The sequence below is a fragment of the Oreochromis aureus genome, linkage group 15 (assembly GCF_013358895.1).
Source record: "Oreochromis aureus strain Israel breed Guangdong linkage group 15, ZZ_aureus, whole genome shotgun sequence".
In the NCBI taxonomy this organism is placed as follows: Eukaryota; Metazoa; Chordata; class Actinopteri; order Cichliformes; family Cichlidae; genus Oreochromis; species Oreochromis aureus.
Genome location: NC_052956.1, coordinates 8,126,671 through 8,187,618, shown reverse-complemented (window position 1 = coordinate 8,187,618; position 60,948 = coordinate 8,126,671). Strand labels below are relative to the sequence as shown.

Genomic DNA, 60,948 nt, shown 5'->3' with positions numbered 1-60,948 from the left:
CTTCAAGCTGTGGAGAATTGTGTCACTCCATCTCCCATCTCTTGCTCCACTGCCCTGGGTATTTATTTTTTTTATATTCGTAATAATTTCCCCTTCTTTTCTTTGTGAAATGTTTGCACGAAAGACTACCGAATCCACAGAGGAGAAAGGGGAGGGGGAACGTAGTGAAGAAGAAAGGTAGAGGAAATTATATGATCAACATAGAGAATGGCAAATGGGAAGAGGGGGATGGGAAGACTACAGGAGGGTCTTTACAGCAGGAGATATACTGCACTGTATTCTATTGTATGACTTGAAATGCACTCCTCAGAAAACACAATCTGGCAAGAGCTCGCCGAAATGACACATCCTCCTGCTGGTGTCGTTTAATTTCATACATCCATACAATTTCCCTGTTTGTGTCAAACAGCTGTCTTCCTTTCACATCGGCGTTAACATCGTAAAACGCCGTGACCAACAGCAACTTGTGAGCACCGTGCTGCTGTGAGATTTGCTGGTGTGCAGCCAGTTGACTGAACCGCGCAGGCTGACTGGCAGGGGGGGAAGCTCCCGTCTTTAACTATTCTCCTCACATTCACCTTGCAGTCCCAATTATTCAAGGCAGCGTGCACTAGCACTCTCTGCCAGCCAGCCCCAGCTGTGAAAAGTGGGTCATGGAATTTAAAGGCACACACACACACGTGCAGCAGCACCAGCAATGCGTGTGCAATTCTTGTTCTTGCAGTGAAATCCAGGGTGGCTGCTTAGAAATATGTTTTAATGATTCAAAAGGCCTTCATTGTCACGGTCTTTGCCACAAAAAAAAAAGCTGTTTTACATTCATTAAATGTGTCTCTCTGGCCTTTATTCTTCCACCTGACTTTCCTTCAGAAACAAAATATACGAGCTGAGTGAAGGCATGCTGACATGTTCCGCCCAAGATCCAAGATCATTGCTATGATCCATGTGTAGACTCTTGCAGATCCCTTTTAAACAGCAGCTTTAAATCTGTCTCTTATATCAATGAACAATTTCTACCTAGCAACAGTGTACAGTAGGCCAGTGGGCCAGTCCATATGGGGCTAGACGTGCTGCAGAGAAAGGCTACTCGTGCGCACATTGAGCAATAATGTCATACCCTGATGAGCCCTTTACAGAGTCAGACAGCGTGCAGGCGTGTCCTACTAAACTACTGCCACACTATAAGGCATTGAAGGGGAGCACATTGGGCACCATAATGCTCTCATATGCCCCCACAGCTCTGTGACAGAACTCTCAGATCTCAGCACATAATGCAAAATGACATGGACACACACAGATGCACATGTACAAATATAAATGGGCATCATAAATATGGAAGGACCCTCCTGCCTGGTTTAGGGAGATAACGTCTTGTAGACAATACCACTACCAATAGGGAAAGACTTCTCAGACTTTAATATTTCTAAAAAATAAGATGAAATAGTAAGGTTTATATTTGATGCTGTAGTTTTATTTAATATTGGACGGGCTAGCTGTTTTCAGTCCTTATGCTAGATACGTTCTTTATTTAGATTTTTATGTTAATTTTTCTCTCAGCTTAACTGAGACACACTCATGACAATGATGGAGAGATCTGACACCAAGCAACATATGATGCATGACGTCAAAGCTTTCTTTACATGGTCATTCTCTTTTCATAGTTACTTTGAAACTGGAGCAGCCACATCCTTTATGCAGTTTACTAAACTCCTTTTACTAAAAGGTAGCTTATTGTGCCTCTGTGTGGTAATCTCTGTGCAGTAATGTACTGTTAGATCCCGATGGTTCTTGTCACCAAATTTGGAATAGATTATTATAGTCCCGAGTCAAACAGGCCTGCAAACCAACCAGTTAGGGTTGGCGAATGGTTGCTTTCAAGTTTGCGTTGCATTTTTTCCACAGTTTCACTTCTGCTAGGCAAGCATTTTGTGAGTGTTTGCAGACAAGTCAGCATCTTTCACGCAAACTGTAGATGACCATGGGAACCTGCTAGCAATCAATAGGGTCATAAGGATGTTTTGCGTGTAGCACCATATAAGTCATAGCCAGTGACTGCCAGCAATCTTCAGCATCTACCACAATACACGCTTTTCCCTCAGGACTGGTCGTTGCTTGATCTAAAAACAATGATCTGTTTTTAGGCCTGGTGACTGTGACTTTAGGAGTTGATTTCACAGTTTCTGTCAGTAACCGCTTGCTGACTGATACATGTTTCCCTCACGACGACCATGCCTGTGTGACTGGGGCCATAAGTAATCAGTGAAGTTGTAGTTGCTGTATCATCTGCATAAATGTTAACACCTTCTTCTGCTTTGGAGACACTTGGGAATTGATCTTGCTGCTGTCTGGTTCCGTCTTTCAATCAACTGCCTACTGCATGAAAATTGACTTTAAAAGGAAGTTGCGATTCAAGCTGTCATTGGAAAAAAAAAAAAGTATACACTCTAGATTATAGAAGACTTTTACCATGCTAACAGCAGCTAACAGTTAATATAGTATCAATCTAATAAAGAGCAGTGTTTCAAGAGAAAAGACTATGCAAATGGTGAAATGTGGCTGTAATGAAACATACAAATGCAAAATTATAACTAGAAGTAGAAAACAAGTAGACAAGTAGAAACATGTTCTTAAACAGTACAGAGTCATTCTGCATTTTTATTATCGGCAAAAACAAACCACACCACATTACATTTTAAAAAGAAGAAAGCTTATTGTGGATGTACAGAACAAAACTGCAACTGAATAACATTTTTGTATCTTCATAATAATAATAATAATAATAATAAAGGTATAAAAAAGGAAAGTGTTTTACTTTGTGAAATAAAAACCTTTAGGCCAAGAAAATGTTCCCCTCAACATGCTACTTTAAAAACACATGCAAACATAGACCTTTCTATATATGGACACTTTCAAAATACTCTCCACATGAAATCCCATAAATAATAAAATATCTGCCACTTGCCCCTGAAGTATTTCTTGACAGAAAATCCTATAGAGTACCTCGATATGAATCTCAGTAGCCCGTAATGGCTCCATCTTCAAGGTTTTCCTCCAAATTCACCGAGCCAGAAAAACTCACCATTGCTAGCTTAGAGTGATGACACCCATCCAACCCAGTTCAGACAGAGAAATAGAAGATGCAACTCTGGAGCATCCACTCCATCAGTCAAGACAGACAGACTTCTTGCAGACACATTTCTCAGTCAACAGTGAAAACGCCTTTTATATAACCAAAGTCTGGGAAGAACATCAAAAACAGCACCATTTTTTAAAATTTCCTGGATTATCGCCAACGTGACGTCACGTTGTCTCAACACAAAAGGTTCTACAAAGTCATACATGGTAGCTATGTCAAAAAAGGTTTTGTTTTTTTTTACTTTTGCTTGATTATAGGTCTATAATATACTCTTCATCAATACCTTGTCTCTGTTGTTAGCATGCAAGAGGGTGCTTTGCAAGTGTTATGTTAAAATAAAACATTGCCCTGCTTTTGTCTTTGGCAGCTGTGGGTTTACACTTTATATCAAACTGCAGGTTTTAGCCTGCACCTTCCGTTTTTTATACGATTAATTATTCTAAAATGAAACTGGGCACAACCCTGTAAGGGATTCGTGATTGTACCAGAGATTTTTCAGTGTGTTGCTGAAGGGAAATTTACTAGCAACAAAACAAATCCACCTCTTAAACCTGCTTATATTCAGTTGTAACACAGTTTTCCTGCAACATGAAAAGAATCACTAAAACTTTGAGCCCACCCAAAGATATCTCTGTAGTAGGAGCTGCGGCACACTAACGCCTCCATGATGTTTGACATTTTAGGATCCCAGTTTTGGCACACCTTCTGTCGGCAAGTTAAAGTGTCAAGTCCTCCGGGGATTCTTATGCCACTGTTCTTACGCCTTCAAGTCGTCAGTAGTTTAAGTTCAGTGCTGAGTAAAAAGTGGACTGATCCTGAATGTCCTTAAAGGCAACATCAACCGCTATTACAGAGACAAGTTAGCAGAATTAAGTGAACCGGGTGTAAAAACGACTACAGTGTTTGGGTGCTGAGCTTGAATCTAAACTACCAACTGATATGTATTCCAATAAGGGAGATCATGAACATGTACAATGATGAGCGAAAGGCCGCCAATCATACAGGTTTTTGTAGTCTCATACAGAGAGCTGCAACACCCATCATGCCTTGCTGTGGTGAAAAGTATACTAGGAGAGTGGGTAACAAAAAAAAGGAAAAAATAAAATCTTGATATGATTTTAGCACTGTTTGATAAAACGTTCCCACTCTTTCCAGAGTTTACACATCACAAAAAAGGACAGGATTAATGTATTAATGCGCTGTGCTTTTAAATGAACTTGACACAAGACCACAGAGCTCCCTTACATTTGCAAGCACTAATGGAGTAGGGATAAAGAGGATGACAAGAAGTAAAACTCTCAAAGACCACATTTCAATCACATGAACAAGAAATGGCAACATACAGTACTTTAGAAAAAGAAAAGAAAGACGCAACAGCAAAAAACCTCCATAAAAATAGGACAAGAAAAAAAAAGATCAAGAAGCACTGTGTTTAAATAGTGCTACAGCTAATTTCACACCTACTGCAACTATTTTTACCACCTCTTTTAAAGTTTTTGTTGGCGTTTTATTCTGTATGGCTGTTTGGCTTGTAGGAGTGGTTTAAAAAGTTTTAACATGGCTCTGACACATGAAGTTAGGTGGTGTTTGTATTAAAGCACAGTTGCAGTTCTGGCACATTCCAGATATTGTGACTATTTAAACATTTTGGCTCTGCTTTACTTATGTACCTTTCAACAGTCAAATATTATAATACACCTTGTAAATGTGATCGTGAAACGAATGACTAGTGCTATATTCATGGATTATACGGCGGATGTTTGCAGAACAGTTACTGATGTTTTGATAAATTATTCTGTTTAATGACAGTCCATGTGTGGCGGGCTAAGTAGGAGATGACGGAGTTTATGGCTGATTGATGGTTGATGTTTGAGCCATTATAGGCCCTTCTTGGTTGGAGCGCTAAGTTTTCTCATTCCCCTTATCCTTCCGAGGAGCTCACGGACAAAGTTCTGTAGGGAGAAGAGGAAAAAATGATTTAGACAGACACACACATGCACACACACAAACACAGAAATCAAGCTCAAATCTACAAAATTTCTTTAGTTTCTGTTTGATTTTGCAGGCTAAAGGAGGCATCCTTTGTCTAATAGCTATAAATAAATATACAACTGACAGAAGACAGGTTATACATACAACCATATTTACTCTCCCGAATGACCTAATAACACAGGTCCTAAAGATACAATTAAAAATTGTAACAGATATTGTCAAAGTTATTTGTTATGTGTAAACACAACAGTGATTCATTCTTTGAATCAGTGCTTTTTTTATGCTTAGATGATTCATAGGTCTGTGTTACGTGGTTCAGCAAAGCAAACCAAAAACATTCCTCTGAAAATAGTCAGGTACAATGACTGGACTAAAAATGAGTGAAAAAGCAGCCAATGCCCAAAGGAAAACTTTGAAAGACCTTCAGAAAGCCTGAAGTACTGTTGTTCAAGACCACTTTTAAAAAATTACAAGGATGTGTGGTTTATTGGCACCAAAACATAAAAAATGAGGGGTGGCTAGAGTCTTAAACACAGTACTGTAGGAAGGGGAAAAAACCCCCATATGACTGGCCAACCCCGGTCACATGGGTATTGCTTTTTAAGTCACAAAAAAGAAATGAGAGTTTATGAGGCAATAAGTCCGTAAGAATGGAAGAAAAAGATTCCTCATCTTGACCTAATGGTTCTATAAAAGTCTGTGATGGTGTGACTCGGATGGAGAATATGCTGAAATATAAACCTCACAATTGTAACAGAGGTGGCACTTCTCGTGCCCTAATTACTGATACCTCCCTCCTCTTGTCACTCTCTTCTTTTCCTCCTCCTCTATCTAGATGTGTCATCTATCCTCCACCATTTCCAGCAGCTTCTTTCATCCCCTGTCATTTTCTCACTAACAGTGCTCTCATTCTTTTACTTTCATCCTCTCTTCATCATTTGCTTCCAGTTGTCACAATTCACCTTCTCTCTCCATTGCCTCTGCTTTTCACTGTTTATCCTCAGTCCATGTCATCTATGCGGGATTGTGTTCAAAATGGCATCTGGGCTACTCCAGACTCGAGGGATTACAATGTGTTTGTGTGTGTGCGAGTACGGATGTGTAGGAGTGACACGTATCAGCAGCTGTCAACCTGGCTGAACGCTGCTGTTATCTCAGATGCCAGCGACCTTGACATTTTTTCAACAGGCTGACCTAATGCCACGCACAAACACATGCAAACAGTCACAGATGACAGATGCGCAGTCCATGCTGGGCAACATCGCCATATGTAGAGGTAATGTGATTGCTCTGCACCACCTTTAATCACCAAAATAGCTTAACCCTAACTCACCCAACCCAGATACTTGAAAGCTTACCCGCACACACCCATTCACACACTCAAAAACAAGTGCCAGTGTGAACAAAGTGAAATGGTGTGTGCTTGTATGTGTTCTGTGTAGCTTCTGGGCCTATCTAACGCTTGTTTCATTCAGGTCAGGGTGACAGCGGCATGAAAACGTGACTCTACAAATTCAATACTGCATGTGCGGATCAATAATTTCAGGTCACTGATCTCAAGCAGTGGATATGGAAAAGATAGCCCCACTAGAAGACTTACCTCTGTTGGTTTGTAGCAGTCTATTAATGATTCCTGTATAGAAATTGGTAAAGAAAAAACAGAGAGTTGTTTAGGGACATTTCCCAGCACTGTCTGTGTTGGATTGGTTGGTTAGCTTTTGTTGACATGGAAAACTGCGGTAATGTATTCAGACAACATAAAGACTGCTAATTATGTACGTTTGACATCAGTCTGTCTTTGAGGACAGGTCCACCATACAGTAGAGCCAACAGAAACAGGATACCATGCAAAGCAGTCACATGGAAAATTTGACTTTAAGGTGAGCGTTTCCATTATGGAACAACTAGGGTGAACCAAGGTAAACTGGGACACTTTCTGGTTAATCACTTCGGACACTAAGAAAAAAAAATATGTATGACATTTAACTGTGTTCAACTGCTTTTTTTAAAAATGGGGTTTTTTTTAGTATTGGATTGATCTAATAGAATATTACTGTTTTGAAATGTGGGCTGTCCCATAGTTTTAAGATAAGTTCAGGTAAAATGGGCTGACTGACTGCCAAAAATGGGCCAGTCAAACAGCAACAGCAAAGTGAAAAAGAGAAATTTTTGACATCAATGTCTCTCACTTCAATATCAACACACCTCTTTTACCCTCAACCTTCTATATGCACAACAGTGTTCATGTGTACATGTTAGTGTATATTTGCATGTATTTATAGCTAAGATATATACAATATATACCATAGATGAGATGCATCAACCATAAATGTCCCATTTTACCTGATAGCCCCACTTACCTTATTTCGCCTTATTTCATCTCCTAAATGAGATTATAATGTATTTTCAGAGGACTTACCAATGCAGCCTAAAGAACATACCTGCAGTTTGCTGGCTCTCTCGTCATCACTGTTGACCTCCAGCAGGTCATCGATATCTATCTCTACCTCAGGCATCTCCTCCTCCTGGAACACAAAGAAACTCTGGTTTACTGAGCAGCTCAAGCAGAGAAACTTGTGGAAGACGAGCACATAAATATGTGAAGGAGTAAATAAGAAATTAAAACGGAAAACACGAATATTATACACTTATTATACACAGTTTATACAATCAGTGTGTCTGAGCCTCTGCACTTCAAGCTCCAAACAAGCTGAGCATATGTAGTATTTAGCTTTTAGGAATAGGCATCGTATGGAAATGTCATTTTACTTTGGGTTGGTCCATTTAGTGGTTTAGTGGTTAGAGGCTGTTTTCAGCTCAGTGCCACTTCAAAGGTCCGCTGTTTGACTGGTTCATTTTATTTACCCACGGCCAGCGCAGGGAGGATCAAACTGTCCCTCCCAGCTACCGCATGATGTATCATCCAAATTCTTCCTTTTGGGTTTTGAAGCCAAAGTGACCATGTATATACAAGCAGTGGCCTTTATCAACAGCCATATTAATTGCAACAATCTGTGACTATACCACTCCACCATCCCTAGAATATACACAATTTCCATTTCCGATTATTCCCTATAATTTACATCTAATGCCAACGCTCATGTAGGTCACCGCACTTTTTTGCACAGGAAAGACTTTGTGTCCTAAACCGGTAATTAGTGTTTTCCCTTCCATTTACCACAGCTATGATCTTTCTCTAACATCAACAAAGACACTGTTGATACTGGATGAATATTTTGGGCATTTGCACATTAATTAAAAATAAATAAAAGACTAAGAATCGTTATCTACTACATGTTCATTAAAATATGCCCCTGATCACCTTCTATCAACTGCCAAGTGTTAACTTTTTGTCATTTATATGGAAACTCAACATCCATTGCTTTCAGATTTCAGATTTTGCCAACCCTTACCTACTGAACTCTTTGTATGTTAATAATTTATTAATTTATTTTTTTTGCTAAAGTCTTTACCATCCATAAAAATTAAGAGACAGCTATATGATGAAATTATAGGATACCCGTGCTCTTTTTTTTTTACCACTTTATTGAACAGTCTTGGTGAAGGTTCACTGAAAACATCTTTATTTTCTTTTGTACTTTATTACTGTACTACACATCACACTGGAAGGTTATAATGCTATGATACATTCACATGAGCCATAACCTGCAAGACTAAATTCAAATCCAGAGATGCCCATAGTTCAGGCTCAGGCTCTAATATCAAACCCATGATTTTTAGTCAATGTGACTTGCAGCCTTAATTCCTTTCTTACCTAATGCATTCTAAACAATATTCATTAGTAGTCCTCCTTGAAATTCCGGGATGATATCTATCATTATTTTGCAGTAAACTAAAATGAATAAAAGCGACTAGTTCTTTAGTTGTGCGTGTGTTTGTGTAAGCCTCCCAGAGGACTCTTGTGTAAGGTGAAGCCTCGAGCATGCACTGGTATTCAGACACAGGGACAGGGAGGATGGAAGGATGGCTTGATTTTAGCTCTCGGCATTAAAGCTCAGTCACCGCTCAGTTTTGTGTGGGTGTTTCGATGTGCACAGAATGAAATTAGATTACAGTTATACCTTTGAAAGTAGCCTGCAAGACAAAATGTACATTCCAAGAGACAAATGTGCTGCAATATGCACACATTTGACTACTGATGAACTGGTGCAAATGTATTGCTTATATGACTTTTAGCTGTGCAGATAAATGCAGAAATGTTCTTGTTTTAGTTAAGCAACATATACACAAACATCCCCTCAAAGCACCCATTTACACAGTCAAAAAAATCTACTGACTCTTAAACAGGCTTGATCATATATCTATATTTGCTCAAACACACTTGACATTCACACACACACGTAGACACACACACACATACACAAGGCTACCCCACCTTGATCCTTACTCCTGAGAGCCATTTACACAACCTGCATTTTAAGCACCTCTTTCTCTGAAACGTCTTAGCTTAGCGTCTTGCTCTGAAATTCTCACTCGTTGAGGAAACTGAGAAGAAAGGAGCAAAACCAGGAAAGTGTCAGAATATGTCAAACCCTGCCACTTATTAGCATACTAGTGTGTATGTGGTGGAACCACAGAACGGAGGTTGTGTGCAAATGCTAATCATCAGAGGAGATGAGCTATTTCAGACTGAGGAGTGGAAGGATAAATTGATTTAGATGAAGAGAAAAAAAAGTGAGAAAATTGAGTTAATGTGAGGTGGTGAAATGATGATAATGTTATTGTGTGTGTTGTCCTGCTAAGCACAGGCACTGATGTTTGCTTGAAACCTCAAGATCAGAATACTTATTTGTGTAAAACGATTATTTCCTAAATGTGCAATGCAGCATTCTTAGCTAGAGTGGAAGTAACTGACTGGTGAAATTCATGACTTGGTTTGGTAATCAATTATTTCTTCAGAACTGATTATTGAATGTTCTCTTAGGAAACTTTAAAAACATTGCTGAAGACTGAACTCACCTCTCCTGATGAGGGCACTCCTAAAAAGCAAAAACTGCTCATTGAAAAAACAAAAAAGTAATGGTTGTCTAGTGATAATTTTTCTGCAGGTAGTTGCAGAGACTAAATGGTCACATCACTCTCATTCACTCATTGTCTAATTCTGCTTAACTGCACTTAATTGTTATTGCACGAGTCTCCTGGTGCACGAGTCAGCCTGTCTTCAAACAATGGCAGCTTGCGTCAGACTCATTGCAATCACTCTCAGACAAATTTGCAAAGTTTTGCAAATAATCAGTCGTATTTAGAAATGCAGAGAGATTTGAGCAATCAGTTGGAGTCAGGCTGCAACCGGCTGCAAAGTGATGCATATGTTGTGTTAATTGGGTGGAATTTCCCCAGCTGTGGTGTACGTGTCCATGTCCAAACTAAACTGTTTTTATCCCCAGTAGGGATAAGGCTGCAAGGAAACTGACATCCTGATTCAGAATAAATACCTTTGAGCAACAGATTTGTGATTTTTGCTGAGTTACCACAGTTAGTTGGCGTATTGTCACAAACAAATTCTCTTGTAATTGCCCTTTTGAGCCCAAATGATAGCAGCCTGATTCCATCTTATTGCTGTTTTATCACCATCTTGGTGAATCAAAGTTGCCTTGAAGACAGAAACTCCCTGCATGTGGTGGCAGGGTTGGCCCCCACCTTCATAACAACCATTTCAAAAGGCAACAAGATTTCAAAATCACTGCACAAAGTCACAATAATTTTACTAGTACCAAAGTCTCCAACCACTGTTTTCCTTAACTGTACCATTATTGAGGCAAACCGGCAAACCCAGCAGCGTCATGGTGCCAGACTTCCAGGAATCACGCCCTTGTTCCCACAGATTTAGCAGCTGCATTAAGGGGGAACCACATGATATTAGCCAGCTGATTTCAAAGATGAGATTACAGCGATGTTGTATTACAGTGATTCATATATAAATCTTAAAAAGAGAAATTAAGCATTTACAATATAAGCATATAAGAGAGGTCAAACCCTTCAGTCACTGCCAGTCTTTCTCTAAGTTTTGCTTATTTTTTAAAGCTGAAAATAGGTGACAAAAAACTCCATTCAGCTGGTCTTTAAGGAAATCTTAGAATGTTCAATATAATAATATTCTTGCTGTTGTCTCTAAAATTTTAGACAAAGGCTGGGTTTCATAGTCTTAGTGGAGATGAAACCTATTAAAGGTTCAAATCATCAAACATGCCTCCTTCCTTGGAAGGACATGTTGTTTACATCTCACAGCAGCTACCTGCAAATTCAGATGTGTGAGTGGAGTGCAGAGATCGTGGCCTCGGTCAGTGTCGATGAGTTTGTGTACTGTGATTTGCTGGTTTAACCTAATAATAAACATGAATGCATGAATTCGAATGAGTAACAGTGTGAAAGTGAAAACCTGTCAGGATCATAAATTTAGCAGACTGACCTACTTCTTAAGATGTTTGAGGGCAAAGGACAAGTCTGTCTGTCTGCCTGTTTGCGGCGCTATCAATCACTCGCTTCACCCTGAATGCTCTGTGTGGGTGTGTGTGTGTGTGTCCCTGAATATTCCACTTGTCAGCAGGCAGTCCGTCACCCCCTGTCACTGTGATTGGTGATGACTAAAAACACGGCCTGCTCGCCAGGCGTGACTGCAGGCTATCGCCGACGAAATCCCGGCTCCTACAAACACGCGCACGTGCACCCACGCCGGTTTTTGCTACCATCAATCTTCTACAGAGAATCACTCACCGCTGGGCTTTGCATTACAGTCCCTAAGTGTATTAAACACACTGTGTGGATGGCGAGAATGGAAAAAACACACTCTCACACCTAACACACACAATGAAGATGTTGTCCTGCTAGATGATCGCGAGCCTAAAATAGCTAAGGTCACACCTGCTGCTACTGGGAATATAATTTTCCATCTAACCAGCATACAAAATGACAAAAAGCACAAGGCAGAGAGTGACAGGCAGCCACAAACAAACAAACAGAAATGTGAAAAAAAATGGGAAGTGCTGTGAAACTGCGAACGGCTGTTTATGCACAAGAGGCCTAGATTCAGCATTTCTCACAGATGACGGCTGTTTTTTGTTTGCATATGCAGAAAGGAGATATAAAGATGACTAGAAAAAGAGAGCGAGAGTTTGTGCGAAGAGGATGGTGTGCGCAAAAACAGATAACAAGGAGCAGTGTTTGTTGTAATGAAGGCAACTCTGTGAAGACGACGTGTGAGAGCCAGCAGGCAAAACAGAGGCCGAGAGAGAAGCGGAGAGCAACACTGCCAGCCTGTGTGTGTTTGCTGCGTGCAGAGATGCAGACAAAGTGAGGCATGCATGTCTGCTAGACTCGTATTCACCGACAGCAAAACAGCCAGCAGCGTTTTCAGTCTGCTTCATCCGCAATGAGGTGAATCAAAGCTAATGTAAGCGGCCCAACCCCGTGACTCAACGCAAACTCTATTCAGACTTTATTCAAACGTTCTCTGCGAACAAAGAGTTAAACTCTGTGTTACGGGCAATCGCTTCACTCAGCCAAGTGATTCATAATTATTCCTATTCATGGCCCACTTTTATGAACTAGATCTACCAGTTACATTAGACAGAGGCAAATCCTACTTGAAGACATAATTAACGAGTCGAATGTTGTTTCACTTTAGAAATATTCTGTTTGAGGAGTGGCGCATGACCTTTCAGGAGTTTTTCAGCTGAGCCAGGTAATGTGTCAGTAAGGTAGCTTTCAGTTCATCCAAGAAACAACACATGATTGTCCCTGAAAACCTGCCACGACTCTGCAATAAAGCAAAAGGAAGATATATTAATGTACCCTGGTGTTATTCAGCAGACCAGTTTTGCAGGATATGCATATCCTCCTGGTCAGTTTGATTTGACTTTCTTTACAGTCCTGTTATGACAGATTGGCAGTGTGGTTCAGCTGCCTCATTAAACACTTCAGTCAAGTCTTTATGTGTAGTGGCATCTGATAATGGATAACAGCTGAGCATATTTTCAAACATAAGCTTCTCTGAAATGGAAATATTCTAAGGTAAAACAACAGAGTCAAACTCACAGACGATGAGCACTCGAAGATATTTACACAGCCAGCAGCAAACACGCTCACAGAGGAACTTAGCAGCTGGAGTGCAAGATCAGCTACCCCCTTGGGCTGCATGAAACCTCATGTTGCAGGTCTGGATCTCTATGCTTATTTTTATGGCTTCCAGCTTGCTACCTTAAATTCAAGCTATGATGAAATGGTGCCACTGATTATTATAGTACTGTTGCATCATTGCAAAAAGACACTTTACCTGGAGGATCATAATCCTCAGTGTGCATGTGCGTGTAAAAGAAAGAGAGAGAAAGAGATATAGATCTGCTGCAGTGCAAAGAGCTCAACGACGTTCAGTCTCCACCTTCAGTGGGTAACTAAAACCGAGCATCAGTAACACGTGCAAAAAAGGTGGCTGACATTGACTGATCCTTCTCATGTGTTAGCCGATATTAACCACACAAACACGGGCTCAACTGGATTGAAAGAGGAGTTATGTAGTAAATAAGATAATACCACCACCTCTTCTTTAATCACTGCTCTGTATGGAAGTGATGCAGTGCTTATATCAGAGACTGACAGGAAGAGATGGTGGGAAAGGAAGAACGTAGGAAGAGTTTTAATCGTGCAGAGATGCTAAAACCTTCACCCTGTATTGTAAACAAGAAGATGTGTCAAAAGAGAAGAACAGAGAAGAAGAATAAGCAAACATTAGACCAGTGAAATAACAATTGCACATATTGGTTTCATTGGTATGAGTATCATTTCTTTCTTGATGATGTCATTACATTGTTATATTGTTGTCTGACCTGCCCAGAGAATGCGGATGGAAATTAGCTTGCCTCTAAATCTGGTACAATACATTTCTTCTCTTAGGAGACTAATGGCTTTATAAATTTTCCCTGACAAATAAAAAAAAATACAAATACAAACACAAGTAGGATGTAGGCCTGTGTTAAATTAGCAACCACGCAGAGATGAAAGAAAGGGGAAATAGGCAGGAAAAATGTGAAAAGAAACAAAAGAGACCATGTACGAGACTGCTAATTACAACATATAAGAGGCGATAATAAGATGCAGGGAGATGGGGAGCGCACAGATAAGTGGGTCACTTGTGATGATGATGCAGAATGCAAGGAAGAGGAGGATTGCGCAACACTAAAACCTCACAGCTCAGCTTTCTTCCTCTCTTTGCTGCTGAGCGCTGTCACATCAAAGCGAGCAGGAGCTCAAGGTGGGATGAATTCATCTTCAGAGACCGCGTTAAACCGAGTAAGAGACACTACAGTGTGACAAAGAATGCAAAGAATTACAGGGCGGGGATGGGACAGAAACATGAGGAAGACAAAGACGGGAGAGAAGGAAAACAACTAAATACGGTTTTTCTTACAATGCAAGGGGAAAGCAAAAAGTTACTTGGAACAGTAACAAATGAAGGCCTGCTTCTCCTCCGTTCTTGCATCCCTCGCTTCCTCACTCACCCCCACCTCCCAGCACCTTCTTCTTGCCCTCCAGCGATGCAATTTGCTGAAACCATACAGCATAGATTATGTGACTTCGCTGGGTAAAGTTAGCTACTGCAGCAAAAGCTCTTTCCCACGCTGATTCAGCTTTACTCCGGAGGACACAGTATATCAGAGAGGAGAACTGTCAGAGAAATAAGCTTGTGGGGAGGAATTATACTCAAAGCAACTTTTCAGTTAAAAATAACAAATAATCGTGCATACTAAATTTAGGAAGCTTGATGTGATGTAAATGTCCTAATCGTTCTCCCCCTGATGTTTCTCCACTTTGGTGCTGTAGTAGCCCTGGTGCTGTTTATCTCCATGGCCAAAACTTGATGTTGAAGCCACGTCCTTGCCCTGTTATGCTTGGAGTCTCCTCTGATTTATTTTTTCTGTGCCATAAATGGTCTCTCCCTTTGAGCTTCCACATATCATTCTCTATCAATGAATACATCAGTACCTTTGCAGTTTGGAAGAACTAGTCCTCCACCCATAGTCTTTAAGGTAATTGCTCTAATTTTATATTCTGTGTAGCTGCATCATGCCATATGATTCTCAGATATACACTGGAGTTATATATACTTTTATATATATATACTACTGGTTTTAGCCAGGTGTGCACGGCTTTTTCTCAAACAAACTCAAAATTCTGTCGTGGATGCAAATTCTGGTGACCTTTAAGTTAGGGCAACGTACGTTGAACAAACGCAAACGGACAATGTAACATTGCATTGCATGTCATGAAGATGAACATAATACATAGGAAAATCAGGAGAATTTGTATTTCTAATAAATCTTTTTTAATATAACATATAGATGTTAATAATCACTATAAGTGTGATTACGTTTGTAGAAAGTTTCATTCAGATTGGCTCAACTGTTGAGGAGGAGATGAAGTACATGCAGACATATATACATTCATACATGAATAGGTTGGTACAATGACTGACTGGTAACACCACTGTTTGTGTCATTGCCACATTTGCTCCACCTTTGCAAACAAAGCCTGATGGATAACTTTGCCAAGGGCCATTCTCCACATTTCTCACATTTAGCATGAACAGACTGTCGTTAAGAACTACATTATGAATAAGACGACATCAACTGTGGCCTGATGCAACACTACCGGTGACAACTCTCACCTATATTTTTTATCAGTTGAGAAATTAGCCCTACAAATCTGCAGTTTTGTTGGTTTGTTTGGGCTTTTTTTTTAAACATTTGCAAGTCATGTGACTGATATACTGAGGTAGCTTCATCAATGAGAATCTTTTGCTAAATTATTATTTTTGTAATGACACCAAAGAGACAAATGTGGCAACTTGTTATGCTGCCAGCGCTAGGTCAAAAACATCATATTTGAAGTTATCCCCCCTCTTCGACTGTAATCATTAACTATGTTCTTGAGGTCATTGAATATGGTTGGCGTATGAGTACATTAGGCTAATAAAGTACAATTTTTTAAAAATTAAATAAATAAAACCATTTTAGATTTAGTGTTCTCAAATGCTTGTTGCTCTTTTAATGCCAAATGGGCCATTTAAAGCATTTATAAGTGAAAGCCAGAGACATTAAAACACCGTGGCGGGGAGAAAGAGGCGACATATAACCTCAGCTTTCCATACCAACCTGTGCTTATACTGTAGTTTAAGATCCTTTCCAGAAGCTATGCACTTAAGGTTAATAACTACCTATGCCTTAAATCCTCCTTTAGAGATGTAGGTGCTTATCCATCTACATAGCTGATACATAGATAATCTCCATTATAGCTCAAAAGATAACATCATCTGCAAAAGGCAGGGATACCAGCAGGTGTTCCCAAACATCAGAGGTAGTTAAATAGAAAAAAATATATACTGTTAATGTTTTGTCAAGAGCCTTTAGGTCTTCTACCTTGCACAGTCTCTTCTTCAATAGCCCAAAATGATTACAGCATCAGCTGACACACAAGCCTTTTTACCCTATTGCTATACAAAATCAAAATACCTAACATCACCCTTCCTCCCCTTTGCTTTAAATCCTGATTTTAAAAAATAAGAGAGTAAAAATTACAGTAGATTGTCAAGCATGAAAATGCCAGCGCCAGTTTTGTGACTTTATTTCACAGTTTTGTGATCCTGCACAGGATTTATTTTACTTTATTTACCAGGCAGACAGTTTCTTCCTGAGGCTAATGGATCAACAGCTGGGGCCCATTTGGACCTTTGCCCTGAGTGTAAATGAGCACTTTCAGTCGTTCTGGATGTAAAACATCATGAGCACCAGGGGCAGAAGCAGCCATGTTGCATATTGGCCAGCTCTTCGGGGAGTATAATAACATCGGGTTAAGAAAACTGATTAAAAAAAATACGCCCTCTTTGTTCTAATTTTCCTTCATCTCTAGTGCTTGTTTTTCAATTGCATTAACTGCTTTCAAATGTGCAATGTCATGCAGCACATGCAAAGGTAGACAAGCCACACGCCCATATATGAGCACACGCCCCTGACTTTGAGAGTCAAAACAACAGTCTTCCTTTTCTGCATATTTCCTTTTCTCAGACACGTGCGAATGACGACGGTATTTTGCATCATCTCACTGTGCCAACCAGATAAAGTGAGTCAGTGTTTACATATAGCCAGATTATGAATTGATTTGGCCTGCTTACAAAGAAACCACTGATTAACTGGATCATCTTGGGATGGGAGGAGATGTCATAGGAAGACAAGAACATCAGTGTGCGAGTGTGACAAGTCAACGCCTTTTCTTTTCATGGTCTCAGCAGCTTTCCGTTTCCCCATTGCTGGTTGCACATTTTGCAGCTGGTTCTCTCTAGTCTCTTCTTTTAATGATCATCTTTGATCAGTGTTTGGGTTCAAAGCTCAAGCTTAGCAAAATGGAAACTACGTCACTACTAGACTATGACTGAGGTGCCTTGTATTTGTCATTTTTCTTCTTGTACCACTACATGTTGGGATTCAACGGCTACATTTGCAAGCGGTCTAATTCAAGTATATAACCTGAAGACATTTTAGCCTCTTTTCCACTAGTATCTACTTGGCTCTACTCAACTGGGGTTTTCCATTAGGTGGTACCAGGTACTTTTTTAGTACCTACTCAGTTGGGGTTCCAAACAAGCTGAAAATGTGATGTCAATAGACTGCATGCCAATCATCGTCAGGGAGTGACATCACTGGATGAGTCATGAAAGCAACTCAACTCTGAAACCCAGCAACTAGGAAATAGCTACATGCACACCAACACTGAGGTCCAGTGATATGGTGCAGATGTTTACCGTCAGTTTAGCAGCAGATACACCATCGCCTGATGCCCTCCATTGTTGTTTTGTGTTTGTGTCGCATACAAACGACGTCACAAGACAGGAAGCGCTGCTGTAACAAACCCACCCACAATAAGGTGGTAGTCAATTGTTATGGAAAACAACTGAAATGAGTATGGAGCAGAGTTGTGTCGAGCTAAGTAGGTGCAAGTGGAAAAGAGGCATTTGTCATTTCCAGATCTCTTTATTTTCACCTTGTCCACATTTATTCTTCATATGTGTATGTGTACACATATTTAATATCTGAAGTTACCATGTTGGTGGTGTCACTACTAAGGTCTCGAACAGATGTTTTGTTAGGAAAGGCAGCCTCAAGGTACCGTGAGTTGAGGAAAGATGTGGAAAACATGCAGGCAGACCAAAAAACTGGGATAAACCTGATTATAGGTCCTGAAGCAACAAAGCAACCCTACACCATCACACTACCACCACCATGTTTCACTGTTGGTATGATGTTGTTTTCATGAATTGCTGTGTTAGTTTTACGGCAGATGTAACAGGACTCAAACCTTCCAAATAGCTAAACTCTTGTCTCATCAGTCCACAGAATATTTTCCCAAAACTCTTTGGGATCATCAAGATGTTTTTGTTTTTGGCAAATGTGAGACTAGCCTTTGTGTTCTTTTTGGTCAGCAGTGATGTTTGTCTTGGAACTCTCCCAGTCTCTTTCTTATTGTTAAATCATCAACTCTAACCTTAACTGAGGCGAGTGAAGCCTGCAGTTCTTTAAATGTCGTTCTGGGTTCTTTTCTGACCTCCTGGATGAGTCATCAATGTGCTCTTAGAGTAGTTTTGATAGGCCAGCCACTCCCATGAAGGTTAATCAAATTCAAAGTTTTCTCCATTTGTGCTCACTGTGGTTCCTTGGAGTTCTAAGGCCTTAGAAATGGCTTTATAATCCTTTCCAGACTGACAGATATCAATGATTTTGTTTCTCAGAGATCTTTTAGCCTCCTTTACTTTGTCAGATAGGTTCTATTTAAGTGATTACTTGATTCAACAGGTCTGCCAGTAACCAGGCCTGGGTATGGCTACTCAAACTGAACTCAACTTTCCAAAAAATGTGGTTAATCACAGTAAATTCATGCTTTGGTGAGCTTGGATAACTTGTTGTCCCTTAACAAATGATATCAGACAGATTAGTATTAAGGTGTTCATACTATACAAAAATACTATACAAATATAGATAAAATGCATGATAAACTTTCTTGGCTTCCTGTACAAGCTAAATTATACTATGTCTTGCTTGTATTTATAAAGAAAACAATACTGTTGAACACACCACATTTTTTCTGCTCAGTTGCAGTATCCAGATGAAATACATAATCATAATACACGATTTTCAACAAAGCACAATTTAGTAATTCCTCAAGTTAAAAGCAACTTTTTGAAAAACTCTGTTATATTTAGAGCATCTTTCAAGTGGAATAAGTTGCCTTATGCGATTTGAGAATTGGCTTCTATTCATAATTTCAAAAATCACTTAAAAGCCTATTTAAGCAGCTTTTAATTATTGCAAATATTGTAAGAGGGCAATGTCATTTGTAATGGAAATTTGTATATTTTGTCTCAGTGTTATTGATATTTATATGCTCATATTTTCACAATTGTAAAACCTCACTGTGGATGTAATACCTAAATTATGTGGATATTTTGCATCCACTTTATTGTGTAATATTTTATTTGGTTGTATTTGATGGTTTGGGCCCCAGGAAGACTAGCAACCACTGTTGTGGAAGCTAATGGGGTTCCTTATAAATAAACAAATAAACAAATATCATCATTTAAAAATGAAACTTTGTTTTTACTCTGGTTATCTTTGTCTAATCTCAAACTTTGCGTGATGATCTGAAACATGTAAGTGTGACAAATCAGAAAGCAATCAGGAAGGGAGCAAATATATTTTCACAGCACTGGGCAGGGTGAAGCCAGAGGAACCTCTGGTGGAGGCCCGTAACAGCGCTGATATGTAAATCGGTTGTCTGACCTGGTAACAACAGGTCAAAGACTGCTTGCTTTTTCTGTTTGCTTGTCAATCACATCTTCCCTGGGTTTGGTCACAATATACTTCAGCTGTATTACGTAGTGGCATGTATAAACTTTTACCATAGTACAGATGTATCAGTCCTACCTTTCAACTTGTAGACATGTGTGATCAGGATCAATATGGGACTTAAGAGACAGATGGCAGAATAAGTCCTGGTGAGAAAAATAACAGAAATGAGGAGGCGGAGGAAAACAAAAAAGCAGATGGGGTCAGACTGCACCAGCAGTTGACACGAGAGTGAGAAATGACAGCAGGATGGAAACTATAGAGAGGGAGAAAAAAGGCAATAAACCTTCATGCTGAGTTTTGCTTTTGAAAGAGACATTTGATACCTTTGTGCAGCCACTGTGTTTATAACTGTTTCAACAGCTGGTGTTTAGCTGCTTGCTAAAAGGCCTTCTTGTCAACACCTCTGATTTGTTTAGCAGCACATGCATGTGTCTGCAGGTGGTATGCGAAATGCGCCAGCACGTGGTCGGACACAGACCCCATCGGTGTCTATTTTTGCCCGTGTAATTTGAATGGAAGATAAGTAAACACAACAGCGACCTTCCTCGCCAGATCCATAAACACATCAGGGTCACTCATTAAAACAATCATCCAATTTACCGGTGAAATCTCCTAACGAATGCCAGTCTTGGCTGTGATAAGTGAATAAATGGGGGTCATTCTGGATCCACGTTTATCCCCTTTTTCCTCCTTCTTAGACGCACCTTCTTGTATAATCTCAACCTTTCACAGATTTTAAAAAGCACATTTGATCAGTGTGAAACAGACCCAGAGGTTGTAGCAAAGATCACCAGTTTTCAAAATAATGAGGCCGTGCCGCTCAGCCAGCATCCTGTCATCAATCAGAGTGAGACCTGTTCGATTGATCACTGAGGGGAATCACATCCATCAACTGCTGTGGGTGGTGAATTCACATTTTCACTGGCTTGCAAAACCGAAAATAAAAGACCCACAATGTTAAACTAGTGCCTGGACGTACCTGTTTGTGTATACATGCAGTATATCCAGTAACTCCAGTGGTAACATAATGCTCCCGTCTTTGTATATGCCGATATGCGTGTTCACCCTCTGCATGGTATTGCTAAACTTATTGAACGCCACTAATGACTTGGCTTGAATTGCACTCTTTACTTCTCCTCAGCGACTACCACACGAGGCTTGCACGATACAGTATATGACTGTTCCTGCTTCCCAATATGGGGGGGAAAAAGCGCATGCACACACACAGATACACACATGCACAAAAGGCAAACGAGAAATGTTATAGAGAAGGTCACAGGAGAAGCAGAGGGAGGAGGGGATAATGATGCAGACGGAGAGAGATAATGATGTTCTTTTTTTCTGCCAGGAAGTTGATGCTAGGGGGACAGAATCCAGATTCCACTGTCCACTACCAAAGCACACAAAGGCCGCCTGGGGACCCTCCTACACAAAACAGTGTAGAAATTAAACAACCGCTGTTATTGTGGTGATGAGAAAAGGAGCAGGAGACAGAAACATTAGTATTATCCAGAACAAAAATGCTTCTTCCTCCAAAGTGTCTGTGCTCCATTTGGTCTGTACACTGACCTGTGAGTGTATGTCTGTGTGTCCTGATGCTTATCTTATATGGAAAGTACCCCCGACTGCTCAGCCACGGATATTATGGCCCCAAAAAGCCCACACGGCCTTATTCACACCCATGGACGCAGACATAAACACACACAAGGCCTCAGGGCCAAGTGTTGTATGCTGGCAGTGTCTGTGCCTGTGCACATGAATGAGCTTCATTGAGTGGGGCTCTATTAAAGCTGAGCCACGGAAAAGTAGGGCATTACAGTGTCTTTCTCCCCTTATTCTACAGCATACGCCCCCCGAAGAACACACACATAGAGCTTGGTACGCAAGCCAACAACATATTTACTGCTCTAGCAATCTGTTTGTCTCGGTTATTCTCTCCTTCTCTTACACACCAAATAAAGGCCTAAAGCTTCTCCTCATTCATCGATTGCTCTCAGGTGCTCTCAGACAGACGGTCTTGTCACTGTGCTGACAAACTCTGCCTTTTAATCACCTCAGCCTGGCCTCTGCGTTAATCTGCAGTCCAACAGAGTCTACTCAAGTCTCTGACTGTGGGAGAGGTTACGGCATCACACAGTTAATCGAATCTCAATCACGATTTTAGCCTCCTGCAAATAAACCCGCACAAGCCAATCACAGCTGTACCCTGCACCACGGAGCTTGACGTTTCTTTGACAAGTCTGGTCGAGTACTATGTTGGAGGACAGAAATACAACAGAATTGGAATATTTGGCACAGCAGAGGCTGAAGTCCCTCAAAGCAGCTCATCATCTGCTGTTGGAAAAACTTTGGATTTTGGGCAAGAGATGTAAACCAAGGAGCAATAAAAGAGTGCTTTAGAGTTGCTGCTCCTAAATCCCAACTGCACTTTGCTCAACATGGATGAGGCTGTGTGACGGTCAAATGCTGCTTGGTTGACAAGTGGGCCGGAACAGGGAAGGAAGCGACAGCAGAACCACCAGAAATGCATGAAACAGCATGAAAATAACACACAGTGACTACAGTGGACACTGTTCACTGTTTTTAACACTCGGTTTCAGCTGTTTGAATGTTACATATAATGTTATATTTGCCCTTCTGGCTGATGGACCAATAACAGCACCAGCAAGAGCGGCCAATAGACCAGCCGCACCACATGCCCCCATCAGGAAGATTATGGTTCAACTCGACTGCTGTTGAACCATAATCTTCTCTTAAGTTATTCGACTGGGTGAAAAGACGCCACCATCTGCAGTGTAATTAGTGCATGAAGGCCAAGAGAAACAATGCAAAGTGAATCCAATAAGCACTGTGAGAAACGAGGGTTTCACGAAAGTGGTCAAGTTACTGGACAAAACATATGTTATTTCCTATGCAAAACATTGCCAGGGAGATATAGAGGGGTCTCAAAGCTGTCTTTGCTTTGAGTTTTATTAACATCTATTATGCAGAGGCACCGAACAGAATGAAAGACTTTATATTTTGCTTAATACAAATGCACTTAACAGAGGTGAATAAACACTGTATTTGTCTGCAAAGAGGCTTTAATTAACAGGAAGCAGTGCCATGTTGACTGGATTTTGTTTTAGGTTATTTATGTTTTGCTTATTTTTTGTCTTCTTCTAAGAGATGCACTCACTTTAGGTGGGTGAGGAGGGCTAATTTGGATGCATTTGTACATTTGCAGGAACACACATGGATGTGAAAGCAGGGTTAAGTTTTCATGACATTGCAATAAAAAAAAATTGTCGCTAGCATAAATGAATAATTTTGGCTAAAAACGGAATATTGATTAAAAAAGAATAACTATGATTATCATTTAGGTAATAATCGTACAGCCCTAGGAGAGGTTGTGGGTTAAGTGTTTCAGAGTGTGAACTTACATGTTAGCAGTTCCATTAACACTTCAAGATTTAATACTTTTACACGTATAAAGTAATATAACAGTGAGTGATTTCTTTGGGCACTACAATGAGCCTATAATATAGTCAAGGCTTTCACTATATTAAGAGCTGCAGTGGGAGCACTTAGGACCTCGGCTTTCTAGCGCCTCTCTCTCTTTGGGTCATTCCCTCCTGCTTTTTTTCTCTCGGCTTTTTCTCCTCCCTGTCCTTTGAACACCAAAATGAACAGAGGCAACGTGTCCCGGGAGAGCAGAGGGGAATCCATCTCTGACAGAACTCACCTTCTGTTATCCTCTCACCCAGAGAGGAGGCAGAGAGGGAGAGAGGGAGGGGTGGAAAAAGACAGAGGCTTAGGGAATAAGTGTATATATGAGATGAAGCCAAAAAGGCAAATTTGATATTTTGACATCTTGTTCGTTTTAAGATTAAAGGATGGTTTCAACATAAGAGAAAATATTCGCCTGTCTCCTTAGAAGTCCGGTAATACTCTCCTGTCAGCCACTACCGGAGTAACTTAAACAGAAAGACTGGAAAAGAGTGAAAACTAGGGGCATGTGTGACTCGGGAGGTAGAGGATCGCCTTCCAATCGGAAGGTCGGTGGTTCACCTACCGACTAGACTGTGTGCGTGATTGGATGAATGAAGATTTTATAAAAGGTGCTTTGAGTGCTCAGTTGAGTAGAGTAGAAAAGCACTGCTCTGTTTACCATTTAGCTATCAACAAGCCAGCCTCTCTCCATATCAGAATTTGGCATCCTGCATGCCTAAATGCATATTTAATCAATATAAAATCAAAGTTGCAATATTATTACAGCACAAGTTTCCCACGAATGCTTACATTTTCATTTTATTGCTTAAACAAAGGATGTCTTTATATGTTCACTCCTGGAGGTGCTGGTAGCTGGATCTTAGTCATGCTAGAGGATCATCAGTACTTAGCCCAGTTTTGATGAGAAGTGATGACCTTCAGACAGCAAGGTTTTCCATGACACACATTTTCTCCCTTTACTGTTTTCTAAACAATTTGTCTTCCAGCTACTAAGCAAGCACTGTGGCAACAATTACAGGGAACAAGTGAAATTCTCACCAAAAGCATAATCCTATTTGTTCTGAGTTCACCTTTTTTCCAGTCCATTACAGTTCAGTATCACCACATTACCACACCGCCTACACAAACTTGCACACGCACACACACCTCTGTGATGCTTGCTAGTATCAGGTTTTCTCATGAAACTGATATAGTGGCTGACCTTTAAGCTTGACCAGCACGCTCAAATCAGTAGCCTCCACTTCGATTTATCATGCGTGCACACACAAACACAAAACACTTTGGTCTATCTTGGGTCCTGCTCTTGAGGTGTTAACAGGCATGTAGTGGGTGTGACTTCATGCTTACAGTCATTTGAGCAAACATCAGCAGCAAAGCTAAAAGAGCTACCTGCTTAAACACTGCTATTCACGAATGAACATGAATGCGCATAAACTCAAAAAACAATTTAAGCCCAGATTTTCCTTAATGATTAATTATTTGAATATATAAACCTTGGATTTTATCTATTTCAGTTCCACCTTATGCAAAATAATTGCTTCATCTTTATGAGGGAAAAGAATAATTTTTTCAGTGTTGTGTGAAAGAAAGCATTGAACAATGCAGCAGAGTGATACTGTGTCAAAATAATGGAGAATATTGATGTGTCGGTTTCATTTCATTATCAGGCCCCGTGTCTTTCTAACACTAGTCAACAACACCGATATCATTCCAGCATCCAGTGTGACATCAGACTGCCAACAACACCAGTGAGCCAGGGGATTACCATGTGATATTATCCCATTTGACGTGTGAAAGACATGATATGAGGAGGTGTCAGGCTGCTGGGAATATCTTTGCTGAAATCTACACTGCAGGGACTCTGTCATTAAACTGAAGTCGACCAAAAGCAGCGTTTTCTTAGAAAAGTGTTGAATTCTTTCTGTCTGGAAATCACGAGAGCTTGCGTACGTGCTTGATCTACTGTGTTTTCCTATTTATCTAAATATCCATTTGCATGAAGCAAATCACAGTCCAAAATACAGATCGGCGCTGGGCCAGTGCACTCCAGCCGTCGTCAAACATCAAATACTTCAGTCACCTCTGTGTAGATCAAGCACACCTGCTGATGACAGTCCGAAACACAGCCCGAGAGCTCAGATGGCTTTGAAACTGAAACTAGCCTGCTCTCGGGCAGACTCTGAGAAACCCAGAGAAGAACCAAAGCAGAACCATAAAAAAAGGAAAGCTTGCAAACAAAATGACAGCTATATAAATCATACTAAGGCACTGCTACATGCAGAAGACATGCAGGAGGTCTATATGCATTAAATGTGCGAAAGAAATTAGCAGAAGAACAAACTACTGAAAAAGACATGATGACATTCAGCATCCTGCTGTAATTTCAGCAAAAGTTTCCTTTCTGCATAGTGACACATATACAGGTTTACTGCTAGAGTCAACATACTGCATTCATTAACAATCCCATGCGCATCCACAACTGCAGACATGAGACATACTCATGTCCCCACACCTGTACCTTATGTTGCTCCTCTGTGTTGCCTGATTCATGCACATGTGCATCGCAGACCCCTATTTAGTCTCTGATTGGTTGAGTCTGTGGCGACAGGCATACTGTAAGGCTGTATGTGTGTGCATGGCTGTGGAGACCTTCAGCTTGAAGGTGTGGGGGGATCAGAGTCAGAGGAGGTGATTGGCTGTTAACGAAAGTCACAGTATCAGCTCGTCCTTAACACTCTGCCCTTCTTATTCCCCCTTCCCCCACGCTTGGCTCTGTTCACTTGGACATGACTTATAGATCGGCTCTCTTTCTGCACGCCTTTCGTGCCCCCCCCCCCACGACGTGGCGCCATCCTCCCTTTTCAAATGTTAAAGAATGTGACTTGAGGACGCGACAGCGCAAACTAATCGGGCTGTCAATATCGTCCCTCCCTACCAGAAAGGTAAATGCGTTTTTTAAAAGGTCAGAAATTTGCCACAATACTCGTTTCCAGCGCGTGCTGTCTGCGCACGCAGATCGCGGAGAGAACTACCATCACATCATAAGCCTGTGAGGTTTCGCTCTCGAGGATGGAGAGGTAAAGTGGATGGATGTCTGTTACACGGGTTGATCTCACAGAGGCGCGTGAGGATGAAGTTCGACACACACTGAATAATGAGACAAAGCGCGTCTCGGTCGTTCATGGCCAACGCTACTGGTGCGTAAAAAGCGCAACCGTGCGGTTTCTCTCTCGCCTGTCTCTCAGCCTCGTGGAGCCAGCCATCCCTCTTTCTCCTTAACAAGGGAGAAAATTACACGGGACATGGCACATGAGAACCACACAGCTTTGAATCTACAAACCAGCTGGCATGAGTGCTGCAGAGCACAGAGACACCGGCTAAAATATTTGGGGCCAGATGAAACATGAACGTACTTTATTCAGGTGCCCTTCTTGTAAACGCAGTGAAGCATCTAAAGTGATAGAGTAGTCCGGCTGCTGCAGTTCTGCCTAATCCATACTGAAACTGAACATAAAAAGCAAAGTCGACCAAACAGGAGAAATGTATAAAGCGGTTTCGATTAATCGTCTTTGACGGCGACAAAAAGATAAGATTTAAAAACACAACCTCTCAAAGAACAACAAAGCAGCTATGCAGGACCACTTTTTTTTTCATCCAGGACTGTTCATTGTCCAGCAGTCTCGGTGACAAGAGCGCACAACCGTGTGCGGCTTTGGAGTTTCGCTCGACTTACCTCACAGTCATACAACACGCTGAGCTGCTCGATGATCCACTCCTCCAGGACAAGTCTTTTCCGCAGCTCTTTCCTGTCGTACTTCACGGTCACTTTGCCCTGCTTCTTCTGGACCGGGTCTTCCCCATTGATGGGTCCGGACCCCACGCAGCCCACTCCGGGCGCACCTTGGAAGAAAACACGGCTGCCGGCGGTGGGCAGAGGGGCACTGGTTTCGGTGCTGGCGGCCGACATAGCGAGATGTGCAGGAGTGTTATTAAATAAATGTGTGGATGGAAGGGGAGGACTGCGGTGCCGAGTGGGGACTGCGTGCTGCACGGCAGACGGGAGAATGGTGAGGAGCTTTTAAACAGCTGCTATTTAAAGCGCAGCGCCGGAGACAGGCGAGAAGGCGGAGCAAACACTGCAAGAAGTAAGAGGCTATTAAACCAAAATATAAAGGTTGGTGACTGTAATCAAACTGGCCATCCTGCTGTTGGTAAAATAGCAGAGAAATGTGTAAAAATGTGCCATTAGCTGGTTAAAAATGAATAAATAAATAGGCTTAAAAGATTCAAATTAGATGAACGAATGTATTCATTTTTGCAGCGTACAAAGCGAAGCCCCTCAGCGGTGCTTCATCTTCGCAGATGCAGATATTGAGCGTTGCTGATATTTCTCAGATATATTTTTCCAGTTTCTAAAGTAGGGTTTGTATATTTGTGTGGAATACAGAAGTAGGGAAGTCGTCTGAAATTATAGTCATGAATATTTTCCAACTCAATACAATTCTGAACTCTTTTGCGCCACCTGTAGGACATAGTAATAATATTTCATTTATTTGAAATAAAAGTCTCCCTTCTTGTGCCAAAAAGTGATTGTTTCTATGTGTGTGTGTTTTATATATATTTTCTTATATTGGCAAATAGAGTGTAATGGACAGGATTTATGAGGGCGTTATAAATAAATTTAAGAAATGGCCTATCTTGCAAGCGTGTGCCTTATTGTGCCCATGTTATAATCAGTCTTGGTCATTTAAAATATATTTGTAGAACTGTTATGTTGTATTTGTTACCTTTTCTGCTGCCCTCTTTGCCAGATCTCTATTTAAAAACGCATTTATAATGTAAATGAGACGTTTTAGCTGGATTAATAAACGATATAGTCACTTCCTGGCTCAGAATGACTCGATATCATTCACGAGAGATGTGTTTGACCTACATTTTTAGATTATAGGCCAACAAGTCAATTATAACTGTATTAATTTTCGCTTTTTGGTACAACATAACTAGCTAATTTAAAGTGCCCATAGTGTATTTTTGCTGCTTTACATGTTTGCTGAACTGCTTCAGCAAACATGTAAACTTAATCAAAAACTTTTTGATTAATTAGACGCTGACTCTATTGTTCAAATCAAATCTACACTTTATGTTTTCCACTTGGCTTTCCTGGATTGATAAGTTTGAAAATAAAAGCTTTCAACAGTGTGAAAATGTCCGCCTACCCCAGTCCTGTTTTACAGGTGAAAATAGAGCAACAGGACCGCTAGTCTTTGATTTTATTTATTTTCTGCTGTGTTTTACTTGCATCTATTTGAAAGAATGAGTGTAAACACAAAAAAATATTTTATTTTATGTGCTGGAATGTGCAGAAAATAGGTTTAAATGTTAAACAAATTTCTTCCAGTCAGAGAATGTTGCATATAATTAAGTTTTTGCTTGATACATAAAGTTAAAAGATTTAAAGTTTAAAGTTTTAAAAAGACACGTTTCCATTTGATTACATTTTGTATGATGGATTATGCAGAAAAAGTAGAATTGGGCTGAACGATCTATTGCTTTATCACCTATTCAGCTTGTAAATCGTGTTTTTAAAAAGTAACTAAGTAACTAAGTAATTGATTACTTTTGAAAATAAGTAATCAGTAAAGTAACGGGATTACTTTTGGGGGCGACCGTGGCTCAGGGGGTTGGGAAGCGCACCTGTTAACCGGAAGGACGCCGGTTCGATCCGGCCTTTCTGTCCTGGTCGTTGTTGTCCTTGGGCAAGACACTTTACCCTACCGCCTACTGGTGTTGGCCAGAGGGGCCGATGGCGCGATATGGCAGCCTCGCCTCTGTCAGTCTGCCCCAGGGCAGCTGTGGCTACAACCGTAGCTTGCCTCCACCAGTGTGTGAATGTGAGCGTGAATGAATAATGGCATTGTAAAGCGCTTTGGGTGCCTTGAAAAGCGCTATATAAATCCAATCCATTATTATCATTATTATTAACGGGATTACTTTTGGGGAGAAGTAATCAGTAATTAGTAACTGATTACTTTTTTCAAGTAACTTGACCAACACTGCTATTCACTAATGTTGAGGTCCAGGCTGTGGGGAGGCCAATACACAATTGATAACGTCCCATAATGTGTTTTTCTATCTGAAGATGGTGGTGTTGTAAATGCTATTTATTGTATAATTACGTTAGCATAATGGTGATAGGAAGGCCCCAACCCCGCCTTAAGGGAGCCAACCAATAGGACCACTCCCTCCATGACTGCGACCAGTAAGACCACAATCATCACCATCTAACAAGGTACCAGTGGTATGAAACACACATGTTGCATTCCACTTGTATGCACAATCATACTGGGTCACAGGTTGAACAAATATCCACAGGTGGTATGTGGCAGTCTGGTAAACAGGTCCCTGGTGGCAGGAAACTAAGCCAGTGGGTCAGAGAGGGCCAGCCAAGATTCAGTCTCTGAGCATGTTACATGTAGGACACTGGGCTTGAAAGGTGGGGTGTAACGCTGATTGTCCATCAGCAAAATTCAGTGTTTAAACGTTTTTCTACCTCTCCCATCTTCTTCTTCATCCTCCTCCTCCCTTTGTCTCCTCCTTGAACCTCCTGGTACTGGGCAGGTGCGCAATAACACAGGAGCATCCTAGCCATTGTCTCCATCGTCGTCAGTGTCACTATCATCCGTGTCACTATCAGGACCACTTTCAGGGACACTTTCAGTGTCATTCTCAGATCCCTCATCTTCCCATCACCTCATTTCCTCAATTATCAGATCTTCTAGTTGCTCACCAGGGTTTAATTCAAAGTCTCCTGCTCCATTCTCTGCTCCATTATTGTACCAGGGTCCTTCTATTTCGTGAGGTGGATTTATTTCGATGCCTCCTGCCGGAACATCAACCGCCTCCTCATGTTGTGGCAGTTGATTAACAACTAGACCGCGCATCAGATCGATTTGAAGCCAGCGGAGCATCGGGTGAATTGCTTGAAAATCTTCCCGTTGCAGCAGTGCCAAATCCAGCTCATCAAGCGCTACCCCTACACCAACATCGTTTTGTGATACCAACATCGTTTTGTGATCCGTCTCCTCTATCCATTTTTCTCGGATGAAAACAGTCTGCTACGATAGACTGGAGGAAACTGGTCGGTACAGCTGTCAAACTTTAGCTGACTGGTTTCAAACTTTTAAAATGTTCTTGAAAAAGATTTGAAATCTCTTTAGCAAACTGTTTAAAATCACGGAGCAAATGTGGACTAATCGCTACTGAGTGCTGTGATGAACAATACGAACTGTTTACTTATATTTATGGGATTGCAGAGATCAAAGTCAAGATTTTTATTGGTTGTTCTGTGTTCTGACTTTTGTGTCACCGGTGACTTTGAAACTTTAGAGTTGAAACATTTTCCACAAAAGTTTGAATGAATTATAGTGACAGAAAGACGCCACAAGATGGCGCCAGTTTCATGTAGTAGACACCACCTGTTGGCTGTTTGGTTTACGTTCACACCACTCCATGAGTATTGTGCATAAAGTTTAAAGTATTCCACAGGCTCATGATTTCTTTTTCCTTTCTGGATGAATTAAAATAAATTAACTTAAGGAAACTAGGGTGACGCTTTCATCAGTAATTAATTATTTAAAATACTTTACTGCCTAAAGTCATAGGTGATGGTGCGAATGTTTCTCTGTCGCTCTGTGTTAACAGGCTGGCGACCTGACCGGGGTGTACCCCACCTCTCGCCTCATGGCATTATGCTGGGATTGGCTTCAGCCCCCACAAATTAGATAAGTGGTAGAAAATGGATGGTTGATATAATACATACCTGCCTGATCAACTGAAGTATAATATTGACCAAACTACCAAACAGTTACCAGAGGATTGTACAGTAATTTAAAGTAAATCAGTGAACTGTCTGTGAACCTTAGACTTAGATATGAACAGACTGAAATATCCACTGAAAGTGGAATATTAACATAGTGGGACTTTACACGGATTTAAATGTCCTTTATGTTGGTCCCAGTGGATGATTTGGTAGTGGATCTGTGCGCTATTTCATTTTATAGCTGACCCTGAAGCTAGTGGGCCATTTCTCAGTACAGCTGCTCTGGCTCAGCCAACAGCCCCCGCCCCGATAACTGTAGTAGTGTTTCACAATCAAGTCAGCGCTCCGCTGAGGTAAGCAACTCAAAGGGCAGGTACCCGTGGCCTTTTCTCTGCACTCCAGCGAGCATGGCTCTCCTGTCCGTGTTCACGCCTGTTCTGGCGGTGGTTTTATGCCTGGTGATAGGCTTCGTGCTGGTGAAATCATGGGACACAGAGACCACTTCCACATCTCCAGGCAAAAGTAAAGGGGCGACAAAAGGAGAGAAAAGACCATGGGTGGACCAGGACTTACAGGACGATACAGAAATCACAGCAAAAGAAGACGGTGAGAGCTGAGCCTTGTAGTTCGCCGTAGGGCTGAACTTTTTTTTTTTTTTTTTTTTTTTTTTTTTTTTTGATGTGGTTGGTTGGGTGCATACTTTAGAGCCAGTTGCATAATGTTCAAAATGTAGGTCACAACTTTTAAAATACAGTGCAAATTGAACACAATAAAGAATGTGGTTACTGGTTTAAAATGTTTTGGCAAAGGTTCTGCGTGGATTCAAAAGGAGTTTTTTTTTTTTTTATTGGTTGTCTATTACATAACGTTCCTCTGTTGTTTTTCACATGACACTCCACAACTTGGCAAGGCCAGTAACTGTATCCTCATATGCTCTTTAAACTGAGAAAATGTATCATTTAAAGAAGATAAAAAGAACTCATTGTGAATTTGATGCCAGCAACACATCTCAAAAAAAGAAAAAAAGAAAAAAAACGTTGAGAGTGGAGAAACAAAAGACTGAAAAAGTAAGTGGTAATAAAAAGAAACAGCTGGAAGGACATTTTCCCATTGGCAATGGACCAGTAACACCATTGGGTTTAAAAAAGAGCATCTTAAAGCGGCAGTGTTTCCCAAAATTAAAAATGGGTGAACCCCCCCCCCAAAAAACAAACAAACAAACAAAACAAAAATAAGTGTCTGTAAATTGTTGAAAATTTTCAGAAAATTGTTCCTCAAAGTAAAATTGCGACAACTTTGTATATCTTATTATAACTACATACGATATTCAGAGAATCAGGAGAAATCTCTGTGTGCAAGGGACATGGCTGAATATAAGTAATGCCAGTGCATTAAAAGCAGGCATGATTGTGTCACAGAAATCACTGAGAAGAATTGCAGAAATCACTGAGAAGAATTGCAGAAATCACTGTCTGTTCTCCATACCTTCCACAAATGCAGGTTAAAGCTCTGTCATGCAAAGAAGAAGCCAAATGTGAAAGTGATCCAGAAACACTGTCTTCTGGTGTAAAGAGGAAAGTGACCACCAGGGTTGTTATCAGCACTCAGTTCAAAAGCCTGCATCTCTGTTGTTGTGGAAGCACATCAGTGCCTGTGAAATTGGCAGCTTTCACATCTGGAAAGGCAACATTATTGCTGAAAGGTATATACAGGTTTTAGAGACGGATATGTTCCAATTCAGATGACGTCTTGCGTATTTCAGCAAGACAATGTTAAACTGCATACCGCATCCATTACAGCAGCACAGCTGGGTGTAGAAGACTCCCTGTGCTCATCTGGCCCACAGTTCCCACATTGTGGAATACTGTTGTTAAAGCAGATGCTATGCAGTGGTAAACACGGACCTGTCACTGTGTTTGAGACATGCTGCTGTCATTAAAATTAAAATAACCCAATATTTATAATGAAATAGTAAGATATGTCAGCTTAAACATTTGTTATGCTTTGTGTTATGTTCTCTTGTGAAAAAAATGTCATTGCAATTGATTGTGATGATTTTTTACAGAGTGTCCTAACTTTTTGGGATTGGAGTTGTATTTTATTGGTATGTCTTTCTGTCTTTCATCTTTTATAAGATGATGATGCTGATGATGATTGGGGGGACAGCGCTGAGGAGGAGAACCTCACACAACTGCCTTATTCACCGCAGCGATACCCTGAGGAGACAATGCTGCAAAGATCCAAGGAGTTTTACACTTTGATGAACCAGCGGAGGTCTGTCCGATTCATCAGCCCGGAGCCTGTCCCACGGGAAGTCATCGATAATGTCATCCACACTGCAGGCACGAAATGTCATTAAAACATAATTCACTGGGATTCACCCCAGGATATTAGTCTGAGCTTGATTTTGAAGGATTTTTTTTCTTCTCTTCCTGTTCTTCACCTGAGCAGGTACAGCACCTAGTGGAGCACATACAGAACCCTGGACGTTCGTTGTGGTTTCAGATCCAGATATAAAGCATCAGATTAGGCTGATAGTCGAAGAGGAGGAGGAGATGAACTACCGCCAGAGGATGGGGGAAAAATGGGTTCAGGATTTGGCCAAATTTAGGTAAACATGCATGCTCTTACTACAGCCAAGCAGAGATGTCAAAGAATGACCTTGGATAACATTAAATTCCTGACTAATTTTCAGTTATTATCTTCCAAAGTAAAAAAACACATTTTCTTTCTCTTTTCCCTCCTCTTGTAGGACAAATTGGATTAAGGAGTACTTGGATGTTGCTCCATATCTGATCCTCATCTTTAAACAGACCTACGGGATTCTCCCAAATGGCAAGAAGAAGACGCACTACTACAACGAAATCAGCGTGTCCATATCCTGTGGGATCCTCCTGGCTGCATTACAGGTCATAATTCAAATCATTTGAACCACTTGGGAAAACAGCTCTTCTCTCTTTCATAGAATCCAAAAATGTAGTGCACAAATCTCACTGTTTCTCTCCGTCTGCTTCATCAGAACGTGGGTCTTGTTACCGTCACATCTACGCCCCTCAACTGCGGCCCCAAACTCAGGCTCCTACTTAAACGCCCGGCGAACGAGAAGCTGCTGATGCTACTTCCTGTTGGTTATCCTGCCACTGATGCTACTGTGCCTGACTTGAAACGCAAGCATCTGGATGATATTTTGGTGCGTGTGTGAGAAAATGAGATGCAAAAAGCAGACTGTTTTGTTTTTCTTCATCAAATTCTTTGCCCGTAGCTGAGAAATCCACCAGGCACATGCCTGATGAGACTTAGAAGTGCTTTCACAGTAGAAAGAAGAAGAAAGTGAGGCTTCTTGAGATCAGTCTTTAAGTGTTTAAGATAAACAACCAAGAGAGGATGGCATGAATCTTTCATAGCTTACTAATTGCTAACCTAGCTTTTGTGTTTTATTTTGAAGGCAAAATAGTGAACATTTGAAGGGTTTTCAGATTTTTAATCATATTTAAAGTCAGATGTTGTTTTCAAGCTTGAATAATAATAGCATGCTACTATATTATGTGTGTGTCTTGAGTGGGGGAACTGCAAGAATGGGGGGCCTGACTTATTTGGGTTTAGCATATTTCTATCATACAAATTTCAAATAAATAACCAGCAAAAATTATTTGATTCCGTTCTATGAATGTTCCTCTGGTCTCTGATTTTCAAAACCAAACTTGTTCCTTGCAAGGTGATTTTCACAAGACCTGATGAACAGGAGAAAGGCCATGCAATTGCAAATTTCCATTCTTTTGACAGCTGGTGGAGATTGTCATGAAGTCCAATTACTCACTGGAACTTTGGATAAGATGCCTATAAGAGCTTCCTTTTGCATCTTATCTGTGTTCTTCTCTGGAGTTCTGTTGTGAGTTTCCATGTTTTGCAGGCACACAGAAAGATTAACAAGACAAGAGAGCACAGCAGGTTGATTTTTGATCGCAGCATTTGGCCCTAAATGTTACTGTTAAACCTTTTGTCTGTGCTTTCCTTGCCAAAATCTCATATTTTGAACTTGGCCTTTTTGACACCGATCTCTATATCAAGAGCTGAGGTTGTTTTATCAAGATGATGCGCCAAGATAGCAAGTTGTTTTTCTTTTCCTGCAATCTGGAACACACAGGTTGGTGATTTTCCTTCCTCCATCCTCCACAGATCTCTCCAGGTATGTGTAGAAGAGTGCTGATGAGAGCAGGCATTAACTTCAACTGCAGAACAGAATTGGCTGCATATGCTAACATTTAGGACAACAGGTCAGAGTCAGACAGAGAAAAAAAAGGTTACAAAATCTCTGCACATCTGAGTGGGTAATAGGTGTGTTGGAGAAAATATAACACCCACACACTGTCCGGTTTACCACTAATGCATTCATTAACTCTCAATTTTTTTTCTCCAACTGTCTCCCTATCACTCTCTCTTTCTCTCTCTAAATTTCTCCCAGTGTAATGCAAATTGTTTTAAATGATTATTTTGGAGGTGGTATGTTCAATATCACTGATGATTCTTGGACGTACTTTAAAAAAAAAGAGATATGTTATTCATCATTTGTGATATTTTGCATTTATTCTTGATGATTGGAATATATCCAGAGTATGTTTGTATATGCATATGTGTATATTAATATGGATATTGTACCTGATGAATGTCAGTCGGAGTAAAGAGTTGTGACTTAATAAATGCATTAGCACTAAGTGAGACTGTGTGCTGAAGTTATATTTAAATATTTAAATAATTTTTTAAAATAAATTCCAAAACATAATAGGCTAGAACAAAAAAACAAAAAACTAAAACCTGAACAAAGTGCCCAAAAATGTAAGCAATAAATTGCACAAATTGCTGGATGTAGCAAAATGCAATGAATTAAAATGAATTAAAACTGCAAATATGCAAATTGATATATAATTACTTTTATGTTACACATAAACTACTGACAATTATCTAATGGTTCAGACTTTACATATCCTTCATATGAAGTCATGTCATACACGGGATGTTTACATAACAGTATTTTATAGTATTTTATTTTATTTTATTTTATTGAATTCCAGTGTTTTCTAATTTCTGCTACATAACTTTGCACTTTTGCTGTAACAAAACAAATTTCCCACCTGTGGGACTAATAAAGGTCATCTTTATCTTTATCTTTATCTTTAACTAAAAAACAAATAAAGACCCCCCATTGCATTTAATCAAGCTCAAAAACCATTCACACGCTGATCTCCAATGCCACCGCTAGGGGTCGCTAACGCTGGAAAGGTTTTAAAACATTAAAAGAAGAAGAAGGCAAACCACATTGCGCAGGCGTACACCACGTACACCGATGCATCCATAGCATCGAGCTCTCTTGGCTGGATTGAGGCTGGGTTGCTAACGGTCTGTCAGGTATCACACATTGGGCTTGAAGGGGGAAGAGCAGCGGTGGAGAAGAAGGGCGACCCAAGCGCCGCTACGAAATGGCCGGGCAACAGTTCCAGTACGATGACAGCGGCAATACCTTTTTCTATTTCCTAACGTCCTTCGTCGGACTTATTGTGATCCCGGCCACATATTACCTCTGGCCCCGGGATCAAAATGCTGGTAAGGCCTGACTGTGTGGCTCAGTGCTAACTGAGCTAACTTAACTGTCTAACTTAACATGAAGTTTTCTGGCGGTATTTTGGCTCGTATACGGCTACCAGCTGGCCACGATTTAGCCTCCATTTGGGTCTACCTCAAGTAGCTTTGCAGTGAAACCCAGCGACACAGGCGTCTGGAAACATGAGCTAACAGCACAGCTACAACACCAAAAGCCAGCGTCACTCTGGCACGCGCTTAAGCTTTTCTTTGCGCCTTTATTGACCTCCTCTTGATAGCTCCCTATCTTAGCGAGACTCTATGCTAGTCAACAGAGTGCAGCCAGCATAAGCTGTTATATAAGTTATGGTAGCAAACTTTATGCAGCTGGTCTACTGGGAGTAGCTGATTGGGAGAATCTGACTGGCAGGTCACCGGTTATCGTAGGGACCTCAGATAATTTATGGAAGTTAATAAACACAGAGCCACTAAACTCATAAAATCATTATTTGTCCATCTTCTGCAATATGATTGAAGATAGAGTAATGCAAAATTCGAGCTAATTGAAGTAAACAACATTAATAAACCCTCCCCCTGCCACAGTAGTGGCTCTGTGCAGCCATTTAAGCAGTCTCACTGAATTGTTGCGTTGTTGTTATGCATACTGATTGTGACTGTTTTCATTCTGCTAATGTGCTTTCTCTTGTCTCAGAACAACTGCGCCTAAAGAGCCTGCGGAGGGTGCACGGCAGGTGTCTGTGGTATCGGCTCAGGCTGATGAAGTCGCAGCAGAGCATCGTGCCAACACTAAAGTGAGTCTGCTGAATTGAACTTTGGGTTTGTACTTTTAGTAGCTCGCCCCACACATGGTTTTCTTGTTGTTTGGTGGATTTCCTCAGCTTCCCTTTCTAAAGAATTTTTCTGGAGGAAACATCTACGAAAGTGAATCTCTTCTTTATGACTGGTTTGAGACTACAGTTATGAATGAGACTCTGTTTTGCATTACACCGAAGCCATATGAAGTTTTAGTTTGAAGCCCTTCATAACACGATCTTTATACTCATCACAGGGAAGATTCACAGATTTAATGAAGGTGGAAATTCAGAGGGTTGGTGTGGCAGCTAGGGTGACATGGAGGCATATGATCTGCTTTGCTGACCCCTAAAGGGACCAGCTGAAAAAGGATCACGACTTGCATATAAATCTGTTGACTTATATTTGGACAACACTTCCTGGACAGTATAATAACAAGCTTGCATGCTTGGTTGTTTGCCTGCTTGTTGAATGTCACATCGCTGCTGTTGTTTAGGATTGACTGGCCCAAGCTGTTAACACTGTGATCACTCAGTCATCGTCTCGACACTGTACTTGTTTCTGACAGCATATAGATTCACTCTGAGGGTTTTTCCAGCTGGACAAAGAATGTGTGGTGGTATATGTTATGGTCAGACTGAATATTCTCTTTTTGCGTGCGTACAAGAACTTACTTTTGGCATGAGTGCAGTTTATGTTGTTTGCGTGTGACTTGTGCTGTGGCTGTAAACATTTAGCTGCACTGCTTAACATTTATCTTAACATCACCCTGTCTTCTAAGAGCTGTTTATTCGCTCTGCGTGGTTTAACAGCTTCTTACTCCCACTTACTCCTCTCTTGCGCCTTCACTAGACCCACATCCTGTATTTATGCCCAGTATTTAACAACTGGCATTTATAAAGCCTTCCCTTGCTTGGCTGCTCTTAGTACAGAAGACGGTAGAAGCACACAGCTTGTTTACCGGGGTGGAAAAAATCAAAGCGATCATCTCAGCCTCGCTCTCAAAATCTCAGTATCTGTTTCCCTCTCACAACTGTATCATAGTGATCGTGTTTATTATAAGAATCCATCATGTATTTTTCTGGTCGAGCAACTCAGACAACTCTGGCTAGTGAGCTGTCGTCATGGCAACAGATGCTGCAGAGCAGGCCACAGGTTTTTGCCATTGTCATGGAAACAAGTTCAACGCATAAATATTAAACAAACAACGATGTCAGAACGTGGCATGTCCTTGTGTTTAGATGTGTTGGTTTGAAATTGGCTTTGACATTATGATCGAATGTTTGTAGCTTTAAATGGTAAAGATCATTTCAATTGCGAGGTTATATTAATGTGAATCTAGTCATTGGAAGTGTTTCTGAAAATGACAGCTGTCTCATGTGGGCTCTATAGCCCAGATGTTTATTCATGTTTCCTGTTTGTGTGCTAACATTTTCAGGAAAGCAGCCTTGTTATTTGGGTGGCTTGTGTTTGTGCTGTTGGCCTACAAGGTGTCTAAGCTGGACAGAGAGTACCAGGAGTATAATCCATATGAAGTCCTCAGCTTGGACCCGGTAAACACACACAAAACAAATGGTTTATTGCAAAGCCACTGAAGTCCTAAGGGTTACATTTTTATTATTTATTTTGTATTACTTCCACATCTTACTTAAGCTCAAAAGGTATCTTTCTGGATTTCTCGGACTTCTCAGTCTTCTTTAAATTGTGGCTGATTGTCTCTGTTACCTACATTATATGTGGTGTATTTGTTTCAGGGTGCATCGCTGTCAGAAATCAAGAAGCAGTACCGTGTACTGTCACTCAAGTATCACCCCGACAAAGGTGGCGATGAGGCCACATTCATGAGAATTGCTAAGGCCTATGCTGCGTAAGTATCATTGTGGTTTTGACTTTAACTTTCATGCCGGCCAGATTACATCTTCTAGTCCAGAGTTCTGGGTTGATCAAATAATCCGTTTTTTTCTGCAGTCTAACCAATGAACAGTCAAGGCAGAATTGGGAAATGTATGGAAACCCTGACGGTCCAGGAGGTAAGTGAAGCTTCTCTCATGCACACCAGTTTAATGCATTGGTGCACCTTCTCCACGGATGCTGGTGAAAGGAGGCTTGGTTGCATGCAGACAAACAGAGAGGAGAGCAAAAAAGAGACTTTGTGCTATCTTTAAACAGTCACATCATCTGGAAACAAATTGGCTTTTTATTAGCTTTTTAAAACTGTCTCCGGTTTTGTACACAATGACTGATGCACGGAACAGGAATTCTTGATCTATTATCTAGACATTCTGGCCACACCTGAAGCCCCAGAAAATTAACCCGCTGCCTCAGGTGTCTGAGTCATCAGACTAGCTGATGACTTCTGATACTGACTTCAGTGAAGATCAATTTTCAACATGGTAGAACAAGGTTGTGATTAGATTACCGGTTGTCCCAACAGATTCCCTGCCAACTTTGCATTCAGTTACTGAGCATCCAAATCATTTGCGCACTGCAGAGTCATCTTCACCTGCCATTCTGTCTTCTGTTTTCTATTCAAGTTACACCTCAGAGATCAGTAGTGCACCCAGTGAGCATCACTCTCATTGTGTCACTACCAGCTATGTCATTGCAAGGTTGACGTGCTGTAGGAAAGTTTAAATGAGCTGAATATACTGTTTCATATGCCAAATTTAGATAATCAACAACACAATATCATTAGATTGCTCACCCTTAAAAGTAATGTGTGACACAGAGGAGTGCTTTTGCAGAAAGATTGCTTCCAGTATGTATAAAGGGAATTTTCCTGTTTAATTCCATTGCCTCTTATGTGTCCCTTTTCTAGCAACCAGCTTTGGCATTGCCCTGCCTGCCTGGATTGTTGACCAGAAGAACTCAATGCTGGTATTTGTCCATTATTTCATTGTAGAGTTAACTGATAAACCTCATTTGTTTGTTTTATTTTTTCTTAATAGCAGAGAGCCCCTAAAGTCCAAAGAATCATACTTTATCATACTATTTTAAAAAAAACTATTGTTGGCTATTGTTGATCAAATTCAAAGACTTGGTAGGATCGAACTGATTTATTTTCATTTTATAGGTGCTGTTGGTGTATGGGCTTGCCTTTATGGTTATCCTTCCTGTTGTTGTGGTAAGTGTTCATCATGATTTCAAATAGAAATAGTCAAACTCTTGTATTTTTATAATGTGTTTCTCATACTGGTTGTTCTTTTTCTTTGTACTTTAGGGGACATGGTGGTACCGCTCAATCCGATACAGTGGAGATCAGATCCTCATCAACACTACCCAGCTCTTTATGCATTTCATGTGCAAGACACCGAATATGAACATGAAACGTGAGTTTCTGGTTCACATACTGGAAGGTTCTGTAGCATTGCACATGCTTTACTTTATTCAGCAAAGGTTATGTTGATATAAATTCGGTCTTCTTTCTGATTGTATTAACAAATTATGTTTTTGGCTGACTGGCCTCCAGGGTTAGTCATGGTGTTGACGGCAGCACTTGAATTTGATCCTCGCAACAATAAGGAAGCAACTATACGACCCACAGACAACGTCGAAGTGCCGCAGGTAAAAACAGAAGTTTGCTTCATAAGAGAAGAAACTTGGTTTGAGGGGGGTGTTATGTCCAGATGTTGTTTTTGAGATGGAAGTTTTGGAGATGAGGAAGGAAAAGAGCGTTCTCATTGCGATTTCATTTCCGGTGTGATTGAAAGTCCTTGCCAGTAACCCAGAATTCAGCACGCAATGTGGAAGATGTGACATTTATTCATGCTTATTGAGGCCTTGATGATATTTTTTTTTACAGTACAGTATGTTATAATGACTCCCACTCAACTCTCCCACAGTTGATCCGTGAATTAGGAAATATCAACGTGAAGAAGAAGGAGCCTCCGTTTTACTATCCCTACAGTCTGAAGGCCAGGGTGTTGGTGTTAGCTCACTTGGCCCGCATGGACGTGTCTGAGGAATTAGAGGAAGGTAGGACACATGCTGAATGATACCCACTGGAATTTTACATTTTTACTAATTATGCTTGTTTAATTATTTTATTAAAAAAGAAATCTTCAAGTAGATCTGGCCCAGTTGTTCAAAAGATTAATGAAGCCTCATTTATCAGGAGCTGAATGGTAAATGCATTATAATGCATTAGTATCATTATGCAGGTCATAATGAATACACAAGCTTTTGTATTTGTTTTTTTTGTCTACACCCTTGAGGACAGTGAATGACTTGCATTGCGTTAGCTGGATCACCTGAGTTGGAGATGACAGGTGTCAACAGTGGTGGTTCTCAACTTTGTCTGTGAAGCAAGCCTCTCTTCTTCAGGCTGTGTGCGCACTTTTTTTTTTTTTTTTAAATGGGTGTTTTGTGGGTCATGTGACTCTTCTTCCACATGAAATGATCCCTCTGAGTGCCACCTGCTCCAATCAGAGACGCTATCAGATGGTTATGATAAAGTGGTGATTGGAAATACTTAGAGAACATCAAAATTTAACATTAAAATTAAACACTGTTGCAAAAATATAAATAATGGTCTGGAAAATTGTTAATCAGGGGATTTAGTGCACAGGAGCAAGATTTTAATCCAAGTTGACTATTTTATCGCGGAGTGCACTCTCGTTGCTGTTGTTTCTTTCTAAAGTGATTTAAAACATTACGTCGAAAACACTTTAGATTTTGGGCAGATCAAGTGAAATTCATCAAAATGAATTTTGATTGAATGGGTATTCTTCGTGTGTGTCCTGTACTCTAGTAGCTTCAATTCCAGCATGTAAAACAGACTTGGAAGCAGATTAGAATCTTAGAATAGAATATAACAAAAATAAAAATATATCCATTTTCTACATGAGATAAACAATGCAGCGCTTCATTGAGTGCTTTTGATAAATTTCACTGTTTCTTTAAATAAAATGTTGTATGTTTCTGTTCCAGATCAGAGGTTTGTGGTGAAAAAGACTCCAGCGCTTCTACAGGAGATGATCAACGTGGGCTGTCAGCTTATTTTTATGGCCAACAGCAGAGGTTTGCATATATACTACACATTATTACAGCTCTTTGACTACTATTATATATATTTTTTTAGTTCTATTGGTGCTACCAACATCATGAAATCTTTGTATGCTTTTCCATAAATGCTAATGTCTCTCATCAGGTTTCAGTGCTCCTCGCTTGGTGACCATAGAGAACTGTATGAAACTGACCCAGATGATAGTGCAGGGCCTGAAGGAGTCAAAGTCGCCGCTGCTGCAGCTGCCTCACTTTGAAGAGGAGCACCTCCGATACTGCATTTCTAAAAAGGTATCTAACGAGAGTTTGCATGTGTCCGCATACTGTGTGTAATATAATGGGAGATAAAGATGCTTTATGTTTCTCTCACTGCCATCCTCTTCCTCCTTCCTACTTTAGTATAAGGTGCGAACCCTCCAGGACTTGGTGAGCCTGAAGGACTCCGACAGACGAAACATGCTGCGTTTCCTTGGAGAGGAGAAGTACGACGAGGTCATGGCTGTGCTGGGCAGCTTCCCTCACATCACCATGGATATCAAACTGCAGGGTCAGTCCTTAAAAACACACTTTCTTTGTTCATAGCACACCTTTGATAGTCTGATCTGCTGTTTTTAACAGACTGTTCTCTGGCCATTAGTGCTGTATATCCATTTATTTTGCTTTGGTGTGAGTTGCTCATTTTTTAAAATGTATTTATTTTTTGGATATGTTGGTTTTAAATATGGAGCTATGCACACTCCAAGTGCAAGGAAATACCTTTGACATCATGACATTGTTACTGTACGCATAAACTGACTGACCACTTTAATAGAGACATGTTGTGAGTATTGGTTTGGACTCCTTTGTCCTTTAGAACTGACTCAACGCTTCATGTCATTGACTCAATGCTGGGCTGCACATTCATGATGCTCCTTTTCACAATCTCAAAGGTGCTCTGTTGGATTTAGATCTGGTGACTGTGTACAGTCAACTCATTGTCATACTCAGTAAAGACATTTGAGATTATTTAACCTTTGTGACATGGTGTGTTGTCCTGCTGGAAGTAGACGTCAGGAGATGGGTATGCTATGATCATACAGGGTGGACATGGTGAGCAACAATAGGAGGCTGTGGTGTCTAAACGATGTTCAGCTTGTACTAAGGCCCCCAAAGTGTGGCATGAAAATATCCCCCTGCACCATTACACCAGCAGCAGCAGCATGCGTCCATACTTTTGTGTTATTTACAGCAAATTCCAACCCTAACATATGCATTGTGCAGAAGAAGCAGAGGCGCATCAGACCATGCAACATTTTTCTAATCTTCTATTAGCCCATTTTGCTGAGCCTGTGCAGATTGTGTAGCTCCAGTTGTCTGTTTTTGGCTGACAAGAGTGGCACCCTTGGTCTTTTTTTTTTTTTTTTTTTTTTTTGCTATTGCTCATCAGCTTCAAGGTTCAGTGTGTGTTGAGAGAAGCTCTTCTTCATACCTTGCTTGTAACGGGTGCTTTATTTAAGTAACTGTTGCCGTCCTATCAGCTCAAAGCAGTCTGGTCATTGTCCTCTGACCTCGGGCATCAACAACGCAATTTCTCCTAGAGAACTGCCACTCACTGGATATTTCCTGTTTTTCAAACCATTGTCTGTAAATCCTACAGAGTGCTATGTTGGGCGTCTGAGCTGAAATACTCAAACTTGCCTGTCTGGCACTAACAAAGTCACTTAAATCACCTTTATTCACTAATTCTGATGCTCAGTTTGACCATACATGCCCAAATCTACTGAGTTGCTGCAATGTGATCAGCTGATAGAATATTTGCGTTCATGAGCAGTTAAACAGGTGTACCTAACAAAGTGGATATTGAGTGTGTGTATATTTTCTAATTTTGGTAAATGTTTCTAAAGCTGATGCTTACAAAACCGACATAAAAACAAGGAAGATGCATAATTACACTACAGGGTAGGGGAAATATGTTACTTTGATTTCGACTTCAGTTTCATGTTATTGTAGATGTGGAAGATGGATTAATGGAGAAAACAAAATTATGGTTATTTCTGTATGGCTCAGTGTTGTAAGCTTTAGTCCGGTTTGGCTAAACTGCTGATCATTTAGAGTTTTATCTTGTGGCAAAAGTGTGTACATCATAGTTTTCTGTGTTCAACTTTTAGACATTAATGTTTTTTGGGTTTTTTTTGCAGTCCTTGATGATGAAGACAGTAGTAACATCACGGCAGGCTCAATCGTCACAGTAACCGTCACCTTAAACAGGAAACGGATGGTGGTAAGAAATGTTTCCGTGTGACTCAACACCTACGTAATACATGATGTAACAATAAGTTACTAGAAAGCAGGTTCTGCTGCCTTGCACATGCACTACTATGGATCACCATTAGAGTGCACTGTTGACTGAAAACATGGCTGGAAAGCATTACTTAACTCTGCTTATTGATGTGTGTGTAGGACGTGTTTGAACAAGAACAAGAGCCAGTGCCGTGTCAAGGAGATGAGGCTGCCACTACAGAGGAAGCAGTAAGATCACACATGCAGAAACCGTGTCGGCTCAGATTAGTTTATGTTCAGTTTGCTTGGGCCACTTATGGTCATGTAAAAGTTTAATGGTTCAAAGAATCATGTTCACGTTTTCTTTTTTTGTGGTCTGATCTGAAGCAAGGAGACACAAGTAAAGCCAAAACCAAAGTGTGGCAGAACAAGAATAAAGGGGCTAAAAAGACAGCCAAGTCCAAGAAGAAAAAGTTAACCAAGAAGAAAGCCACTCCTGCTCCTGCCAAAAACAAGCAGGCCAATGGCAGCGTGGCAGGAAATGTAAGCAGCCACTCACTCAGTCAGTTACACCTGAATTAAACTAACACCAGCATCCACCTACTGTCAGATGATTATTAAAAACAACGGTGCTTTCAGCGTAACTTTTCATTATTGATACTGGTGTCGCAGGAAGTCACAACAACGACGACAACGACAGTAGCAACTGTGGCGACAAAGGAGGAAGATGATGATGGGTCAGACAAAGGCAGCGAGTCAGATGAGGGCGAAGCCAACAAGGACTCCCCGAGCGAAAGAGACGAAGACAGCGACAAACAGAGCGACACAGAAGTCGACGAGATGGCTGGCGACGACGAGGAGGTCAGATAGCGTTATTCAGATGCATATGTCATTCGTAGGATTTAGCAGCAGGAGCTTTATCGCTTAAAAGACTATAGTGTTTAGGCTCAGCTGATAAATGGAAGGGAAACGCTGTATCCAATCTAACTGTCACTCTTTTCACCCCTGCCTGTCAGGAGTGGGAGGCGTTGCAACAAAGCATCCAGCGGCGAGAGCGGGCCCTGCTAGAAACCAAGTCAAAGGTGACACACCCGGTCTACAGTCTCTACTTCCCAGAGGAGAAGCAGGAGTGGTGGTGGCTCTACATTGCTGACCGCCGAGAGCATACCCTCGTCTCCATGCCCTGTCACGTGTGCACGCTAAAAGACACAGAAGAGGTGAGTTTGGTGCACTGGTATTTTAACTGACACACAGGAAGTGAGCGTGTGCCTGTGTCAGATGACTCTTTGAAAAATTTATGATCTTTTCATAGAAATTATTTGACACGGTCACATCATGATCACCACAGTTGTTATTTTAAATTGTATGATTATATATTGTTATTGTTTTTGATTAAAAATGTAAAAATGTACACTATCATCACATGCAGCACTGTACAGTCAGTTCATTGTGTTTGTATTAAAATTCTTTGTGAATATCGTGTGGATTACACAGTAATGCATGTGAGGTAGAAAGGTCTTAATAAGTTAGTGTGTGCTTATGTTTCTTGTAACCCCTTGCACATGCTGTTGCTAGGCAACCCTTTGCACTTGTGCCACTTGTCATTATTTCCTCAGAGTAGTGTGTGTCTGTGTTTGTTTTGCACAATTTGCACCACTGATCCTGGTGCTCAGCAGCACCAGCACAGACTGATGTGAAGGTAAAAGCTTAACAAGGCCGTTTTAAGCGTGCATGACTGGCCACCCCCGCTCTCAAGGATGGTAATAAGAGGCGTCGCAGGTCACTGTCAAGAAATCAATTAGCCTGTCACTTCAGCAGTTCCTTCTGTTGTTTCTCGCTGCATGACTGTTAATACGCCCTGCTTTCATCTCTGGCCAGGACAGTTAATAGCGGCTATGATCACAGCTCATTCTCTGCCCGCACGCTGAATAATAATTAGGTTCATTGTGCTCGTAATGAGCTGTTTTCCATATGTAATTGCGCAACATAGTAATCACATCCTGAGGCAATGTTGGTCTAATATTTACAGTTGGACCCCATCATCGTGCGGCAGTTCATTTGTAATTACCTACCACGCTGTGGCCCTCTGCTGCTAGATGATTGTACATCATTGGTGACAGCAGATTGCAGAAGTTTATAATATTCACAGCGTTTGTCCTTTGCCTCCGTTTGGTGCTTGCATTAGTGGTTTCTATGGGGATGGAAACAGGTTGGGTTTGTTTACATGGAGACTATTGTATTTTCGCATCAATCGCAGGATTTCGGCCACAATGCAGCATCGCCGCTATAATTAATACATGAAACAATAGTGCTCTGAGTCACACAGTTATACAGCTGCACATTGAATGCTTCTGTGATTAGATTTGGTTAAAGGGAGTTTTAATCTCTCTTTTACACGATTGAATCAAGAAACATGAAATTAACATATTTATATGTGTGTGTGTGTCTGTGTGTCCGTGGGTTATTTTCCAGGTGGAGCTGAAGTTTTCAGCCCCCTCCAAAACGGGCAACTACCAATATTCTGTTATCCTTCGTTCTGATTCCTACCTGGGACTGGACCAGATCAAACCACTCAAGGTGTGTATGTGTGTGCCTTTTATTAGTGTGTGTGTGTGTGTGTGTGTGTGTGTGTGTGTGTGTGTGTGTGTGTGTGTGTGTGTGTGTGGAAATAGGGGGGCCTTCCGTCAGCCAATCAGTTCAAATTGTCCTGGATATGATGGGTTTTCGCTACCAAAGTGGCTGGAATAATAAACCCACCAGCTGCAGCCAAATGTAGCTGAGGCTCGCTGAACAATGGTATTGATTGCTGCCAAGATGTTAGGAATGAGGGTATTGACTGCTAGCCAGAAGCAATATGATTTGTATTGTTGTAGGCAGTGCACTTTAAGTGCACTTAAGGTTTGGTGTTTCTTCTACTGGTCAAGAATTTATTTATTTCATATCTACTCACCTTTATCTTAAAATGCAGGATCTTCAAATCAATGTTATTCAAATTAGACTTGAACCTGGTATGTGATTGGTTTCATTCTGAAAGCATGTGGTGCTTGCAGTGGAACAAAGCCATGTCGCACAGACATACTATAAAGGTTACAGAGCTGTAAATGACTTGTTTAGTACCTAATTTTTATCCAGTATTTGGATGTGTATTTAGATGTTCTACACAAAAAAAAATGTGTAAAACATCTCTGAATGGTGATTCTTGTTGGCACTACATCTTTTATGGCAGTTGCAATGACCTCGTGTGATATGATAGTTTCATATCCTAGTGTTCAGCTCATTGCACTCAACAATGTAACATCACACTGTCTTATCTTCCATTGTAATGCCATGCTGCAGAACATTAGCAGCTTTAGGAGAAAAAAAAATTAAATTTGGTAGTTCATCACATTTAAAGAGGATACATTTAAAAAATAAATTATTGCAGTAATTTTCCTTCATTGTTTTTTTTTTTTTTTTAGTTTATTTTTTTAATTGGGGTTATGATATTTGACAACCAAATATTTATTTGGCACATTGGATATTGGGATCAGGTGATGTGCTCCCTTTGTAGTCGCCCTGTGTCATTGTCAGTGGCTGATAGCACTTCTGCAGGCAGAGACGAGGTTATCCATCATCCATAAAGCACAACATGTGGGCCAAGCACTAACTGCGTAAATTAAATGGTGCACTGGTGAGAAAGAGTTAAAACACTTGCAGGGTCTTTACTAGAGCCTAACACAAAGAGAATTTTTAAGACTAATATATTTTTTTAAAAATCAGATATTGGACAGTATATACTCTATATTGCCAAAAGTATTCCCTCAGCCAACCAATATTTGAATTCAGGCGTTCCAATCACTTCCGTGGCCACAGCTGTATACAATCAAGGACCTAGGCATGCAGACTCCTTCTACAAACATTTGTTTAAAAACAAAAAAAAAGGGTCGCTCTCAGGAGCTCAGTGTATTCTGGCGTGGTACCGTGTTATGATACAGTGATGCCACAAGTCCATTTGTGAAATTTCATCACTACTAAATATTCCAGTTAGCTATTAGTGGTTTTATAACAAAATGGAAACGATTGGGAAAGACGGCCACTTAAAATCAGAGTGAGGTCAGATAATGAGTTGGCTTAGTGTTAATTTATTTAACGGCAGATATAATACTGACTCTGATAGATCAACAAATATTGGCTGATATACTTCATACATTACACCTATATTTTTAGCTGCTTCCTTGCCACAAGCAAGCAGTAACTGGAATTAAACCAGCAACCATTTGCTTAGTTCACATTTTAAATGCTGTAAACCAGGAACCGCTGCTGTACATTTACTAGATTCCCATGTGATCCTTAACATTTCATGTAGGTGCACGGGTCATTTTTCCCCGTATTGTGTTACAATATTTCCTTATTGGTTTTCCAAGAGCATCGCACATGCTAGCATTTTTAATAATCTACAAATCACCTTAAATAATATGCACAGGCTTGAAAGTGTTAATCGCAGTGATGATAAAACGAGTGCTTTGTGTTTGTGTAGTTGGAGGTCCACGAGGCCAAGGCCATGCTGGACAACCACCCGCAGTGGGACATCCCCGACACAGAGGAGGAGGACGAGGAGCAAGAGGACAGCGACGGCATCGAGGAGAGTGAAGATGACGACGAGGACAACGACTGAGCGCGTGCGCACACGCTCAGCCCTCCCCCTCCCTCCTCCCTTTACCCTCCCATGGACTTGGCCACACATTCACTGCTGACCCCGCTCAAGCCAGAAAGCAGTCAGTGAGGAGCAGCGAAGCCACAAACACTCACAGAGTCACCGGGGACAGTTTATACACACAGAGCCCTCCTTCATTTAACCTTTGCAAAGTCATGGACTGTGACCTGAACCCCGACACCCCGAAATTCTCTTTTCTACAGAGACTTGTTTATTCACTTTCCGCTGCTGGTGGAAGAGAATTCTGTGAATACTAACAGGCCTGTTGTGTGTGAGCGGGTGTGCGTGCGAGTGCGTGAATGGTATGTAACCTTGTGTGTCTTTGTACAGGTATGACAAATGGACACAAGGTGGACTGGAGGACCTATTGTTAGAATTCTAATTATTATTATTATTATATTGGCTCTTTTCTTCTTTTCTTGACAGGGAGTGGGGATGTATAACCGCCAATTCCATCTGCAAAATTAAAAATGCTGATCTCCGTATGGAAATCATTCTCAACACACTTTGCTCCTGTTTTTAATAATGCTCAGCACCAATGTTTTCCACAGCAGTGATGCTTTCTATTGTACATTTATACTGCAGAAGCGCGAAGTTCAGTCCTCCTTGTTGGACATCGCAACCAAGTCAGCCATTTGGGATATTTACTTCCTTCCACTGTCAAATCAGCCATTCGTTTGTCCGTACACCTATTTTTGACAGAGATGTCCGCAGATGGATGCTGATCTACAGCCAGTCCTGTAAGTGATGCCCCTTCTCCTCGCGTGATTCACTTCAAAATGTATTTTATTTTTCCGAAAGAGAAGACGGTTGATTGAAAGCAGGTGGAGCTCGAGTTGAAATGTGATCTCAAATGTAACTGGAGGGGAAGTTGAAAAAACTTGCAGTGTTAGGGTTTGTTTGAATGAGTCATCTTTTAGTTTAGGACTAAAAGATGTCTTCAGTCTTTTGTGGGGCTAAGATACTGATGTCTAAATATATATAAATGTATTAGAGGAGAGCATTACATAATTACTTCCCTTATCTCAATCTTTTTTCCTTTTTTTTTTTCTTTTTTTTTTTTTTTGCCGCACATTCCAGTGTGTACTCCTTGTCTGAAAAAGGCCTTACAAGTACAACTAAAATACTGCAACATACAAGTCCTTGGGTGCTATGCACCACTGGTTCCTGAGAGAGAAGTAAATTTTTTTTTTTTTTTTTTTGTGTAAGAATCTTTAGTGTTGTTCCTTTTTTTTTTTTTTTTTTTTTTTTTTTTGGGATAACCTGTAGCTCATAAGTATTGGGATACATATCACTGATTTTGTCATCACAATACCTCCCATAAGTACAGTTATTTTGCAGTTGTATGTGCATTGTGAGTGTAAAAGTGAGTATGATATCCCTGTTAGAGACACACACAGCACTCATCTCTTTTTTTTTTTTTTTTTTTTTTTTTTTCTTAAGCAGATCAGGCTTAGGTTTGCAGTTACTGCCATGTCAGATTGAGTGTTTTTCTACCAAACCTGGAAGTTTTCCATTTTTCTGAGGCAGACAGAGTGGCTCAGGCTCCCACTTTCATTGGTATTTTTTCCGTTAATCATGTAATACATAAATGTGTGTCTGGTTTTGTTGTAATCGAACCTTGATTTTTACATGTGTTAGACTTTGGGAAGGAAAAAAAAGAACAGAGATACTTTGAGTAGTTCTGTGGGCTCTTGCTGTATCCTGGCAACTTGGCAGTTTCAGTAATGTGTAATCTATCACCACAAATATCCATACAGTTGTTTTTTTTTTTTTTTTTTTTTTTTTACAGTGCTTACTAGTGTATCTTGTCAGTGTGGGAGAGATGAAAGTTTAAGCATGCTCTCCTAGCACCACATACGCACTCACAAAATCTCACATGTGCAAACTATACTCATCTGTAGTTGTGTTCAGAGCAGGTGTACGCTAACAGGTAATATTGTAATCTGAGTATTTATCACTCTGCAATAGAATGTAGCATCAGTGATTATGCTGCCGGGGGGGGGGGGAGAATGCAGTGAGGTTAAATACGCCATCCCACCCATGACAGACCTTATCCAGGCAACTGGCCAGCAAGTTGCCTCAGTTTGGACAAATGACTACCCAATGACTATCTGCCACTTTTGTTTACAAAGGAACTGTCATTGTAAATGAAAAACTATATTATTTGTATTTAAAAATCATTTCAAATAAAAACTTTTAAATGAGCTGATTTATTCTTTTATGCATTGAACAGGATGGAATTTTTTTATAGATTAATTTTTGTAATATTTGGTCTTAAAAGAAACATTGCGTAACTTATTGCAGATTGACGGTGTTAGCTTTAGCTCGATTTACTAAATGAACTTGGTAGCTAGAAAGTAAACATGTGACCACTTTATATAACATCCTCATTTGCATAATAAAGTGAATATGTAAAAAAATATGTGAGAATAAAAAGGTGGGCTATAGTTTTGTATTTCTTAAGTAAATACAAAAATATATTAATATTAAAACGAAAGTAAACCCAAATGAATTCAAAAGCCAGTTAAACCTAAAATGTCTATTATCGAATAAGGGCTTCATTTATTGTCAAACTGTGAATTTATTGTAATAATTTTCGTACATTTGTCGGCAGTCTTGGTCCTCTATAAATACACTCCATTTTCAGTGAGTGCCACTTGTTTCTGGAAATGTAACTAATTACTTTCATATCACTAAAATCCTGTGCCCTGTGTCCAGGTGGAGTGGCCTAAATAACACTGGATCACCAACGGCCACACATACTGGTTTCCTCCTCAGAGGAACAGGTGGGAATTCCCTGTCAGTATAATTTGCAAATTTGGGGTGAGCTCTCTATGATAGCATCGTGATTTGGATAATATCATTCTTTGATGTCAATATGTAGCCAAGTGTAACGGCACTCTGAGGGTAAATTATGGTTACATCAACACGAGCCTGACAGTAGCCTTATGAATATTTAAAGCTACTCAGGCACGTAAACTGTTAATCAAATGACTCATTAGACCCGTGTCGGTTGTTTTTGTCTGGACTGGGCTCACACTCCCGCAGTCCATGCCCACCGAGGGGTGTTTTTGTGTTGTCAAAGGGGGCTGAACCTCTTCAGTTTGAGTGCTACTACTTTATTTACCGTGCCATCTCTCCCGCTCTCCTGAAACCGGTGGAGGTAAAACGCAATAGGCAACAGCTTTAAGGCCAGATAGGAAAATTATGCACACCACCGATTCAGTCGCACTTTTCCCCTCAGCTTACGCCCCGCAGGTCCTTTCAACTCCTGTCTCTGAAAAGCATCGGACGGCGCGTTAGGAAGGTGAAGTCTGCGGCTCTGCTTCCCGCCGGCAGCCCGCTGAGCTCGCTCGCCTCCCTGCCGCATCTGCAGGGGTGGAACCCGGACTCGTGCCCCCCCTCCTTCCTCGGTGTTTGTGCTGCATCTGATGCTCCGTGCACCACTTCTACACTGTGTGCTCAGCCAGCCTGCTGTGGAGAAATTGATTCCCCGCTGATGAATCGACCGCTTCGACATAGGTAAATAAATCCTATCACAGACTCGACCCTCTCATATCCTGACGTTACTGGACTTAGAGCGCACAAACGCACAGGTGCTAACTTCATTAGTCTAACCTGCAAGGTCAAAATACACTCACACTGGGCCAACAGAGATCCGCTAATTATATTAAAGCATTGTTTATTACAGGATCATGCTCCTTTGATTGTCCTTGTATTGACAAGATAATGATAAACTATATATATATAGCCCATGTGATATAGTAATGGCAAAGTAATTATTTTCCCATCATGCATCACAAAGGTTGATTGCAGTGGGGTGTGGGCCCCCGCGTGGACCCCCATGTGCCTACCTTGTAGGCAAACAGCTTTTTTTTTAGAGTAAGTGATAACACAGCATAGCTCTTCATTTGAATATGCTTTCTGTTATCTGTTAATCCCTTCATCAACTAAAGGAAAGAAGTGAGTTCACAAGTAAGGATGACTGGGAGGAAAGCAGGCTTCACCTTTGCAGGAACATCTTGGAGTTTGTCTTAGGGTTGAAGCCAGGTCAGCTGATCCGACTGAAAATAAAAGTTTAATAAGTGGCTGCTTCACTTAGAGAAGCAAAGTCTAAAGATTTTCTCGTGCTGTTCCCTTTTATAAACATGCTGACCCTGAGCTAAAAAAAACAAACAACCTGTACAGTGGTGGGTGGAGAAGCCAGAGAAGCCAGGGTCTGCGATCAATGGCAGAAATTGTAATTAAAGGCGTCATTGTAGCAAATCTCCACTGTGGAGGGCTTGAGCTCAATATGATGATTTAATGCCTCATTGTTAAAGATCACTTAGTGTTTTAATAGAGTACAGAAGGACATTAAACTCTCAGCTTTTTTTTTAAATAATGAAAAGATGGTCACCTGTGAAATGTGTTGGGAAATGTAGACATTGTGGTTCTTTAACACTAAATGCACTATTTTTTTCATATATGTATATATTGTCCAAAATTCCACATTGGCTACCTAAAAAGCTGGCGATGCTTGGCAGAGCTAAAAATTATTTTAAAAAGTTATCTTTTGATTGTGTTTTCAAGCTTTTACATTTTCTAATACATCAAACCATTATTTAATACACAAACACAATAATCCGGTTTATTTTCTTCTGTCTTATTTTCTGGCGAGATTCACTTGCAAATCAAAAAAAATGCAGATACCTTCTTTGAAATTCCACGCTGTTAATTTACATATTCAATGTTCTTCTTTTGAGTATCAAAGCTTTTTGTTCTACGATAACTCATAAGCAACAGTATGTTGGTATCACAGGGATTCTTTACAAAAAATATAATCTCAGGCTGTTTGTGTTCTACGTTTTTTTGCTCCTTGTGTGAAAAAAGTAGTAATTATAATCTTTTTAACTTTAACCTATTAAGGGGCCTATTTATGGATGTCTTACTTTGTTGAATTGGGGTGGGTTTGCAGTGCAAAGGGACGGAGTGTGTCACTCGTAAAGCACGTGCAGCACGTTTGATGATTATGTGCGTAAGCAAAGCTGCAGCCTTTAATCAAAAAAGACCTTTTTTAAAAAAAAATTCAAGCCTTTTTGGTGCTTTTTCCATCACTACATATCTCGCCCATGGCTTACGTGAATAAGAACAGCTGTGTTTGTGTGTGTGTGGTTGGATGGGTGGGTGAGTGTATGATTGTAAAAACACAAAAAATAAACCCAGCAGCTACACTCCTGGCAAAGCTCCAAACCACAATGTTTTGATGGAGTGACAAGGTAAAGCAGCCTGCTGCTCTTATGGGAACCAGATCCTGCAGACAGAAACAGAAGCATTCCCCTGTGCGTGTGTGTGCGTGTGTGTGTGTGTGTGTGTGTGTGTGTGTCTGTGAGTGTGCGTGTTGGTTGCACTGCATTTCATCAAATCTGTGTTTTTTTTCCCATTTGAGTTGTTTCACAGTGCATGATTTGTGTGTGTGTGTATGTGTGTGCGTGTGTTTTTACAATAACCGTTTGATGTTTCAGATTTTTCTGTAAATGTGAATTTTTGAGGTTCAGGGCAGATTTTTTCATGTGCAGCCTGATTGAATCCGACAGTCCGACACTGAAGAGTGTTTTATCGTCTCCCACTCCGGTTTTTTGTTACTCTTTTTTCCCCCTTTATTGTTTTTCTACATTTTTCCTTTGTTTTTTTTTATCCATTAATTTAAAAAAAGACAACTAAAAACCATTTAAATATCTGGAATTTGTTTGTGTTTTTTCAATGCTCCTATAACATTCATAGCACTTTTTAACCCTTTACCCCTTACTCAGAGTAACCCCTGAAGCTCTTTTCTGAGCCAAGCAGTTTCCATCACATTTCAGACCTGCTGCCTTTGGAAAAACCCAGAAACTATTCTAATGGTTGTCAAACTACCTCTTTATTAAATATATAGTGAGGTGTCAAAACCCGCCATTAAGGGTACAGGTTAGGCTGTCAGATGCCGTCTTTATGTGGGAAAGAGTTAAACAGTTCAATCATTTGAATGTGCCTCTATCTCCACGTTGTCCTCCTCCCTCTCTCATTTCCTTGTCCAGTTTTTATCTGGTCTCCTCCTTTAACTGCCACCTCTCACTTCTCTTTTTATTTTCTCTCATTTCCACTCAGTCCAAACTGCGCTGTTAAACCCCAAATTAGATGAACCCCGTTACAGACGTTAGTGATTTGGTGATTTTTTTTCATGTTATCTCATTTCTTACCCCCTTTGCTTATGCTTTCATGAGAAATGTTTGACAGATGCTGAGGATGTATTAGCGTGAGCATACAAACACACACGGTGTATCCTAATGCTCCCCTTATATTTATGGTTTTAAGTCAAACATCTTGACAGCTACTGGACTGAAAATCTTTTTGTCCAAAGTGCCATCATTGGGTCATATTTCAGTTGTACTTTGTGTTCAGTGCTCATTAGCAAATAAAAGCATGCTGTAATGGGATGTGCTAAACCTTATACTTCAGCATGTCAAGATGATTGTCGTGAGGAGTCCTGTACCTGAATATAACCTCGCAGCATGGCTGGAATGACTGTTTCAGTTGCTCCTGTTTTTTTTTCCCCTTTCGCCGAACTTCAAACTTTTTTCTTACTTTCTGATTGTTTAAATAGCTTTCTCTCAAACATGTTTGTCGAGAGACTTTTTGTCCTTCTTGTTGCCATGGAATTTTTTTCACATAATTTCCTCTGGGAATTATTCATTATTCCCAGAGATCCTATAAAGCATAGATATCAAACATAAAGTCCGAGGGCCGGAACATGCCCAGCAAAGACTTGAATCCCCACACCTATGGCTTTAGAAAATGTGAAGGAAGGCATAAGTTTTGGACTTTCAGCAGTGTTTTCATATGTAGTTTTCCTTCTGATTAAGACTTTTCTATTAATACTGGTTCCCCCCCAGTTAGGATCAAATTGATTCCCATGTGTTCCATGACATCCCTGTTATAGAGGGTTTAATTCAATACAGTTTTATTCATATAACTTTATACTTCAAGGACAGACCTACAACAATAGAGAGAAACCTCCAACAGTCAGACGACACCCCTTTTGAGCACTTGGCGACAGTGGGAAGGCAAAACTCTCTTTTAACAGGAAGAAACCTCTGGGTTCAGGGAGGGGCCATCTGCTGTGACCGTTGGGAGTTAGGCGAGGGAGGGAGGGAGACAGGATATGAGTTAAATGGGAAGAAAAGAATTTTACAAGGACTCTACACAAAAATCTTTTTTGCCGATGCTCCTTATCTCGTTTTGTTTGTGTCTGAAGGAAATGACTTTCCTCTCTGTCTTCTTTTTCCTGTTGCATTGCTTGAGGACAACAGTGAAGATTAATTACAATATGTTTATTTAGCAAACACAGTCACCTTGTAAAATCTGATTGCAATTTAAATAAGTTAATTTTGTCACCAGGCTTAGGATATTTATGACACTATGACGCTCCCTTCTTCCTCGTCAAATTGTATTTGCTGATAATCCATAGAGCTTTGCAGTGCCAGAGTCTTTGTATAAGCATAAGCTGCATATAATTAATAAATTTTTGTGATTAGACTGAATGGTTTAGAATCCCTACTAAATTTCCATTGGTGGAAGTCCACGTGGAGCCTTCAGGAAAGCAAAAGCAGCTAAAAATTGCAAGGATTATTTAATCTAAGCCTGAGAGCGATAAATATAACCAGGTCCTCTGTAAACTTTAAATAGCAATTAACAAACAACACACAGAAAACAAGATCTGCTCGCAGCGTGGGGTGATAATGTGAACATTTTCATTAAGTCTAAAAGTTCTCGGCTCCGCTCTTCCCTCTCATTCGCTTTTGTTCCATCCAGTACAAAGAAGACTAAAGCCACGTGAGTTCACATTAATCAGTAAATCCAGCACCCCGGAGGCCGAATTGCATTCGCTTTACAGCATAAAAGACGAATTGTTCCACATACTTTTATCATTAGCTAAGCCATATTCCCCCATTAACTTCCAGTTTATTCTTCTGACCTCTGAGCGTGCACTAGTATAATTACCCAACCGGCATCCCAATTAATTTTTGTGCTTCTTCTGCTCACCATGTCCATTTCTTTCTTACTCCATCTGTCCTTAAGTTGCTTGCTTTTTTCCATTTCCACACTCATTTTTGGATTTAAAGGTTTAAAATTAATTTTCAGAAGACTTGATTAATGCTGAAAAATGGAATAATGGAAAAACTAAGCGTATCAGACACATGTACAATTTGTTTTTTTTAAGATAAATACATTTACATATGATTATTTCTGTGCGTTTTCTTTCTGCTCTTCCAGTGTGGTGCATTTTGCCCTCACGCGGTCGACTTTGAGGGTATGAGACTGCGAGGAGGGCGGGACCTTAACCTCGACTCACACTTGGAGCTGGCCCCTTCTCCGTGTCCTGTCACCTGGCTGCCCGGCGCCCTCAGCAAAGGTGTGCGTCTGCGCCTGCGTCAAGATCGGCGTGACCACAGGGGGCGCAGCTGCTGGCATCTGGTTGACTTGGATCCAGAGTCAGAGCCAACCGTGCAGAGTATGAAGAGCCAGGACACCGACACACAAAGTATGAGTTTAATTAACAGTAATGTTCTGATTAGCTAGAGTGGAAATCAGTAGAAGATCTCAGTAGATCAGCAGTTTCTGAAATACACAGACCGACTTGTCTGGTACCAACAATCATGCCACATTCACAGCACTGAGTCAGCACTATGTGATTTCCTATTTACATAAAACGTTATGTTAACGAGCAGGTGAAAAGGTGTACCTAACAAAGTGGCAGATGATTGTATATCAAAGACAAATATGGATACTAAATACTAAATACATAGAGATTCAACTGCAGCCATTGCAACAAAAATAAAGTGAAAAAATTAGATATTATTCATAAAATGTGGAATATTACATAATAGAAATGCATTTTATAATATAATATATAATATTATTAAGGACACACAAAGTAGACAGACATGACTGGGAGTATGTTTTACATTCTCATTTACACAGTGAATCAGAAATGCACAAAAAAGGTAATTTGGAACAGTAAGAAGGATATTGGAAAGATGTTACTAAGTAACATTCTGTCAGTTTGTGTCACATTTTATAAATAATTCAACATCTACAAATATTTTTGAGACCACAGACCACATCTAAGGCTAGTTTTACATACAGATGTGTGTGTACAGGTGTGTGGCTTAGTCTATGTCAGAGAGCTCCCCTCTCCAAGACCACCGCCATGACCCATAGTTGGTGCAAAGAGCAACACTCCCCACCTCCACTTTTCTCTCTGAAGTGTGCTGCGTAGTTAGAAGGGCTTAGCAGAGATAAGGAGGGGCAGGCAGAGTGTGAGAGCTCGCCTATTTAATACACGCATTGTTGTTTATGCTTTTATTTATTCCCACCTTATCACACGACGCTGGTGCAGAATCCGATTTCACTGTCTGTTACCATGGTGACGCCCTGCCTGAGCTGTAAATAAATTCAAGGGGGGGGGGGGGGTTGTATTGTTACATTGATTAGAAAACACACACACACACACACATACACATATAAATAGACAAAAACACACTTAAACTAATCTATTCTGCTGCCAAGCAAGGGTATGTTGTCTTAGTGCACTTATTATATGCATGCATTTAGGTTTGTGTGTGTCTGTAAGGCCGTGATTAGACTGTTTGTTTATGTGTGTGTCTAGGTGTGCAGTTTAGTGAGGCATAACTATAACTCACTTTATTGCTGTATCCCCTCTGCGTAAGTGAAAGCAGATACAAATCTCCATCCCCCGAAGCCAGTGATTATGTTATGCTAATCACTGCTGATCATTGCTGCATGACTGAGTCTGTAACACCGGGCTCCCTCCAACATTTGACTTCCGATGTCCCTCAGCAGGAAAATAAAATCGCATGCAGGGGTTCACTGATTGCTTAATTGCTTTATTAGCCATAAACAAATTAGGCTGTGATCCCAACCGTATTGTGTTTGGGGGTCTGGGTGGGGGTGGTGGGTCCCGTGCAATGCTGCAAACTCTTTCTGCATGCCTGCAAAAAACCCCCCCAAAAACTGGCGCTGTCTCATATTGACTCAGTGAGCGTTAATGGGCTCCCACCCCTCATATCCAATTCTTTTTTAAGTAAAAGATGATTATCTGTTCTGTCTCAGTCTGTCTATGTCTCTAATGTGATGTGCCGTAATGAGACAGGACTGATTGAAGAGGGACATCAGGATTAATCTCACCGCGTAATTACTTTTATGATTTATGGCTCTCACTTCTGCGCACTCAGGCCATTACAGTGCGTGTATGTGTACAGTTTTACAGAGTATTTGTCCTGACCTTGCTGTTTATTGTTGTTTTTTATAATCACGTAGGCTTCACCTGGTCCCTAATATTCACTGTTAAAACATCCCGCGAGCGACGCTTTGCAGCCGACTCTTGACAAATCTCTTTACACGCTCGCAGAGGCCACGAATGCGGGTGCCCTGCGTGCGTCAGGGTTTGAGGCTCCTTCTTGAAAGGTTAACCTGCTTCTGATTGAGTGTTAAAACCCCGCAAATACAGCTTGGAACGGGAACCGGCATTGCAACCAGGGCGTAACTAATCGATATGCATTGAAGGGAAAAGCCCGAGTTGGTACACTTGTAACCTTTAAGAGCAAATAAGCCCTCTCGAGCCTGCTTTCTTCTTCTTTTCTTTTTTTTTTTTTTTACTTTAGAGACACAGACAAGCCTTTGGCTGGCCCCTTTTCTTTGTCTTTCCATGTTTGTTTTCTTTTTCACTACAGATAAAACAAGAACTGCGTTACATTAGCTGACACAGAAGCCAAAGAAGACTATAAATGAAAGGAAGAGTGTTGAGTTTCTGACAGCAGTGTGATCTTTTATCGCAACCAAAAGGGGCTGTGGGGCTTCTGCTTGAACCGTTTGATGTTTACAGGGAAAATTGATCTCTTTACCTTAAAGCCAGTCTGCATAAGCTTCACGGATTCAAAAGTAATTGAGGAGAGGAAAAACAAATAGCGAGATATTCCAATTTTGGTCTGGACTCTTTAAGAAAATAAGCTTCCTGTGCAGAAATTTCTTCCCAAAAAATGAAAAAAAAAAAAAAAAATGCGCACAGACATTTTACTGTGTGTAACTCATACGCTTGTAGCACAAAACGGTGCACAGCTTGAATCCCTTGTTTCCCGCTCTGAGCCTTCTTTTTTGTTGTTTTTTTCTGAAGACAGGCAAGAAGAACCCCGAGATGCAGCAACTGTAATTA

The 60,948-nt window shown here is 40.6% G+C and overlaps 4 protein-coding genes across 7 annotated transcripts in view; 3 read left to right on the top strand and 1 right to left on the bottom strand.

Moving 5' to 3' along the window:
- Window positions 1-2,622: 2,622 nt before the first annotated feature.
- ppp1r14c (protein phosphatase 1, regulatory (inhibitor) subunit 14C) lies at window positions 2,623-27,632 on the bottom strand. The gene is made up of 4 exons (XM_031726268.2): window positions 27,266-27,632; window positions 7,570-7,653; window positions 6,729-6,761; window positions 2,623-5,088 (listed from the first exon to the last, which is right to left on the bottom strand). Exons 1-4 carry the CDS (start codon window positions 27,497-27,499, stop codon window positions 5,014-5,016), a joined length of 426 nt encoding a protein of 141 aa, XP_031582128.1. The 5' UTR covers window positions 27,500-27,632; the 3' UTR covers window positions 2,623-5,013.
- A 4,025-nt stretch (window positions 27,633-31,657) lies between these two features.
- Window positions 31,658-36,063, top strand: iyd (iodotyrosine deiodinase). 2 transcript variants are annotated; one of them, XM_031726270.2, is made up of 6 exons: window positions 31,658-31,957; window positions 33,487-33,693; window positions 33,803-33,962; window positions 34,104-34,260; window positions 34,371-34,541; window positions 35,528-36,063. In XM_031726270.2, exons 1-6 carry the CDS (start codon window positions 31,759-31,761, stop codon window positions 35,615-35,617), a joined length of 984 nt encoding a protein of 327 aa, XP_031582130.1. In that variant the 5' UTR covers window positions 31,658-31,758; the 3' UTR covers window positions 35,618-36,063. The 2 variants fall into 2 exon arrangements, with proteins under 2 accessions (XP_031582130.1, XP_031582131.1); XM_031726271.2 differs by having other exon boundaries at window positions 31,661-31,957; window positions 34,371-36,063.
- Window positions 36,064-36,661: 598 nt separating this feature from the next.
- Window positions 36,662-50,199, top strand: sec63 (SEC63 homolog, protein translocation regulator). Its single transcript, XM_031726197.2, has 20 exons — window positions 36,662-36,949; window positions 37,638-37,737; window positions 39,177-39,291; window positions 39,493-39,605; window positions 39,707-39,768; window positions 40,557-40,615; window positions 40,812-40,862; window positions 40,959-41,067; window positions 41,208-41,302; window positions 41,581-41,713; window positions 42,668-42,757; window positions 42,888-43,033; window positions 43,142-43,289; window positions 44,920-45,002; window positions 45,182-45,250; window positions 45,389-45,544; window positions 45,674-45,862; window positions 46,018-46,218; window positions 47,474-47,578; window positions 49,518-50,199. Exons 1-20 carry the CDS (start codon window positions 36,826-36,828, stop codon window positions 49,653-49,655), a joined length of 2,286 nt encoding a protein of 761 aa, XP_031582057.1. The 5' UTR covers window positions 36,662-36,825; the 3' UTR covers window positions 49,656-50,199.
- Window positions 50,200-52,778: 2,579 nt separating this feature from the next.
- scml4 (Scm polycomb group protein like 4) overlaps window positions 52,779-60,948 on the top strand; it is a 16,276-nt gene continuing 8,106 nt past the window's right edge. The window contains exons 1-2 of one of the 3 annotated variants that reach the window (XM_039598928.1): window positions 52,779-53,219; window positions 57,990-58,257. In XM_039598928.1, coding sequence (XP_039454862.1) covers window positions 58,029-58,257 — 229 coding nt within the window. In that variant the 5' untranslated portion in view covers window positions 52,779-53,219; window positions 57,990-58,028. Of the gene's footprint in view, window positions 53,220-57,989; window positions 58,258-60,210 lie in introns of those variants that run through there. The other 2 variants (XM_039598927.1, XM_031726233.2) reach the window with 2 other exon arrangements.

Coding starts and splice junctions, on each gene's coding strand:
- sec63 (XM_031726197.2), top strand. CDS start 36,826: ATGGCCGGGCAACAGTTCCAGTACGATGACAGCGGCAATACCTTTTTC. Junction 36,950..37,637: donor GCCCCGGGATCAAAATGCTG/GTAAGGCCTGAC, acceptor CTCTTGTCTCAG/AACAACTGCGCCTAAAGAGC. Junction 43,290..44,919: donor CATGGATATCAAACTGCAGG/GTCAGTCCTTAA, acceptor TTTTTTTTGCAG/TCCTTGATGATGAAGACAGT.
- iyd (XM_031726270.2), top strand. CDS start 31,759: ATGGCTCTCCTGTCCGTGTTCACGCCTGTTCTGGCGGTGGTTTTATGC. Junction 33,694..33,802: donor TAATGTCATCCACACTGCAG/GCACGAAATGTC, acceptor TCACCTGAGCAG/GTACAGCACCTAGTGGAGCA. Junction 33,963..34,103: donor CAGGATTTGGCCAAATTTAG/GTAAACATGCAT, acceptor CTCCTCTTGTAG/GACAAATTGGATTAAGGAGT.
- ppp1r14c (XM_031726268.2), bottom strand. CDS start 27,499: ATGTCGGCCGCCAGCACCGAAACCAGTGCCCCTCTGCCCACCGCCGGC. Junction 6,762..7,569: donor AGAGAGCCAGCAAACTGCAG/GTATGTTCTTTA, acceptor ATTTCTATACAG/GAATCATTAATAGACTGCTA. Junction 5,089..6,728: donor ACTGCTACAAACCAACAGAG/GTAAGTCTTCTA, acceptor TTCTCCCTACAG/AACTTTGTCCGTGAGCTCCT.